Here is a 72,089-nt window from a genome sequence, read left to right on the forward strand (position 1 = left end):
CAAGTCAGACTATTATTCCTACATTCAGCAGCTCAATGACATGGCTTCTTACACTTGAAGCAATTCATAGTTGTTCTTTTGCACTTAGAAATACGATGTCCAAACTCACCACATTTGAAACATCTCACAGAAGTTGGAGTCTCCCCCCACTTCACTCTTTCCCCCCTGCAACCTTTTTCTTTTCCTTATCAGCTGGATTCTCGTAAGGTTTCCCACGACTCCTATCATTCCCTCTCTTCTCACTAAGATTTTTATAGTGAGAAGATCGGGCGCTTCTATCCACATCATATATTCCACACTTATTTACCAGCACAGAAAGATGGCAGATCTCTTAATACCCAATACCTTGCTTGATCTCGGGATGCAAACCGCTTTCAAACTTGATACACTTTGACACATCAGCTATCTCACTAATATAGTGTGGATAAAGTTTCACCAGCTCTTCGAACTTAGCAGCATACTTAGCTTCTATCGTATTTTCTTGTTTCAACTCAAGGAACTCGATCTTTTTCTTACTACACATGTCCTCTAGCAAGTACTTCTCTAGAAAATTAGTTCTGAATGCATCCCAAGTAATCTCAGCACCCATAACCTTCAATCTCTGACAAACATTATCCCACAAGTCTTCGATATCCTCTGACAACATATGAGTACCGAACCACACCTTCTGAACATCAGTGCAAGCCATCACTCAAAAAATCTTCTCAATCTCTTTGAGCCAAGTCTGTACACACTCTAAATCATATATGCCCTTAAAGATTGGTAGATTGTTTCGATGAAACTTACCCAATCCACAAATTCATCTCCATCCTAATTTTGCTGACCCTGCAGCGCCTAAGACATCGCCTCCAGAGCATCATTAATAAATCTGTCGTTTCTTCCTCCTGCCATATTTTTACACACCAGTAAACAACCATTAGGAGAAACATGTATCAAGGCTGTTCATAAACATTTTGCATACTAGGGAACAAAAAACATGACAAAAACCTTGTCGGATGGACCAACCTGTTCTGATGCCAACCCTAAACCCCGAAACTCAAAATTATACATAGTAAACCATTTATAAACAACTAATTCACATAGGATGTCACACAATATCCATCTTCAACCTGTTCTGTAACATTTATTAAAATAAAACATTTAATTCATTACACCGGTCATCACATGTTCACCTTTACTTAGACTCATTGCAACAGAATTAATTATTAAGAACAACTACTCAATAAAATAAGTTCAAATATAACTTTTATTTAAAATTAAACTCAATCAGGGAAATATTCCTTCAATATCAAAGAAACTCAAAACTAGGAGTTATAACATTTAATCTCACAACAATAACTCAAAATAAAACAAAGTATTATGTTCATCTGCTCAGTGTTACTTATCAGAGTAACAATAATCTAAGAACGCATAAAACTAGAAAAGAAGAATAACCTCAACACCATCCTTTATCTCTAAAGCAGCTACTCATCTACCTTCTTGTTTGTACCCCAAGAAGGAACACAAAACACCACAACAAAACAAAGGGTGAAAACAAGCTTAAAATATATAATGGTGCAAAATAATGCAAGGGTATCCTAAAGGAAGAACATCAATTTTCATACACTTCAATTACATACATCAATACAACAATTACTCAACAATACCCAAGCAACTCATATGCACAACCTTCATGTAATGCAATGCAATAACAACTCAACTCATCCATGTTGTGCCAACTTAACAAAGGTTCTTCATACGAACCGGGTCCCAACATCTGAACCCTGACCCCCCTCGTCCGAGCTCGGGACAAATCACTAGTCTCAACATCTAAACTTGTGACACGCCTCTTTCAAAACAATGGCAACATATGATGCATGCTATACAATAACGCAATGTCAACAACACAATAATTATTACAGCCCCACATCTGACTGTAACCAACCATGCATTTAACGCATCATTAGTAACTCTCACTCCAAACTACTCATCACAACAAAACACATACAATTACATTTTAAACACATAATTGTATTCACAATATAACAACTCATAAACATAATCATAATTCACAACTCATAATTATGCAATTAATCATAACACTTCACATAATTCCAAACAGTAAGGGATAACATCCATTAATCGCCAATATAGAAAATTGTTGGATAAATTAACCTAAAATGACATAATTTTACGCTGTCACCCTCGCTAAGAAAACTACAACTTGCTGGGAGAGCCCTTGCTAGGCGAGCTCTTCCTTCGCTGAGTGCACGTCTCGGAAACCAAAACTTCTACACACTGCATATTTTGCTAAGCGAGACATTTCTCAGTGGGCATTGAATCACTTGCTAGGCACGACTCACAGAAAAACCATAACACTCACTTTGTCATGCTCGCTAAGCGAATCTCATCCTTTTCGAAGCGAGATCACTATACCCAAACCTTGAAAACATAATTTTTACACCATTGGAGCCCTATCAAAGCTCTTATTTCAACCCCAATCGATCCCAAACACACGAAATTCAATCATACATGTTAATACAATATTAAAACACTCAATTAAGCATATATTAACATATATTACATTGATTTATTTCATAATCATCGTCACCTTTAACAATTGCAACACAACTCATAAGAACACCACTTTTATGAATTCAAACACCTACCCTTTATGGTAAGTCAGTACACGAATTTTAAAATAATTACAGTAGTCACATCATATTATCATAATAGTTTCATCCTGTCGCAACCTGAAAAAATACAGTGTGCGAAAAAACAACCGGCGAAAGAAAATGACAGAAGAGTCGCCACCGTGCGTTATTTATCCCAAAGGAGGGAAAGGAAACGCTCGAAGTAAACCTGAAAAGAGGAAAGGAAAAGACAAGGTCTCGCAACCAAATCTTGGGTTCAGGAGTCGGTTATGCGAAGGGAAGGTATTAGCACCCCTACGCATCCGTAGTACTCTACGGGATCCACTTTTGTAGTTCTTGTCTAAAGGGTGTGAGTTTATCTTGTGTTGTTTACTAAAAAAGGGGTTAAATGAAAATGACTCGCGCGGATGTCGCATCCACTGCATACGTATCTCATCTGAATATGAGAATCAGAGTCTTCGTAGCTCGGCTGACCTATGGGTTGGGGGGATGTGTGCTCGCTAAGATATCGCGTCTTATGCCTACGTATCTCATCTGGAATGAGAATCAGAGCAAGCCGTAGTTCGGCTAACTACGGGGTTAAGGATTATGTTTTGGGGGCGGACGACGTTACTACGCAATCTACCGGATGCTCGACCTTTGGAGACTTACTCACCTGTAGTAGAAGGAGTAAACGTGTGTTTAGGAGAAGAAAAATCAATGAAGGGTTAGGGTTTGGGATGCTCATGCAAAAAGGCAGTCCTTGACGAAGGAACTGCGCTACCTGCAGGGATACGAACACATACAAAACAAACATGTATAAAGTAAATGTGCCAACAAGGCAATCATAATAAATCTCCCAAATGGTTTCCCACAAGCAAAGTGGAATATCCAACGAGCTATCCCTGCAAAAGTCATGTGAGCCTTCACAAAAACTCAACAAAAGGGTTAGTGAAACAAGATAAGGATTAGGAGAAAACATGTTATGACAAACGTAAGTCAGATTAGAGCAAAACAGTATGGTTTTTCATGGATAACAGTATGGTTTCAGAAACCTCAAACCCTGTGGCATACACTTCAGAAATTAAACGATTAAGCATTCAAGGCATTATTTATACATTTATACATAATTATGAACCCGTGGGCAAAAACCTAATGAAATTCATCCATCATACCTCAAACATTCAGAGTATTCAACTTCAAAGCACAAAGGTAATGGGAATAAGGGCAAACCTGATTGGAGAGATCGGTTGAAGTCAAATGGCACGGCTGGATTTGCAAACCAATGTTAGGGTTTGCTTGAGCTGAAAGTGTGTGAGTCAGAATGAACCTTTCAGAGTTGCCTGGAGGTTGCTCTGAACTCTGTTAGCTCTTCTCTCACTATCTTTTTCCCCAGGGTTCTTCTCTCACTATCTTTTTCCCAGACAGGGTAATAGGAATAGAATGGTCTTTTGTTTCACTGAAACTCTGAATTTATAACCTGATTTTTGTGGACCTGTGGGCTCAAATGAGAGAGGTCCAAGTCCAAGATTTTTTTCTTTTATTTATTTATTTATTTATTTTATTTTTTCAAAACACGTGGGCTTCGCCTAGCGAGCATGACAGCTCATGAACAAACCTTTGCTCCTTCAAGATTAACGTTTTGACTGACGAATAGACCCCTGTTGGAAGTAACTCAAGTCTTTCCCTTGTGTTGACTGATCATCTAAATAGAGCCCACAAAGTGTCCTGGATGATGTTCAAGCTTCTTGGATCCGATTCCGATTGCCATGATGAAATGCAAATGCTAAATGACCTAAAAAATGAATGCATGCATGAGGTGTAAAGCGTATGCTTCCAAGAAAAATGAAGGGTAAATTTTGGGGTATTACACATCCATATCATAAACATTCAACCATGGATGAAAATAGGGAAAAACCTAATGGAGATTAAAGACTTCTCCATACCCATCATGCAATTAACACCATATTTAGAGTAATCTTTCCTCCTACATTGATTTCCAGCAAAGCAAGCTCTACAATAATGGTGGTCTCTCCCTCTTCCTCAATCCTTAGGTTACCTCTCTTGCCTCTTTCCTCAAAACAATATGTATTGACAACTCTTAGGTTTTCTAATTCCTTTTTATTAAAAAACCTAATTTAATCTTCTAATAATTTTACTTTGGCCCCAACTTCTTATAACTTCTCACCACTTACCTAATTTTCCCCATAATTTCTATTTAATTTTAATATTATTTAATTATCTAATCATTTAATTAAAAAACTAACACTTTTCAACAAATCCCAACATAGCGTAAACATGCCAAAACACTAAATCATCAATCCAATGCATATAGAATTCATTTAAATATATATTTAAAGCATAAATAAAATAAAATAAATAATTTAAAGAAAACGAGAATAAAATAATCCAAAGAACCAACTTTTACAAATAAATATTCAAACTAACCCACTTTCCCACGTATTTCCAAAACTACTTCACTTTCAAACAAACAAAAAATTCAACACAAAGGATACGCCAATCAGATTGGCGACAGTGTACAACACATAAGATGAGTCATCAATCCAATTGACAACAGTGTACAAACACAGAGGAGAGAGAGTACACTCTCCCTCCTCTGTGTTTGTACAGTGTCGCCAATTGAATTGACAACTCCTCTTATGTGTTGTACATTATCGCAAATTGGATTCACGCTTCCTTTGTGTTCAATTTTTTGTTTGTTTGAAAGTGGGGTAATTTGGGAAATACGTGAGAAAATGGGAGTTTGGGTATTTATTTGAAAAAGTTAGTTATTTAAGTAAAAATTTCGAAAATGGGGTGTTACAGTTTACAAGGTTAATTTCCTTACATCCAAGTGGCTCAGTAATAAGGATATGTAACAAGGATCTTAAGGACCAAATGACCCACAACTTTGGTTGTTTGATTTTGAATAGGTGCTGAAATTCATTGACATCTTATCAGAAATTATGAAGATGATAGTTTGGATGAAGATGATTCTTGAAGAAATTTGGAAGAAGGATGAAGGATTAAGATGAATAGTAGCCCTAATATTTTTCAGAAAATGCGTGACAATGTTAAAATGGAGAAATATGGAGCTTACAACGTTAATATAAGCCCTTATTGAGTCACTTATGAAAATTAAGCCTTGTTGTCATGCCGCATCAGCCCAGTTAACATTTTTAATCTAATTTAATGGAAAGGATTAACTTGGTTAATAGAATCATTGTTAAGGGACTAAGTTGAAACGTTTATTAAATAAGGGACTAAAGTGAAAACTGAAATTAAGTTAAGGGACTTCAACACTAATTAAGCCTAATAGTAATAATAATAATAATAATAATAATAATAATAATAATAATAATAATAATAATAAAGTTTAATGTATTTTTTGATTCCTTAACTTAATTCAAAGTTTCATTTTGGTTCCGTATTCAATAAAGGTTACATTTTTGTCGCTAAAAAACTATTCTGCTATCCAATTTAATCTATTTTGTTAACTTTTAACTTTAAATGTGTTATGTGGGACAATATTATTGAGTATCCATCAGACATTTTAATTTTTTTAATTTTAATCATTTGATCTTTTTAACGAATTTTACACAATTGAATTTTGAGGATCTATTAATTATAACGGCACACCATCAAAAAATAATATTTTGTACGTATCTTCATTTTCTTTTCTCTTTTTCATATTCATTAATTTTCATTCAAGTTCCAAAAAAAATTTAATTCTAAAAATCAATAAATCTAAATCTCTCAACAACGTTGAAGTCAGAAAAGTATAGGTTTTTGTTGCTCTCGTTCGGAAACTGCAGAAGTCAAACCCCTTTTTTGAAAGAGAAATGCTTCACTCGTCCAAACTCTAAGAAATACTTATGTTGTTTATCCGTCTGAATCTATTTTCACTAAATGTCACCAGGTCTACAAAAGTTATCAAACAAATTTTTAGAAGTACCGACATTTATAACAGCTCAATAACATATTTATGTATATATATGAAGATGAAGCGAAACACATTTATATAAATATGATGCAGTTCATTTAGCTAGAATGAACAAATTAAAGGTCAAAGAAAGGTGAGGGATGGGTGAAAGTTCAATCAACTGAAGAAAGCCCAATAAATAATTTATTTGTTTCATCTAGTTGACCCTCATCTATACACCATTACAAACATAATGTATATTTTTTATGATCTATGTAAAATGAAAATGTTCCAAGAAAGATCAAAAGAAAAGGTGAAAAACTAATCTACTATCAACCCATTATAAATCAATTGCATGCACTTTCTAATTTACCCTTTACGTTCTCACAATTTACACTACTAAAAGGGAAAATCTATAGTCAACAAATGCACTAATTAAATCCCTTCTACATCTCTCATTACATTACATTTATCATGTTCTTATTAGCTCAATCACATTACATCTCTCATCCACTTCTCCTATTACATGCCAAGTGTCCATTTCAAATTCAAACTTAATTCAATACCCAGTTTCCTTCCATTTTTTTATTTCTCACACTTTCCACCTCTCTCTCTCTCTCTCTCTCTCTCTCCCTTTTTTCTCTCTTCTCTCTCTCTTCCCCCTCAAACCCTAACACTCCCCCCTCAAACCCTAATAAACAGATAACGGAGTCGAAAAAAATGAAAGAGAAGAAGCAGTATGTCGATGAAGGTGTGCAAAAGGATTAAGCGCCGAAAGAGTTTCCAATTGGTTTCAATTTTAGGATTTCTGGTATTCTCTTCCCTTTACCCTTTTATAACAAATACTTCTTTTTTCTCTAACCATTTTTCAACTGAAGAATGCAATAATGCGTTTCTAACACATCCCTTTATCATTTTGAAATGACCTTCCCTTTTTCATGTGGTAGATTTTGTGAAAAAACATTCCCTTAATACTCCACTTTCTCGTCTTAATGCAAGACTGCTTCTTATTTTTTGAAAAAACATATTTTTTTCTTTAGTTTTTGTTCAGAACATGTTTGTTGTTCATTCTGAATGAATTTTTAATTCTGTTTTCATATTTGTATTTTTTTAGTTTTTTTACTTATCCACTTCTCAACTTAAAGAAAGGTATGTTCATGTTGTTAGTTTTGTAGTTCATAAATGTTTTTAAATCTGTGTGATTTACATTTTTAATCGATGGTTCTTCAATGGCTTTAACTTTGTTTTTGTTTTTGTTTTTCATTTTTACAGTATCTTTGAGTTATACAATATTGAGGTTGAAAAGGTAGAGTCATGTTATTAACTTTGTAGTTCACAAGTCTTTCAACATCTTAGTTTTTATAGTTATATAGAGTTTTTGTTGTGAAAATGATGTCAGAATTACAAAGTATAATTGGTTTCTTGATCTGTAAGAAACCCACAAGAGTAGAAAAGAAGAAGACAATAAGAACACAATGAAATTGGTTATAGACTGATATTTTTTACTTTCTCTTTGAAACAAGATTACAAGTGTTACAGAATAACAAATAACCTCTCTCACCCTAATTAGGATTTTCCTTATACAATGATGAAAGACTAGTATGCTATTTATAAGAAAACTAACATACTAAACTAATGGGCTTTTACATACATACCCATTACACAAGTTAACTTTGAGGACAAGTTAACTTAATCAATTGGGCATAACAAACAAGACCAATTCAACATGCTAACAATCCTAGCATACTTCGACTACAACATGTGAGCAGACTTCGACGACATGTTAAGGTCCTGTCAAATTGTCAAACCAAGAAGCTACCCTTCGACCATACTAAAGTTAAATCCAATATCTCATAAATCTCTACCTTGGAACAAACTTTATAACATCAAGGGAACAAACTAGATTTCTTCATGCAACTTTATCAATTGCATATAGTGGAAAAAATTGCAACTTGGTAATGTCTTGGTGATCATATCAGCATCATTGTGATTTGTCGAAACCTTTAGCACTTGGACTTCTCAATGCTCGATTACCCCTCTGATGAAATGCAACCTCACATCGATGTGCTTGGTTCGCTTATGATAGGCTGAATTCTTCGACAGGTGTATAGCACTTTGACTATCACATTTAATATTGATAACTGGACCTTGAATTTTAGTTCCTTAGCAAAATCTTCAAGCTACAATGTTTCTTTCACAACTTCAGTGAGGGAGATATATTCCTCTTCAGTGGTTGATAAGGAAACAACCTTCTGAAGTGTTGCTTTCCAACTGATTTTTGTGCCAAACATAGTGAACACATATCCAGAAATAGATTTTCTGGAATCCATACAACCTGCATAATCAGAGTCGACATACCCTTCGATTTCTGCTTTACTATTTTCACCACATGCTCCACCATAAATCATGACTCTGCTTAGAGACACATTCGTGTACCTTAGAATCCACTTCAATGCTTTCCAGTGAGCCTTTCTAGGATTTTCCATATACCTGCTTACAAGACTTACTGCATATGTTATGTCGGGTCTAGTACAGACCAGAGCATACATCAAAGAACCTACTATGTTAGCATATGAGATGTTATTTATATAAGCTCTTTCGACCTCAATACTAGGACACTGATTTGTACTCAGCTTGAATTGAGGGTTTGTCAGAGTCATAGCAGGGTTTGAATTCGACATACCAAACTTGTCGAGAATATTTTGTAGGTATGTCTCTTGAGACAAGCATAATTTCGAATGCTTTCTGTCTCTTCGGATGTAATTACAAGAATCCTCGATGCTTCTCCCAGATCCTTCATATCGAAATCCTTATTGAGTCCATCCTTCACCTTCATTACATCCTTAACATTGTTGCTTTCTATGAGAATATCATCCACATAAAGTAATAAAATAGCAAATGAATTTCCAGGTCGAAATCTGAAGTAAACCCAATGGTCGAACTAACTTCTAATGAAACCTATGTGTGCCATGAACTTGTTGATTCTCCTCTTTCACTACCGAGGAGATTGTTTTAGTCTATATAAATATTTATTTATCTTGCACACATAATCTTCCTTACCCTTTTCTGCATACCCTTCAAGTTGTCTCATCAGGATTGTTTCATCTAGATTTCCATACAAGAAAGCAGTCTTCACATCCATTTGTTCTAGTTCTAGGTTGAACTGTGCCACTAAGGCAAGTACCATTTGAATGGACATGTGCTTCACAACAAGAGAGAACACATAATTAAAGTCGACACCTGCTTTTTGAGTGAAACCCCTTTGCGACCAATCTTACCTTGTATCTCTTTGACGTCACTCCTTCGATTCCTTCCTTAACTTTGAAAATCCACTTACAACTGACTAACCTGGCTCCAACAGGTTTCTTGATCAGTTCCCAAGTGTGGTTATTATGAAGAGACTTCATCTCATCATATATAGCCTTCTTCTTCAACTTCCTTATTTTGACTCCTCATAACTTCCTTATTTTGACTCCTCATAACTTCCTTATAGTCTATAGGTTCTTCACCTAGAACCTTACTTGCAGAGATTAAAGCATAAGCTATGAGATCTGCATACCCAAGTCTTTGAGGTGGCTTGATAACTCTTTTAGGCCTATCTCTTGCCAACAGGTAGTCATCAATAATTTCCTCATCTTCCTCAGTATCTTCAGCATCTTGTGCTTCTTCTTCAACTTGATCTGGGATATGCAATTCAGCATCGACATGCTCCACCTCAACAAAAATCTCTTCTTGTTCCATCTCTTCTTCAAATATTTGTGCACTTCGAATAACGTCATCAGTTTTTTTGAAAGCCATCTCAACTTCATTGAAAATTACATCTCGACTTGTGATACATGTCCTGTGACCCAACTCTACGCACCATAACCTATAAGCTTTGACTCCTTCAGGGTATCCCATGAACATGCATCTCGGAGCTCTAGGTTCGACCTTGTCCTGTCTAATGTGAGCATATGCTATGCAGCCAAATACTCTAAGTTTGTCGAGATCTGGTGGATGTCCCGACCAAATTTCTTCAGGTGTCTTCATATCTAACGCAGTCGAAGGACATCTGTTTATCATATATGTTTCTGTCGAAACAGCCTCTGCCCAAAACACCTTCTTTAACCCAACACTAGTCAACATGCATCTAACTCTTTCTAAAATTGTTCGCTTAAATCTTTCATCCAAACCATTTTGTTATGGCGTACCTGCAGTAGTTCTGTGTCTTGCAATACCATAGGCTGCATAAAAACTATCGAACACCTCATTGCAAAATTCAAGGCCATTGTCGGTTCTCAACCTCTTGACCTTCCTGCCAGTCTGATTTTCGACGAGAGTCTTCCAACTTTTGAAGTTCTCAAAAGTTTCATCCTTAGTCTTCTAGATGAATACCTATAACTTTCTGGAATAATCATCAACTATGGATAGAAAATACCTTGCTCCTGAATATGATGGACACCTCGCAGGCTCCCAAAGATCAACATGGATGTAATCAAGGGATCCATGTGTTCTTTGTTTACCTTTATTGAACCTCACTCTGAAAATTTTTCCAAGTACATAGGGTTCACAAAACTTCAGCTTTTCGACTTTGTCTCCACCAAGTAGATTTTGTTTCCCCAATTTGACCAGACCCCTTTCACTAACATGGTTCAATCTCATGTGCCAAATTTCTGTCATCGACAAAGGTTTCGTGGATGCAACATCTGCAGAACCACTGACAACTTCAGCCTCAAGGGTATACAAGTCTTGTTTCTTCATGCCTCTTAAGACTTCCTTCGACCCTTTCATGAATTTTAGAATACCTTTCTCTCCTTGGAAAACATATCATTTCTTGTCGAATTCACCAAGAAAAATCAAATATCTCTTCAAATCAGGTACATACCTGACTTCGGCTAACAACCTTATTGACTCATCATGAAGCTTAAGTCTCATAGATCCAACACCTGCAATCTTGCAAGATTTATTGTTTTCAAGCAATATCGATCCACCATCTTGATCACATAGTTCCTTGAACAAGTCTTTGTTTGGAGTCATGTGCCAAATGCAACCTGAATCCATAATCCACTATTTACTTGAGTCACCGCTTGAAACCACAAGAATAGTAGATGAGTCAAAATCATCTTGAACAATGGATGTGCTGCCATTATCCTTACCTCCATGATCTTTCAGGCGTTCAGGGCACACTTTTCTTGTATGACCCTCTTTCTTACAGTGATAACATCGAATACCAGATGCATCACCACTATAAGACTTCTGTTGGCTTTTACCTTTCTTCTTGTCAAACATTCCATCTCTCTTTGTGAATTTCGCCTTAACCGATAGACCTTCACCAGTCGAAGAAGACATGTGCTTCTTCCGTTCGTTCAAATCCTTAGAGTACAAGGTTGATTGAACTTCTTCAAAGGCCAGAGACTCTCTTCTATACAAGAGAGTTTCTTTGAAGTGAGCATGTGTTCTAGGAAAATCACACAACAATAACAATGCTTCATTATCATCCTCGATTTTTACATTGATATTTTCAAGATCAAGAATCAGCTTGTTGAACATATCCTAAACAACCCTGCTGAACTAGTAGGGCTTTCATCTTCAAGCGCCACATACCAAAATTGTTTACTCCGATGAACTTTTCAATCTCATACTTTATCGATGACATCTTCTCCACGCTCACCGCACCAATTTGGTGTGAAAAACGATACCAGAATAACAAAGTATAATCGATTTCTTGATCGACAAAAAACCCACAAAGGTAGAAAAAAAGGGAAGCAAGAATAACACAATAAGTTGGTTATAAACTGTTATTCTTTACTTTCTCTTTGAAACAAGATTACAAGTGTTACAAAATAACAAATAAATTATCTCACCCTAATTAGGATTTGCGTTATACAAGAATGAGAGACTAGTATGCTATTTATAAGAAAACTTACATACTAAACTAATGACCTCTTACACACAGGCCCATTACACAAACTAACTTAGAGAACAAATTAATTTAAACAATTGGGAATAACAAACATGCCCAATTCGACATGCTAACAATCCTAACATACTTCGACTACAGCATGTGAACAGACTTCGACGACATGCTCTGATTCAATTCTCGTATATAAATATATTTTGATCAACAACATATTTTTTCCTATATATAAATATTATTTTTGTTTTAACATTATTTATAAAAATATTTGGATCAATAGTAAAGTTGTTCTCGTATATAAAAATATTTGAATAGTTAATGTTTTTCCGTATATAAAAATATTTGAATCAACAATGTATTTTTTCCCATATATAAATATTATTTTTGTTTTGAAAATATTTATAAAAGTATTTGAATCAATAGTAAAGTTGTTCCCGTTTATAACAATAATTGTATCAGTAATTTTATTTTTTAGAGGTCTTGAGAGTGACTGTCTAGAGTGGTTTTTTTACCGAGATAACCCACTTTTTCGAAAAAATTCCCAAAATACCCCAGTTTTCAGCAAAATTCCCAATCTACCCCATTTTTAGGAGGAGGCGCCAATTGGATTGGCGACCCCTCTTAAAAATTGCAAGGAGGCGCCAATTGGATTGGCTAGGGCACCTGCCCTAGCCAATCCAATTGGCGCCTATGTGTAATTTTTAAGAGGAGGCGCCAATCCAATTGGAGATTCCCTTAAAAAAGCCTCAAATGAAAAAAACTCCAACATGAAAGTTGTAGATATTTTCAAGAAAATGAATTTGGATATAAAGTTTGCATCATTTGGATTATTTATGAGAAAGTTATGGGCAGTTGAAGTTGGACTTCTGATTTTTTGAACTGTTATCTGACCTATAATGTTTTGTATTATTGCATGTGTTTGTGTTAGAGTTATGAAATTTGGTCCAACATAACATTTGAAGTAGACATCTTAAATTTTCCAATTCACTTGGTTCCACCTCAAAATAATTAAAAATGAGTGAGTTAGGTCCTTGCGAACTTGACCCAAAATTAGGGTTTCTGTCAAAAGATGTGTATGTCAATTTTGCCAAAAGGGACCAACTTCAAGCCCTTCTGTTTGAATGATAAAAGCCTCAAATGACAAAACCTTCAACATAAAAGTTGTAGATATTTTCAAGATAATGAATTTGGACTAAAGTTTTGCATCATTTGCAATTTTTTTGAGAAAGGTTTGTGCACCTGAACTTCGACTCTTTGACATTTTAACTGTTATCTGACCTATAATGTTTTGTATTATTGCATGTGTTTGGGTTAGAGTTATGAATTTTTGTCCAACATAACAACTGAAGTAGACATCTTAAATTTTCCAATTCACTTGGTCCCACCTCAAAATAATTAAAAATGAGTGAGTTAGGTCCTTGCGAACTTGACCCAAAATTAGGGTTTCTGTCAAAACATGTGTATGTCAATTTTGCCAAAAGGGACCAACTTCAAGCCCTTCTGTTTGAATGATAAAAGCCTCAAATGACAAAACCTTCAACATAAAAGTTGTAGATCTTTTCAAGATAATGAATTTGGACTAAAGTTTTGCATCATTTGCAATTTTTTTGAGAAAGGTATGAGCACCTGAACTTGGACTCTTTGACATTTTAACTATTATCTGACCTATAATGTTTTATATTATTGCATGTGTTTGTGTTAGAGTTATGAATTTTTTTCCAACATAACAACTGAAGTAGACATCTTAAATTTTCCAATTCACTTGGTCCCACCTCAAAATAGTTAAAAATGAGTGAGTTAGGTCCTTGCGAACTTGACCCAAAATTAGGGTTTCTGTCAAAACATGTGTATGTGAATTTTGCCAAAATGGAGTGTAGACAAAAAAACCTAATGTTTGGAGTTTACACAAAGATAAATTTGATATAATACGAATTGATATTAATAAAATTTGGATTTTACACAAAGAATCCTAATGGTGATGACCGGGATCACCTAACCGACCTCCGATCCCACATCCCCTAGCTACCCTAACCCTTGGCCCTAACCCACGTTGACGATTCTGCACCGGTGTTTGTTCATCTGATGGTCCAGGAGCGTCATTACCTCCTACAGGAGAAGATCCGTTGAGGCATTCAGCCAACTCAGCATAGTCTTCAGTATTCAATGATGGTGTACCGGCATAGCTGAGCTCATGACCCATGCCAGAGAAGTTGGGGTGTGGTTGACTCATGGATGGGTGACCGGGACGGTTGAAGGGAGACATGGGTGTGAATGATGGGTCTAGGAACGGTTGGAAAGGTTGTTGGGGTGTTTGGAAGAGATATGGTTGTGGGATGTTTTGGTATTGTGATGTTTGGGGTTCTTGGCTACGGTAGGAGGAGGGGCGGTTAGTGTTTTGGCTAAGGCGACTTTGGTAGGGTGATGGTGTGGGTGCGAAGCGATGTTCGGTCTGAGGTTGATGGTCCATTTGTTGGTGGTGGTATGGGGGATGTTCTTGGTATTGGGGTTGGGTGAATGGCATGTTTTGGTTGTATGTTTGTGTGTTTGTGGAACGGAAAGTTTGACGGATAGGTGGTTGTGAGTAACCGGGCTGAGAATGTTGTTGGGGGTTAGATGTTGATCCTTCTTGTGTGTAACTTGTCTGGCGTGGGTCGTAGAGGTACATATCATCGGCGATGAATTGAAATCCAACCGATCTGTACCAAGCCATATAAGTACGACTTGGTTTTACCTCATTTGGCATGACTGCGTCAGTTAAGACATGGTCATGACGGTGCTTCCACTTGCGACACTCTGATCTTGCGAAGGTTTGCCAAGGGTTGAAGTTCCATTGGTCGTTCACTTTACGCATATGCCATTCTCCTAGGCTAGCTGGGGGGTCTGGGATATTCTGGACCATACCGAGCTGCAGCTTCACACGATTGGTGTTGTGCATCTCCACTGTTGTGAACCATATTATCGGTGTGCATGATGTCCATACGGCTGCGTCTTCAGGGTTGACCTGATGCTCATGATCCATATTAAGGTATGGATGCCAAATGAACTGAAATGTTAAAGACGATAGGATTTAAATGAATGTAGAAAAAGTCAACATAAAATGACGAATTAATGAAGTTATTTTGCTTACGTCTGTCGGTCGAAGGTGATCCAACAGGTTGCGATACTGAGTAATACAGTGTCTCGGACATCTGCTGTAATTCATACCGCGTGCCGACCATCTACACCAAAAAGTTAAAATAAATTAGTTATGGGTACTAAACTGTAAGGAAGTAAGTAAAGATATAGCAATTTAAACAACTTACTTTTTTGCATATGGAAAAGTGAAGGGGTTGTTATTGACCGGTGCTAGAGACGGTAGTCTTGACCATCCCCATGCTTGTAGCAAAACAGCACATCCAGAAAATGTAGATGTGTCTTTGTGGGAGTTTTTGCACAACGAACTATAGAGATAGGCTAGACATGCGGATCCCCAACTGTAACTACCTATTCTATCTACATGTCTAAGTAGAGGTAAGTACATAATATGCATGCTAGAACCACTACCTTCGGGAAATAAAAAGGATCCTAGTAACAACATAATGTAACACCTAGTTTTGATTATTCGAGCATCTTCGGTAGAATGCTCATCTAAATATAAACTATTATAATATGACTTTAGGCGTGAGAGTAGTATACCTTGACCTCTAGCATTATCATCTAACAAATCAGTGTTTAAAAGCTCCATGCAAATTGAATTTGCATAGTTGGTCTTACCATTAACAGCTCTGCCTTCAATTTGTAGTCCTAAAAGCATGTAGACGTCTTCTAACGCCACGGTACACTCACCGGTTGGAAACCAAAATGTGTGTGTCTCTGGCCTCCATCTTTCGCATAAGGCTAGAATGAACTTGTTATCTATAGACCAAGACATAATCTTGCTAATTTGACCAAAACCGGCGAGTTCAACATAAGGTTGAATCATCGGGTCCATTGGGACAAATTCGTGGACTCGAGTTTGAAACCTTGATACATCCTATAATAGAAATAATATAACACTTGACTAAGTTGGTATTTCAAAATTAAATGGGGTTGGTGGAGATGAAACATAAAAAATTAGTATAAGAAAAAACTTACGTATGTTGCGATGTTTGCAACTGTTCCTCTGTGTGCTTCGCCCATTGTGAGTAAAGACATATTGTTGGGGAGTTGGTGTAGATGAAATTGGAAGATGTTGTTGAAGATGAAATTGTAAAAGAAGTAATGTAGATGAAGTAGTGAGAATGTTGGTGTGGAAGAATTGTTGAAGGAGTGGATGTATTTATAGGCAAATGGATGAGAGCATAAAAATTTTGTGTTTGCATGGTGTCTCCACCTCATTTGGCGACCATGTACAATCCTAAAGAGGGGGCGCCATTCAAATTGGCAACACCATAGGGTACATGCATGCAAGGCTAGTTCTGAATGCTTGGTTTCAAGGACTGACTCCATGGGGGCGCCATTCAAATTGGCGACCATGTACAAGCATTAAGTGTATGCGCCAAACCAATTGGCGCCACCATCTGCATGTCTGACACGTGGCATTCTTGTCTCCTACATGCTGAACAACTCAGTTGTGGATGGCTTGCATGATTGACACATCATCTCTGACTATGTTACATGTCTGACACGTGTCTGTCTTGTCTCATGCATGCTGATGACTAGCTCCTTGATAGCTTGCATGGTTGACACATCATCTAAGACTGTCTTGCATGACTGACACATCATGTCTGACCATCTTAGGTGTCCGACACGTGGCTGTCTTGTGTCCTGCATGCTGATGACTAACTTCTTGATAGCTTGCAAGGTTAACACATCAACTCACACTGTCTTGCAGGATTGACACATCATCTCAGACACGTGCCTCTCTAGTATCCTGCATGCTGAAGACTCACTTCTTGATAGGTTGCCTGTCTGACACATTAACTCACACTGTCTTGCCTGACTGACACATCATCTCAGAACTGTCTTATATGTCCGACACGTGGCTAACTTCTCTCCTGCATACTGAAGAGTCACTTCTTGATAGCTTGCCTGGTTGACACATCAACTCACACTGTCTTGCATGACAGATACATCATCTCATGACTAGCTAGCATGCTTGACACATCAACTCACACTGTCTTGCATGACAGACACATCATCTCAGAACTGGCTTGCATGCTTGACACATCAACTCACACTGTCTTGCATGACAGACACATCATCTCAGAACTGACTTGCATGCTTGACACATTATCTCAGAGTAACTTCAATGTCCGACACATCATCTCAGAACTAGCTAGCATGTGATACACTGATACCATCTATTTAAGTGTCTTACTATCAACATCCAAGACACTTCACTCACATTCATCTGCACTTGCAAAATAGTTTTCATCTCCAAAATGTCATCTTCATCATTATACAGTGTCAATGTTCACTGCAACAGTGAAACTTTTGAGTCTGAGCTTCATGGTTTTTGTTTTAGAAACACTGATACCATTAGAGTCACGATGAAGAGAAATGCAACCTTTTTGCATTTGAAAAAAAGAATACAATCCTTTATAGGATCAGGTATTGTGTCAAAGATGACATATCAAAATCCTATATTTTTTGAGAATGGTCAATGCAAGTTTTTCCCCCTTAAGGTACGAGACGATGAAGATGTTGAAAACATGTTTCTTAGTCATGAACATTCAGGCATGGATTGTATCGAGTTGTACATTACTCTACAACCATGTATACCGTCTCAACAGTCTCAACTAACCGATCAGGATGCAGCTGGTGAAGATGCTGCAGATGATGCACAATGGTCAGATGAATTCAACCCAGAAGCAGAAGTAGAAGTCAACGTTGTTGATGAAGAAGAAGAGGAGACCGAGATACAGGTTGATCACATCCTGAACAACGACGATGAAGATGAGGCTCAACCACCACCAATACCTCCTAGTCATGCCTACAATCCTCCTCAACATATGACAAATATGGATCTTCACGACGATGAAACGTCCGACAGTGTCTTCTATAATCCGTATCCGAGACCAGTAGGCGAATTAAAGGTGGGAGACATGTTTCGTACCAAAGAAGAATGTTTCTTGGCAATCAAAAAATTCCACATGAACAACTTTGCTGATTTTACAGTGAAACGCACTGATTCTAGAAGGTATGTTATCGAATGTCATAACATGCTTTGTAAGTTTCGTTTGGTTGCATCTTACAAGAAGAAAAATGACTCTTGGGAGATCGCTTCAATAGACCCACCACACAGTTGCGTTGCAACTAACGTTGAACAAGATCACCGTAAACTGAGCACAACTTTGATATGTCAAGACATTCTGCCATTGGTAAATAAAGACCCATCAGTGAAGGTGAGTATAATTATATCCCATATCCGAACAACATATAATTATACTCCATCTTACAAGAAAGCATGGATTGCGAGGACAAAGGCTGTTGAACAGGTTTTCGGCAACTGGGAGGATTCATTCAAGGAATTACCACGGTTTTTATGGGCACTAAAAACTTATGTCCCAGGAACTGTGGCAATTCTGGAGACAGTGCCAGCAATGATGCCAGACGGAACCTGTGCTACAGGTAATAGAATATTTCACCGTCTCTTTTGGGCATTTGACCCGTGCATCAAAGGTTTCGCTTTCTGCAAGCCTCTCCTGCAAATTGATGGCACTTGGTTATACAGAAAATACAAGGGTACTTTGCTCATGGCAGTTGCACAAGACGGTAACAACAATGTATTTCCCATTGCCTTTGCTCTTGTTGAAGGTGAAACGGCTGGTGGATGGGGTTTCTTTCTTCGACATCTCAGAATGCATGTCGCTCCATAAGCCAATCTATGTTTGATTTCTGATAGACATGCTGCCATCGAAAGTGCCTACAACAACCATGACAACGGATGGCATGATCCTCCTTCTACACATGTCTATTGTATCAGACACATTGCACAAAACTTCATGCGTGCTATAAAAGATAAGAATCTTCGCAAGAAGGTGGTGAATGCTGGGTATGCTTTAACTCAACCGTCATTTCAATATTATCGTGATGAAATTCGACTGTCTAATGAAGACGCGGGGAGATGGATAAATAACATCCCAGTAGAGCAGTGGACAAGAGCATTTGACGATGGTTGTCGATGGGGCCACATGACAACAAACATTGTGGAATACATGAACGGGGTTTTCAAAGGAATTCGAAATCTGCCGATAACCGCCTTGGTAAGATCAACCTATTATAGGTTGGCTTCTATGTTCGCAACCAGAGGTGAAAGATGGAGTGCAGTGTTAATGTCCGGACAAGTATTCAGTGAGTGTTGCATGAAGGTCATGAAAGAGGAGAGCATCAAAGCTACGACACACACTGTAACAGTGTTTGACCGTCATAGACAAAATTTCAGCGTCCAGGAAACAATGGGCAACAACGAGGGGAGACCAAATTTAGCCTACGCGGTTAAACTACACAGAAGTTGGTGCGATTGTGGAAAATTTCAGGCCTTCCGCATACCTTGCTCCCATGTCATTGCAGCATGCGCTTATACTCGTCAAGACGCTTACACCCATTTATCTGATGTGTACAAGGCCAACACCATCATGGACGTATATAGTCAAAGCTTTTCAGTACTACCAATGGAGGATTACTGGCCTCCATATGAAGGAGATATTGTTTGGCACAATGAAGAGATGCGTAGAAAGAAGAAAGGAAGGCCAAACAGCACACGTATCAGAACAGAGATGGATTGCACAGATAAAATGATAAGATTATGTAGTATCTGTCGTCAACCAGGACACAACAAAAACAACTGTCCCAATCAAGGAGCATCATCTAGATCTTAAGCTTTTTGTAACATGGTATCTAGATCTTAAGCTATTTGTAACATTGTATTCCTGTAACAATCAATCATTATATATCATTAAGTTCTTGTTACAACGAGTTTCATAACCAACATCAATACAAAACATCTGAAAACATAAATAATTCTAACTGATTACAACAATCAAATTAATGTCGTCTCGACCGAACATCATTTCCCTAGCATCATTATCCGTCTTCATTCGCACCCAACCAAAGATACTGTCAAGTCTCTCAATACTTCTGATTTTTCCCCTTCTGGTATTTTTCCGTCTAACCATCGAACCAGCTCCCTCTTCAGTTGATCTAACATGGTGATGTTCCAAAACAGCATCAGCAATTGAGGTTTGTCTCTCGCATAAATCACCTTACCGTATCGGCGACGAACACCAAACATGATAGCCAAATGATTATATGAGTTGTGGAACAATAGGTCACACAACGCATCTATTTATAAGACAAAAAAGGCATTTTATGAGGGAGTCGCCAATTGAGTTGGCGCCTCCATTCAAGTTTTAACAACAGTCGCCATATGAACAACTTTCATGTTCATCAAAAATCCATTTGAAACTTGGAAGCTCATCATTCATTTCAAAACATTATAGGTCATTTTGACAGAAACCCTAATTTTGGGTCAGGTTCGCAGGGACCTAACTCACTCATTTTTAATTATTTTGAGGTGGGACCAAGTGCGTTGCAAAATTTGAGATCTCTACTTCAAATGTTATGTTAGACAAAATTTCATAACTCTAAAATAAACACATGCAATAATGCAAGACATTATAGGTCAGATTATAATTGAAAAACTCAGAAGTCCAACTTCAACTACCCATAACTTTCTTATAAAAAATCCAAATGATGCAAAATTTATATCCAAATTCATTGTCTTGAAAAGATCTACAACTTTCATGTTGGAGATTTTGCCATTTGAGCCTTTTTTAAGGGAGTCGCCAATTGGATTGGCGCCTCATCTTAAAAATTACACATAGGTGTCAATTGGATTGGCTAGGGCACCTGCCCTAGCCAATCCAATTGGCGCCTCCTTGCAATTTTTAAGAGGGGTCGCCAATCAAATTGGCGTGTCCTCTTAAAAGTGGGGTAAATTGGGAATTTTGCTGAAAACTGGGGTATTTTGGAAAATTTTTCGAAAAAGTGGGTTATCTCGGTAAAAAAACCGTCTAGAGTATTGTTGAATCAATAGTTAAGTTGTTCATGTATATAAAAATATTTGAATCAACTATGTATGTTTAAATAATATATAAATATTTTTGTTTTGATATTGTTTATAAAAATATTTGAATCAATAGTAAAGTTATTCCCGTATATAAAAATATTTGAATCAATAATATATTTTTTTTCATATATAAATATTAATATGAATATGAGAATAAAAAATTTCAACAATGAAACTTACGATATCACCAACTTTAAAGTTGCACTCCTTTTTGTACGTGTATGATTTTGTACGTGTATTTGTAGATAGATTCAATTAAAAAATATTTGAATTAATAATGTATTTTTTTCCTGTATATGAATATTATTTTTATTTTGATAATATTTATAAAATTATTTGAATCAATAGTAAATTTGTTCCCGTATATAAAAAAATTTGAATCAACAGTGTATTTTTTCCGTATATAAGTATTATCTTTATTTTGAAAAAATTTAGAAAAATATTTGAATTAAAAGTAAAATTATACTCATATATAAAAATATGTGAATATATTTTTTTCTCATATATATATATATATATATATATATATATATATATATATATATATATATATATATATATATATATATATATATATATATATATATATATATATATATATATATATATATATATTTGATAATATTTATAAAAATATTTAAATTAATAGTAAGGTTGTTTTTGTATATAAAAATATTTGTATAACATATTGTTTTAAGTGAATACTTTGGAACTATTGAGATTGAGATTTGTTGGTACTTATTCGTTATCAAATCATTAAATTATGATTTATTCTTTCATATATTGTTTTTTAAAAATGATTTAAGTTTAAATCAATTTTATTTATAAAATCCAAGTTATAAAAGAATTTCTTTGTTATAATAATAATTTAAGTTATTACTTCGATACATTATTGTTCGCTTTGATGACCATATTCCACATCTTGGTGATATTCATCATAGTTTTAACTTATTCAGTTTGACGATCTTACACACCGAGGCTATTGTATCCACATGCAAAATACCGACATCGCTCACCAATCACCATCCTTTTTCTGGCTTCAGGAATTCCACTCAATCTCTATGGTTACAATATCAGATATGCTATGTTTACACCAAAATTATAACACCGTATCATGTACACCGTAGCTAATGAAATCAATTATAAATTGACACAAATCCCAATGCATTTAAATATAATTAAAAAATGGAAAATGTATATTGAATAGTATAAATATACGGTGTATATGTCAAACATGGTGTCATTATAGCATTTCTGTTACAATATATAATAGACATAAAAGAGTTATAAAAACTATTTACTTATTCTACTTTAAATCGTTACTGAGATGGCAACTGAAAGATATATAACACCAATTGAAAAATTGGATCTATTCTTATAAAACTCACAATATGATAAAGGCTGCTATTCTTAAACAATTCATAAGATATATAACACCAATTTAAATTCCATTTTTCATATTAAGCATAATCTTTTTGTGTCCTCCATTAGGGTGGAAAGAATATCTCCTTGAAAAGAGCATATGAAAATCATAAAATCATTGAGAAAAACAAATTGAACTTCTCTAAAACTTGATGTCCAAAATCTATTTGAAAAATCAACCTTAACTTTTTAATCAAGGGTTACATCTGAAGTCTAACGTATTTACTTAGAGTACTATTACTCCTCGTACATTTGAAAATTTGGTCAAACCATTTGAATTCAGTCATCCTTCTAGTTTGTAAATGGTGTAAAATATGCAACAAAAATGGTACTGAAAAATCAGCCATTCAACCTCTGTTGATCCTTTATAACAGTAACATTTCATCAATAATTTGGTTTAGTAATAGAATCCAAATCAAATGCCCTAAAGACGCCGGAAGCAGTGCATTCCACTTATTTCACACCTTGTCTTATATGGAGAAGAAGCCCGTGTTCACATGAGCCCACTTCCATATGCATATTTTGCCATATTGCAACAATTAATATAGTTAGATAAAAGAAATAGCAAAAAAACCAAATAAGTATAGATGAATACTTCATGATAAGCCTTAGGTCGTCTATCTCTTTTCCACAACACGAATCGTGGTCGTAATAATAATAGACATGCTAATATTGATTATTTCTTCACATTTCTACAACACCAACAATTTTAGGTCAAAATAAAATTACCACAGGGACATAATAAACACACAAATCACCCCACAAGTGAATAATTAAAATCAATTGATTGAAGAGATTCAAAGACAAATGTGTAAACTATAGACAACTTAAGCAAAAACAACTATTAAAGTACCAATCATTTTATTCACAATCAATACAAAATATGAATGTGTAACAAAAGTAACAAAACATAATACACAATACAAAAAGGTCACAGTAGCGAGGAAGAAGAAGATGCATAACAGAAAACCTAACTCGTTTTTTATTTTATTTTCTCACACTAAAATTCTAAAATCAGAATAAAAAGAAAACAAATCCTTAAATCTCTAGTCACCGCATAATCTCTAAGCAGAGTTTTGTAGATCTAAGTAGAGAAGGATAAATATCACAAACCCTAAAAAACTTTGATTTGTAGATTTATGTAAATCGTCCCACAACCTAGTTGTCTTTGTTGAAGAAAATGAAGAGAGAAGAAATAAGAAGAGGAAGAGAGAGACAACGAAAGAGGGAAGAAAGAGAATTTTTTTACTAAAATACCCCACATTTTAAAAAAAAAATCCAAAATAACTCAGTTTTCAAATAATTTCCCAAACTACCCCAGTTTCAAAAAAAAAGTTAAGGCGTAGGTGCCAGATCAATTGGCGTTTACCCTTAATTTTTAAGAGGAGGCGACAATTGAATTGGCTATAGCATATGGTGCTGTTGGTCCAATTGGCGCCCATGTGTACTAAATGAGAGGAGACGTCAATTGGTCTGGTGCCTCAGTGTAGTATATAATTTTTTTTTGTATAAATAGAGGTGTTGTGTGATTCATTTTTCCACATCTCTTTTTATTATATTGCAAACATGTTTCGTCTTTGTTTCCGCTATGGAAAAGTGATTTATTCGAGAGACAAAACTCCGATGGAGATGATGTTTTGGAACATCTGTCGTTTCGATCAACTAAAGAGGGAGTTGGTTCGTTGGTTAGATGGAAACATACCAGAAGGAGGGACAATTAGTAGTATTGAGAGACTCGATGGCGTATGTGGTTGGGTGCGCGTAAAAAATGACAAGGATGATATGGAAGTGATGTTTGGACTAGATGACATCAGTTCGATTGTTGTAATTAGTTAGAAATATTGTGGTTAAGTATTTTCATCTGTTTTGATATTTGTTGTTTGTGTTGTTTATTTAGACCTGTTTGGTTTTAAGTGTGCTTAAGTTGGAGTGATGTTTGTTGTTAACCTTGTTGTAACAAAAAATTATTAATATATCAAAATCAAAGGTTACAAAAATTGACAGGAGGTACTAAATTATGATGCAGAGGTTGCTCCTAGATTGAGACATTTTTTCTTATTGTGTCCAGATTGACGACATATACTACATAATCTTATCATTTTATCAGTCGTATCCATTTCTATTCTAATATCCGTGCTGTTTGGCCGTCCTTTTTTCTTTCTTCGTATCTCACCGTTGTGCCAAACTATGTCCCCTTCATATGCAGACCAGTTTTCCTCCATTGTTAGCACTGAGAAGCTTTTGTTATAGATATTCATAACAGTAATGGCCTTACAAACATCAGATAGATGGTTGTAAGCGTCCTGACGAGTATGTGCGCATGCCGCAATGACATGGAAGCAAGGAATATGGAAGGCCTGGAACTTTCCATAGTCGCACCAACTTCTGTTTAGTCTGACATCATAGGATAAATTTGGCTTCCCCTCATTATGGTCCATTGTTTCCTATACACTTAAGTTTTTCCTATGACGGTCAAAGATTGTAACCGCGTGTGTGCTAGCTTTGATAGTTTCCTCTTTCATCACTTTCATATAACATTCACTGAATAATTGACCTGACATTAACACTGCATTCCATCTTTCACCTCTGTTTGTGAAGGTAGATGCCAATCTAAAATAGGTTGTTCTGACCAATGCAGTTATTGGTAGATTTCGAATGTCTTTGAATACGCCGTTCATGCATTCCACAAAGTTTGTTGTCATGTCGCCTCATCGACAACCTCTGTTAAATGCCCTTGTCTACTGCTCTAATTGTATGTTATCCATCCACCTTCCTGCATCTGCATTAGACAATCTAATTTCGTCACGGTAATATTGAAATGACGGCTGAGTTAGAGCATACCCTACATTCATCATTTTTTTGCGAAGTTTCTTTTCTTTGATTGCACGCATGAAGTTTTGTGTGATATGTCTAATGCAATAGACATGGGTAGAAGGAGGATTATGCCATCCGTTGTCATGGTTATTATAAGCACTCTCAATGGCAACATGTCTATCTGAAATCAACCAGATATTGGCCTGTGGAGCGATATGTGTTCTGAGATGACTAAGGAAGAAACCCCAACCACCAGCAATTTCACCTCCAACCATAGCAAAGGAAATGGGAAAGACATTATTGTTGTCGACTTGTGCAACAACCATAAGCAAAGTACCCTTGTATTTTCCGTATAACCATGTTCCATCAATTTGAATAATATGTTTGCAGAATGTAAAACCTTTGATGCATGGTTGAAACGCCCAAAAGAGGCGGTGAAAAATTCTATTTCTAGCAACACAAGTTCCGTTTGGCGTAAATGCTGGCAATGTCTCCATAATTGCAACATTTCTCGGTGCATATGTTGTAAGTGCCCATAAAACCGTGGCAATTCTTTCTATGAATTCTCCCAATTACAGAATACCTGTTCAACAACCTTTGTCCTTGCAATCCATATTTTCTTGTAAGAGGGAGTATAATTATATCTTGTGACGATATGAAATATTATTATACTCACCTCCACTGATGGGGCTTTGTTAACAAACGGCAAAGTCTCTTGACACACCAATTCAACGCTTAATTTTCGGTGATCTTGTACAAAATTAGTGGTAATGCAACTGTGAGGTGGGTCTATAGAAGATATCTCCCAAGAATCACTTCTCTTCTTGTGAGACACAGTCAACCAAAACTTACAAAGGATGTTACAACATTCGATGACATAGCTTCTCGAATCAGTGTGTTTCACGGTAAAATCAACAAAGTTATCCATGTGAATTTTTTTGATATCTTGCACACATTCTTCTTTAGTGCGGAACGTGTCTCCCACTTTTAACTCACCATATGATCGTGGATATGGGTTATAAAAAACACTGTCGGATGTTTCATTGTCATGCAAGTCCATGTTTGTCATATGTTGAGGCAGATTATATACATGACTTGGAGGTAATGGCGATGGATGATCGTCATCTTCAATGTTGTTGTTTAACATATGATCGACCGGTGTCTCGGTTTCTTCTTCTTCTTCATCAACGACGTTAACTTCTGCTTCTGCTTCTAGGTCGACTTCATTTGAGTCTTCTGAATCAAATCCATCAGATTCAGCTTGATTAGTTATTTGAGATTGTTGAGATGGTATACTTTATTGGAGATTAATATATAACTCAATAGAGTTGCAACCAGAATGTTCGTGACTAACAAACATATATTCAACATCTTCATCGTCTCGCACCTTTAGCGGGTAAAATTTACATTGATTGTTTTCGAAATAAATTGGATTCTGGTACGTGATTTGTGACACAAGACCAGATCCTAGGAAGGATTCTATTCATTTTTTCATATGCAAGAAATTTGAATTTCTCTTGATCGTAAATCGGATAGTATCGGTGTTTCGAAAATTAAACCCATATACATCACACTCATATGTCTCACCGTTGCAGTGAGCATTGATAATATATTTGGATGCAGATGACATAGTAATATAATGAAGTTGTGTAGGTTTGACAATGAGTTTGTGTTGGTTTGAGGATGAATTTGAATTTGTCTTGGTGTGAGGAAGACAATTAAATAGAATGTGACATGGCATGAATGCAAGAGCTAGCATCATTCCATTTGGCGTCTGCATGCATTTTTTGAACATGGGGGCCAATCCATATGGCGCTTTGTATGTGCAGGCCCCGAGATTCAGTGTTGCATGCAATTAGCCATGCAAACTAGGGAAAAGACCATGCATGCAACCTGCCACGACCTAGGAAGCGTCAGTCTATATGACGCTAGCTTGCGTCAACTACATGTGCATGCTGTTTACCGTGAAAATTGGTAATCAACCTCTGATCTTCCAAATTACTAAATTTGGTTACTTATAGGATCGATCAGATTGATCCTAGGACACGTGCTAATTATTTGTTAAAGTGAATTCTAGTGAACATAAACACTTCGACAACATTTGCAACAATAGTGATTCGTGAAAATACTTAAAAAGTAAAAGACCAACACATAATAAAGAGAAACATTGTAAGAACGGAGATTAATGGCAACAAAGATGAATCCTTAAAATAAAGAAATATTTCTGGAAAATAAAGATGAATTGAATTACTTCAAAGTAAATGACAATGATGTAAATCGAACATACATTTGTCAATCTATTGTTTCTCTACACACGGATACTTGGTAAATTTTACAGATTTTGTACACACTTTGAACACCCCCGATCCTAGCACTAAGACCTTTTATTTATACTAATAGAAATAACCGCTCCTAACGACCTTTCTATCACATCAATACAAATGGCGCTTTGCATGGATGCAACTATCCAATATGCTCCACGTGTACCCTCAGCAATTCAGATAAGAACAAAAGTTCCCTCCTTTATTGGAATTTGAATCTCTCGTTGAAAATGTCTTCAAATGCTAAAGAATATTTCTAAGTCCCTGTTGCATCTTGATCCTCTCATCCTGGAACTTTCAATTAGAGCTCCCAATATCAGATCCAGTCGGAACATCTTCACAGAGAATTTGACTTCTTAACTCTAAAATGGGCGTCGAAATTAGGAGCCAACAAATTTCCCCCAAAAAATGTCATTTTCGACACATAGAAGAAAAATGCATTTTTTGAGAGCATGCTTCGACACCTTGGATAATTCTGGCATGTTACCAAATGTTCCAATGTTACAAAAACTTTTCAGTTTCTTCCAGCTGTCTTGTGACGTCAGAGTCATCATTACCTTTTTCCTAACAACGTATTTTCAGCCCACTACCGAATCTTCTTAATCACCATGTTTCCTAGATCCTAGGAGATCGTGGGTTTAGGCATTAATTACCACCTCTTCATCATACCATCCAGGAAAGACACGTGTCCCACTAACTTGTCAATCATCAATGTTGATTTGAACCGTTTTTTCTTCCAAACACGCTTATAAAAGCCATAAACTCATACCAATTCCATTCTTTACGCTTTCTAAAATCTCAAACACTCTAACTATTCATCTTCAAACAATCCTCAAACAAAACCCAGATTATCTCCTCTTCTTTCAACATTCAACAACGATGGCAACCTCAAGCAAAACCTCTAAGGACATAAGCAAAGCTACCAAGACGTCTGTCAAATCAAAATCTCCTAAGAAGATTTTGGAACTACCTCCTTTTTCTAAATTACCTGGTCCAGTAATGGTGGGCAATCAACAGTACATTCCAGAACCAAAAACTGAAGAACAACGTAGGATTTACGCCTCTCAGGTCCTTATCCCCATTTCTGTTTCTGGTAAAACTCATGCGTTATCTGAACCTCTGGATGATTTAGATACTGATTTTAGCAAGCTTAAGGAATACTTCCCTTTTTATCATAAATGTAAACCCATAGGGCAAGCGAAAAAACCTAGGGTTGAACTAACAACTGCCGAAGACCCAAAAACAAACGAAACCATAGATTTGAGATTTATGAACAACGTCTTTACGGTTTTTCGTGCTACTCCCTCATTCAAATACCCAACGAATTATTTAGAATAGCTAAAACAAATAGAAAAAACCAAAGCCCAAATTGGAAAGATATGGGGATTTATGACCTGATAATGCTGTCGAAATTAGGCTTAGAATATAGCTCATATATGTTAGTCTTTTCGATGTACTTTTGGGATAACACACATTACACCTTCCACCTTCCATGTCGCATGATCACACGAACTCTTTTCGACCTAACCGCTGTAGCGGTAAATTCATGATCATCAAGCTATGGATAAGCTAGAGATCAATAAAACCAGAGTCGCCACCGTGCTTTTATTATTTCCAAGGGAAAAGGGAAAAGTACGAACAAAACCCAAAAGTAAGAAGTTTTCAAATCAAAACTAATAAAATTTTAGAGATTACAAGTAAGAGGGTTGGTTACACAGAGGGGAGATGTTAGCATCCAAAGTGTCCTAGGTACTCCTAGGGAGCCCTTTCTTGTGCGCATATGTATTTTATACAAAGTGATGTTTACAAACAAATAGAATGGATGGATGAGAAAAGAATTCATTAATTATATTTTTTATTTGACAATACCTTCGAACTTGTGCCTACGTACCAACATAAAAATGAGGGATCAAAATCTCGTAGTTCGTGATGCAAATTTCAAAGTGGATGCATTGCTTTTAACAAAATTAAGTTTGAAAGACACAAAGGCCTGAAAATGGTTTGAATGAGTTAGTTCTTTTTGGCTTTTTTGAAAGTTTAGGTCAAGTACAATTAAGTCTATTTACAAGTTTTGATTAAGAAAAGAAGTTTGAAAATGCAATGGCATAAGGCCAAAGTTTCTATCTTTTACAAAGTGGTCAAAGTTTATAACAAAACTAGTTCAATCAAAGAAGATTTTTTAGAAAAAAGGGAGGGAGAGATTTTGAAATTAAAGAAATGGGGAGGCGATGAAGAGACTAATCCTATGCACAAAATTAAAAGTTAAGAGTTGAAAAGATCTGGCCGATGGGTAGCAATCCAATAGACAAGAATGTCAATAGAAACCCAAATTCCCTTGGACATTTAGAATCAAGCAACATACAGATGCACAAATATATCTTGAAGAGCAAGGCATCAAATAAAGATAGTCACATCCAAGCTTAGCCACTCCATGATCTTCTTCAAATTAAGCCCATGTAACAGATGAATTCCATAAGTCACAGGTTCAAAATAACAGCTTCACAATGATCATGTTGCAGATGAACTCAAAGGGATCTTGAATGATGTATCATATGAAGTTTCAAATTACAATCACCTGGTTTCACAAAAGTTGGCATTGGCCAAGTCCTTTAGCATAGGGAGATTGCCTAGATTCTAAGTCCAATTTGTCCAAGATCAAGCCAACAGTCCACACAAAAGTTTTTTAGGGTTTTTGTTGTTATTATGTACATTAATGGTCAAAGACCACACAAACAAACAAAATATACACAAGAATATATCACAAATATGGTCCAAATGGACAAAGTGAAAATTGCATTAACATAAACAATTAGAATGGTATGAATAATAGCAAATTAAAAAAGACTAAAATTAAATTGCATTAAAGTAAATGGCTTGAAATTAAATGTTAGTTGTTAATGAGTTAGAAGTTAGTATTGTTTTGCTTTTGCTTTTCATCTTTTAAGTCATTCTTTGGAGAACACTCAACCCACTTATCACAAGCATGGATCCTTGAACTAAGACATCTTCCAATAGAAGGAAAAAAGGCCAAGTTTCCACACAATACCATGAAAGAGGGGAGACTTACAATCTCACTAACTAGAATGCTATGCCTTTTGTGTCAAAAATTTAGCGCTATGTTAAGCAATCGTAATTGGACTTATGTATAAGTCACAACTATTTGAGGTTGGGCAATAGAATTATGGTGTTAATGCATGTTAGAGACATAGTATAATGGACTATGCTCATGAAACATGCCACACACAAAAAAGAATATGCAAAAGAGGGGGCCTAATCTCATCCATACTTATGTTGATTTTGCAATCAACTAGCCTTAGGATTTAGAGACATCATATGTCAAATGAGATGAATGCATAAAGAAGGGGAAATAGATGAAGAGGGAGGGGAATGAATCAAAACTTAAATTGGTCAAAGGAGGACATTTACCAAATTAATATCATTCATTCATTTTGGGAGATGGAATGTACATTCCATCAATCCCCTAAATCCAATGATATTAACTCAACAAAGTCAAATCAACCTTGACCAAGGCCCAACAACAAGAGTCAAACTTATACAAGTCATCACAAGAGGTCAACACAATTATTTGGAATTTATTCAAATTAAAAATACTAAAAATAATGCATTAAATTAAATATGGTTTGTCAAATTCATAAAACCTCATCAAAACACCAAATAAATGGCCATGAGATTTATCATAGGTCAAACAAGGTCAAAGGACCTTGGAGAAAAAATTTCAGAAATTTTAAAGACTTAAAAGTATTTTTGAACAATTAAAAATATTCATAAAATCACTTAAATCATGAAAAATATTAATAATTATCCAAAAAAATGATTTTAATTCACAATATGAAAGAGGAAATTTTTTGAAATTTTTTGGTGAAACTCTCATATTTTTTGGATCAATATTAAAATTAATATGAATTAATGAAAATAAGCTAATTAAAATGAAAATCAGAAAATAGCAAAAAACGTGTTCCACCAAACACACGAGTCAGCACGTTGTACCAATGATAATCACAATGGACGCTCAGGATTAAAACATTTTGAAAGAATCCTGTGGCTGGGAGATGTGCCAACGCACCGCCGGAGCCAGAGCTCCGGACTTCTTCTCAGGTGGACCTCACCGGACTGGTCCACCCTCAACGATCACTAAAATAAAAAAGGAGGACATGATCTGAAAGAAGAAATGGCGTAGAGCACGAATCTGACCTCAATTTCAACTAACTCCAAATATATAAAAAGATATGAGGAATTGAATTTTGAGGTGTGTCAATTGAGTTGCTTCGATTTGACCTCTAAGCAACTCAATCTTCTTGCCTACATTGGTAGGACTTCAGACAACTAAAGATCCAAGAGAATTGAGTGAGAATCAAAGAGATGAAGTTTTCTGAAAATTACCTTCAATGTTGTGTAGAACTTGAGATTGCTTACTTCAAACACGATTTGATCACACTTGAGAAGCTTGCAGGGAGTGATTAGCAATGGTGCAAGGCTTTGGATCCTGGAGTTCTTGAATCTCCAAACAGTTAAGATTCAAACTCAATTTTCAAATTGAAAATTATCAGGTTTTTCTTTAGAATGAAAGGGTTTGAATTGGGGGGCAAAGCTGACGCGCAAGGTATGTTTGAAATGAGCTCAGAGGCTATGTATTTATAGCATTTGGGATTGATAATTGCACGCTTGAAAATTTGCTAAATTTGGCAATGTCATGCACAAGCTTGCATGGGCATGTGTAGGCCCATGAAGTAATCCATTTTGATCCAATTGCAATTATACTGAAGTTCAAATGATGCTTGATTGGCAAGGAAATATGAACTGGAGTTTTGGACATTCGATTTCCTCCAATGGTGCAGCTCTGTTAAAGCCATGTGCAGCCCTAGCAAACTTCATCCAAAATGCATGAAATTGGGTTCTTTGGAAAGCTTGGATCAAGGGGAACAAGTTTGATATTGAACACTTTTTCATTTGGAGATTGGATCATGGTGAATTTGAATGTGGAAGTTTGGAAATTTCAACATGTTGAACATTTTTCTAAGTGTCAAGCCATATATCTCAATATTCCACCTTGCTTAACTTTTCATGTGAGCTTCAAATGAGAAAAGTGTCTTCATAAAAGTTGTATACATTTAAAATACCTTCAAAATGGTCACAAATTTCATGTCATTTGGATTTATAATGATAGAGTTATACATTTTTGAAGTTTGGAAAAATCACTTGTACAATGGTATAGGTCAAAAATAACCTATAATGTATCCTCATATCACATGCTCATTAAAGTTGAATTAGCTCTCACTACAAACATAAACATTGAAGTAGACATCTTTAATTTGATTGTGCAACTTGGAAATCTTTCATCTCATAAAAATTGAGCAAGTTATGGCCTTGGGAAGTTGACTTTCAAATTAGGGTTTAGACAAAATGACCTATAATGTTTCAACATTAAAAATGATTTTCCAAGCAAAACTAGATCTAGGTATCAACATGAAAGTTGTTTGGAATGTCATTTAAAGTAACGTTACTCTTAGAATCATTTTCATATGGTGAAAATTGTAGGAGATAGGGTCTAGGGAGACCCAGTTTTGATCAGATGAATTCATCTGGCCAACCAATATCAACCAACTTGCTAACCTTCAATTCTCTTGACTTTCTTGGATCATGGTAGATAATATATGCACAATATGATGAAATTTGAAATGTCCCTTGAGAAATTTAATCAACTGGGGAGATAGCTTGTTGGAGAAGTTACTCAAGATGCCCAGTCAAACAAGGGTTTTCAAGGAAAATTACCCTCAAACTCTTGAAAAATACTTGATCAATATAACATGTAGGAATCAATGGAACTCATATATGATGCTTATAACCATTCTTGGATCAATTCATGGTTATGCTCTTTGCCATGAGGGTCTCAAACCCTAGATATGAACTTGATAAATCAATGGGATCATGCCCTACCTACAAAAGAGTTAGGCAAATGCAAAGACATATTTTTGGTATTTTGGTTAGTAAAATGATAATATACAAGTATGATACAATCACACGGTGCTTGGTGATTTCTCCCAAAACAAACCCAATGAGAGAGGGGTAAGGAGGAGGCCAAGGTATGATCCCAATGCTAATGCTTATGATGAAATTGCATGAGGGATCTTAGGGTCAAAATTGGGGTCTTACAACTGCCCCTATTTAAGGACATTCTAACTGAGGAGGTGAAGGTTAAAACCTTCAGCTCAACTCAGTAGAATGGGCTTAAATAACAACATATAGAAACAAGTTTTGGTCCCTAAGATACCTCATGATGCATATGATATGAATGTAAAAGTTAATGCTCTGTGGGGAAATATTGCCACAAAGGCAAAGAAATCAGAGAGACCAAAGATCCGCCGGAGCATAATGCATTCCGTAAGGAAAAATCACTGGGGAGACAAAGACTCTAAGGGGGAAAGGAGTTATGCGTAGGCCAGGCTACGGCTTAAAAACTACTGGGGGACTTAGAGGAATTCTATAAAATGGAAAGACTCATCCAGGGAAACAAAACATCTGCAGGGGAAACGAGTAGATCAGGATAACACTGAAGTACTCGAATCATGCAGGAAAAGCGATTTCATTAAGGAAATATGCACTCAACTAAACTGGGGAAGAAATAAACTTCAACAGGGAGGAGCAGAAATCTATTATCTACTACCTGCTACTGGGTAAGGAGATAATAAAGATCCGATAGAGAAGACATCCGTCATCGGTTAGGATGAACATAACAAGGATGACTCACTGGGAACCACCAGGAGGGAGTATTCATTACCGGTTACTGGGTAAGAATAGCCTTGCTGGGGAAAACTGCAGAAAATAGGATTTACAACTACCAGTTATTGGGCAGAAGACCAAAGATGAGAGTATCCGTCATCGGTTAGGATGAACATATCAAGGATAAACTCAACAGGGAAGAAAATTTGTCATCGGTTAGGATGAACATATCAAGGATAGACTTGCCCGGGAATGTCAAGGAGGATATCTGTCATCGGTTAAGATGAACATATCAAGGATACACCAACTGAGCAAAAAGTAGGAATTACATCTATCGAATGCTGGATAGAATACCATCAAAGAGAAAGTCCGTCACCGGTTAAGATGAACATATCAAGGATAGACTCTCTGAGGAGAGAAAATAGGAATTACATCTATCAGTTACTGGATAGAATACCATGAGAGAGTATCTGTCATCGGTCAAAGTGAACATATCAAGGATATACTCTACAAAGGGAAAGTAGTATTTACAACTACGGGTTACTGGGTAGAAGATCACAAAGAGAAGGAAACTCGTCATCGGTTAGGATGAACATATCAAGGATTAACTCTCTGGGGAAAAAATAGGGATTACAACTACCTTTTTACTGGGTAGAATACCAAGAATGAGAATATCCGTCATCTGTTAGGATGAACATATCAAGGATAATCTTTAGCAGGGGAGATAAAGATATCTGTCACCGGTTAGGGTGAACATATCAAGGATATACTTCCTGGGAAATGAATCCACTAGGGACTCTACTGATGGGGAAAAAACAGGGATACTTTTGTCGGGTATTGGGAAAAAAGTAACAAACTGCACACTAAGAAGAATATTACCAGTTACTGGGCAATAAACTCTTAGGAGACTCACAATATCTATCTAGGCAAGAGCTAGAAAGAAACGGTCAATCAAGACTCAACCCAATGAGGATATATCTCAAGGGTATGGTTCCATCCAGATAATCGACTAGGGAGGAAACTGAAACAATGATCATCCACGAGGAAATAACCCAGTGGGGAAAGGAGAAAGGTTAATGTCTTTCTGCTTAGGGGCCGACGCTCTACAATTGAGAGAGAATAGACACCAAACTTGTATGGGGATAAAGTACCGCCATAGTAAGGAATAAGAATCTCATACAATGATTCAGCAAATATGAATATGCAAATATGCAATTATGAAATTATATGAGTGTATATATATGTACATATGATGATTATGCTGACAAAACGATCACAAAGGATACAAGGGTGTCGCAAAAATTTGAATCATCGGTACAATCCTCGGTCAATCCACAAAAGGGAAATAAATGCCAGAGAACAGAGAGATCCATATCCCAAAAGACTCAACCCTGGTCGGGGATGATGAAGATCTGCTGAAGAAAGGAAATGTTATCGAGTCTGCAGGGAATTTTAGGTCGACACCATACTAAATGGGAGACAACCATAAACGCAAAATAGTTGCTCAAAAACCAGGAGGAAACTCTGACTAGGAGTGAGTCGGAAGGCGACTGATGGAGATACCAACATGATCTACTGGGGAATCAAATTACTCCGCTGAGGATCAAAGACTGTTGATGAATACACAAACTCTGTCCGGTGATACAGAGACTCTGTCGGGGATCAAACTCAACTCCGTAGGGTACTGCATCAACCAACTTAGCTGGAAAAAACTACGGAAGCTCTGTCGGAGATCAATCACGCCGCAGGGGAACCTGATCAACACACTCTGCTAAGGATACCCAAAGGGTTAACTATTTGGGGAACCCTTAATGCTTCACACTTAAGACTTGTTGTTTTTGAAATGTTGTTGATGTTTCTTTTTTTTTTAAATTGCTTTGAAAAATTCTTGCTTTTATATATTTAGAAAAAAATGTTTTTGATTAAAATTTTAGATTTCAAAAATGATCATAATTAAATCTAAAATTATTGGCTGAAGTAAATAAGAGTGAAAATAATTGGATAAAAGCTCAACTTTATTTAATGGAATGGTAGTTTGTAAATGACAAGACTTCGTAGATTTTTACAAGGTTGAAAATGGTAATTTACATGGAAAAGGGTTACATTGAATACAAATGACCACTAATCTTTCTACCAACTCTTGATGTCCGTTGTGCTTTTGGCCGGACCGGGGATGATGAATTGATGTCAACCCTTGTGCTCAAAGTTTCTCCAAGTTAATGATCACCAGAATGCAGTTACTTGCCATAATCCCTAATTTTTGCATAAGTTGCCCCAAGGTGGGGTACTCAACTTATCGGGAAAGTTCTTTCTATTTTATGTCTCTAACTTTTGCCTGGATCGCTCTTTTGGGTTTTCAATCCACCGAGACGCTCATTTTTGCCTAAGCAGCCCTTTCGGGTTTTCAACTTAGCGAGATGTTCTTTTCTTTTTTTAGGCGAAGTATTTCTTGACTGCATCTGCGTTCACAGGACGAGTGAACTCTTCACCATCCATAGTTGTAAGAAACAAAACACCGCCTGAAAAGGCTCTCTTGACAACATATGGGCCTTCATAATTAGGAGCCCATTTTCCCCTAGAATCTGGTTTAAATGATAAAATCTTCTTGAGCACAAGGTAACCTTCTCTGAACACACGAGGTTTGACCTTCTTATCAAAAGCTTTCTTCATCCTTTGCTGATATAACTGACCATGACACATGGCAGTTAACCTCTTCTCTTCAATCAAATTCAGTTGATCAAACCTGGTCTGACACCATTCAACCTTAGTCAACTTGGCTTCTATGAGAACACGCAATGAAGGAATCTCAACCTCTATGGGGAGTACTGCTTCCATACCATATACAAGAGAGAAAGGGGTTGCCCCTGTTGAAGTGCGGATGGATGTTTGATACTCGTGCAAAGCAAATGGGAGCATCTCATGCCAATCCTTATATGTGACAATCATCTTCTGAATAATCTTCTTGATGTTCTTGTTCGTAGCTTCAACAACCCCATTCATCTTGGGTTTCTCGGGAGAAGAATTATGATGTGCAATCTTGAAGTCTTTGCAAAGAGCTTCCACCATATTATTATTCAAGTTTGATCCATTATCAGTAATGATCTTACTTGGCACACCATAACGGCATATAATCTGATTCTTGATAAACCTTACAATAACTTGCTTGGTTACATTTTCATACAATGCCGTTTCAACCCATTTTGTGAAAATAGTCAATTGCCACCAAAATGAAACGATGTCCATTCGAAGCTTTGGGCTCAATCATCCCAATCATATCAATTCCCCACATGGAGAAAGGCCATGGGGAGGAAATGACGTTCAACAGTGTCGGAGGAACATGAATCTTATCAACATATTTTAACACTTATGGCATTTCTTTGCAAACTTGCAACAGTCAAATTCCATTGCATGTCTATTGGAATGAGTACCAAAGGAACCTTCATGCACTTCAGTCATCAACAAGTCTGCTTCGTGTCTATCCATGCATCTAAGCAAAACCATGTCGAAGTTTCTTTTGTACAGTATATCACCATTCAAGTAGAAATTGCTGGCTAATCTTCTCAAATTCTTCTTATCTTTCAAAGATGCCCCAGACGGGTAAATCTGACTTTGGAGGAAACATTTGATGTTGTACTACCACGGCTTCTTGTCTTTGATTTCTTCAACAACAAACACATGAGCTGGCCTATCAAGACGCATTACCGACAAATTGGGAACCTCATTCCAATACTTCACTACAATCATTGACGCCAACGTTGCAAGACCATCTGCCATCCGGTTCTCATCTCGAGGAATACGATGAAACTCAACCTTTGTAAAGAAAGTTGAAATCCTCCTCGCATAATCTCTATATGGTATCAAACCGGGTTGATTCGTCTCCCATTCTCCTTTGATCTGATTTACAACCAAAGTTGAGTCTCCGAAGACATCTAAATACTTAATTCTGAAATTCATGGCCTCTTCGAGCCCCATAGTGCAAGCTTCATATTCTGCCATATTGTTTGTACACTTGAAAGTCAATCTAGCTGTAAATGGTAGATGCGTGCCTTGAGGAGTAATAATCATTGCCCCAATGCCATTTCCATATTGATTAACAGCTCCATGAAATACCATGCCCCAACAGGAACCAGGTTCTGGCCCTTTTCCAAGCAATGGTTCATCACAATCTTTCATTTTCAAGTACAAGATCTCTTCATCCGGAAAATCATACTGCACTGACTGGTAATCTTCAATTGGTTGGTGAGCCAAATGGTCAACCAAGATACTACCTTTGATCGCTTTCTGAGATCGGTTTTCAATATCATACTCTAAAAACAACATCTGCCAACGGGCAATTCTCCCAGTTAAAGCAGGCTTCTCAAATATATACTTGATTGGGTCCATTTTAGATATCAACCAAGTGGTATGATTCAACATATATTGACGTAGACGCTTAGCAGCCCAAGCCAATGTGCAACAAGTCTTCTCAAGTATAGAATACTGAGTCTCACAGTCAGGGAACTTCTTACTGAGGTAGTAAATTGAGAATTCTTTCTTTCCAGTCTCATCTTGCTGACCAAGAACACAACCCATACTATCTTCAAGCATAGTCAAATACATGATCAGCGGTCTTCCTTCATCAGGTGGAGACGAAATCAGAGGTTCAAGAAGATATTCCTTGATACTGTCAAATTCTTTCTGGCAATCTTCAGTCCAATCACAAGATTGATCTTTCCGAAGAAGCTTGAATATATGTGCACATGTGGCAGTCATGTGTGAAATGAATCTTGAAATATAATTCAAGCGGCCGAGAAAACCTCTGACTTGCTTCTCAGTTTTGGGCGCAGGCATCTCTTGTATTGCTTTGACCTTGGCAGGATCAACTTCAATACCCTTCTCGCTGACAATAAAGCCCAACAACTTACAAGAACGAACACCAAAAGTACACTTATTGGGATTCAAACAGAGTTTGTACTTCCTCAAACACTGGAATAGCTTCAACAAATGCTCAACATGTTCCTCTTCATCAATTGATTTAGAAATCATGTCATCGACATAAACTTCGGTCTCTTTGTTCATCATATCATGAAAAAGAGTAGTCATTTCTCTTTGGTAAGTTGCACCAGCATCTTTAAATCAAAAGGCATCACTCTATAACAGAATGTTCCCCAAGGTGTAATGAATGTGGTCTTCTCCATATCTTCGGGTGCCATCTTGATCTAATTATATCCGGAAAATCCATCCATAAACGAAAAGACTTTGAATTTAGTAGTATTGTCTACCAACATATCAATGTGTGGTAGAGGGAAATCATCTTTTAGACTGGCTTTATTCAAATCTCTGTAATGAATATTAACCCTTTGGGCCTTTAAAGCGAATGTAAGCCATTTCAACACCCTTTTACCATATTGTCTTTGTTTAACTTACACGCAATTACTCATTTCTTATTTTTATTTCTTGGAGTGCTGACCTATATCGTTTCAAATATTTTCCATTTACTCTCAAGATTCTTGTCTTCACTAAGTTCCTCAATCTCATAGGCACCATTAGAGAATACTTGCAAAATTTGGAAAGGGCCTTCCCACTTGGGAGACCACTTCCCAAAGGTTCTATCCTTTCGATCCATTGGAAGGACAACTTTCCAGACCAAGTCTTTAGGAGAAAATGTTTTAAGTTTAACCTTCTTATTATAAGAGTTCTCTACTCTCTTCTTTTGTCGTTTTAATAATTCCAAGGAATTTAGTCTCTCTTCATCTAGATCGACTAGTTCATCCAGCATCATGTTCCAATATGATTCTGATGGAATTTCATGATGCCTCTGAATTCTTGTGGATTATAGATAAATTTCTAATGGTAAAACTGCATCATGACCAAAGGTCAGTTGAAAAAGGGTCAAATTAGTGGCTTCATTGGGAGAAGTTCGACATGCCCACAAAATTTGATCTAAAGTTTTGTGCCAATTTCTAGGTTTCTTCCCCACATGCTTCTTAATCAAGCCAATAATCACCTTATTAGCTGCTTCGACTTGACCATTAGCCTGAGCATAATATGGCATAGACTTTAACAATTTAAAACCCATTTCCTTAGCAAATTCTTGCATCTTTCGACCAGTAAATATTGATCCTTGATCTGTTGTGGCAGTCTCTGAGATTCCAAATCTATAAATAATATGTTTCTGGAAAAATTCAATCACATCTTCTTGGGCCACATTTGGCAAAGATATAACTTCGACCCATTTTGTAAAATAATCAACGCCAACCAAGATATACCTCTGATTCTTTGATGATGGTGGTTGAATTTCCCCAATTAAATCCAAATCCCAACCTCTAAAAGGCCAAGGTTTGACTATAGAGTGTAATTCGCTCGTAGGGACATGTTGTATGCCCGCATGTACCTTACATTCTTGGCACCCTTTGGCAAATTCGATGCAGTCTTTCAGCATGGTAGGCCAATACATTCCTTGGCGAAATAGAATCCATTTCATCTTATGGCCAACTTGGTCCGCCCCACATTCCCCACTATGGACAGTCAAAAGAGCTAAATATGCCTCTGATTCACTAAGATATTTAAGCAAAACTCCCTCAGGAGTCTTTTTGAACAATTCCATCCCCAAAAGAAAATAACTTAAAGCTCGATACCTGGTTTTTTCGGTCGGCAGACGCCCTTGGATCTTGTAAATATTCCACTATTGGTTTCCTCCAATCTTCGTCTGCCAGGTTATCTATTGCCAATATTTTGAAGTTTTCTTTATTAGCGTATCCCAGGTTTGTTTTCTCCAAATCTGATGGGGCTAATATGGTCGGCACGACTCTTCCTCTAACTTCAATGACTTTTTGCAATTTTTCTTTTGAAATTTTATACCCGAATGCAATCTGAGCCAAGTCATTAGCCACTTGATTTTTCAATCGAGGTATGTGTCGAATACTAGTCATCTCGAATATTTTTAGCAACCGGCTGGCTATTATGACGTACATAATGAGATTCTCTCTAACACACATGTACTCTTTTGTAATCTATTTTATAACTAACTCTTAGTCACCCATTATTTCGACTCGAGTTGCCCCCAATTCTAACAATATCTCAAGTCCAACTATGAGAGCTTCATATTCAGCCTCATTGTTCGAGCAGAGGCACTCCACTTTATACTTGAGTTTTGTTGGAATTTTATTAGGAGAAACGATTAAAACTCCTATGCATGTTCCATCTTTGTGGCTAGACCCATCGAAGTATAATTTCCAGGGTTCTAATTCGAGATAGTCCAGTGCATTCTTAGCTATGGAGTGGTCGACTATAAAGTCCGCGACCACTTGTCCCTTAACAGCTTTTAACAGCATATATGTTAAAGAATATTCAGTTAGAGCTAGTGCCCATTTTCCAATTCGACTGTGCAAAATTGGTTTAGACAGCATATGTTTAATGACATCGAAGTGAGATGAAACATAAACATCAACAGGTTTTATATAATGCTTAAACCTCGTACAAGAAAAATACAAGCATAAACACAAATTTTCAACTATGCTATAGCTAGTTTCTGCATCATTTAAGACCCTACTGAGGTAGTAAATGGCTCTTTCGACGCCATTATCATCCTCTTAAGCCATAATGCTCCCTAAAGTCTTGTCAGATGCAGATATGTAGAATCTCATACTCCTATTCCTACAAGGTGGTGTTAGAATTGGTGGATGACTCATGTATTCTTTAATTTTATCGAATGCTTCTTGTTGAGACTGCCCCTATTCGAATCCTTCCTTGTTGAGCCGAAGCAAAGGCGAAAAAGCTTGCGTCTTTCCACTAAGGTTTGAGATGAATCTCCTTAGGAAATTGATCTTGCCGAGCAATGACTGCAATCCCTTCTTTGTTGATGGCACTTTCGCCTCCATTATGGCCTTAATCTTATTCTGGTTTATTTCAATTTTCTTTCTGTGTACCACAAAGCCTAAGAAATCCCCTTCCTGTACACAAAAAATGCATTTGAGAGGGTTCAGTTTTAGACCATGTATTCTCCTCCTTTCGAAGGACAGTCGAAGATGATCTATATGGCTCTTCCCTAAAATAGACTTAACGACAATATCATCTATGTAAATTTGCATAAAAGTATCTATGAAATCATGGAAGATCGAATGCATTGATCTCTAGTATGTTTCCCCAACATTATTTAAACCAAAAGGCGTCACCACCCATTCATATGTGCCTAAGTCTCCAAGACATTGAAAATCCGTTTTTGGGACATCCTCTTTCACAATGAATATCTGATTATATCCAGAATATCCATCGAGCATGCTAAGATACTCATGGCCTGTGGCAGAATTGACTAGCATTTCCGCCACTAGCATTGAATATTCATCCTTTGGGGTTGCAATATTTAAGTTTCTAAAATCTATTCACACCCTCAAAGTACCGTTCTTCTTAATAATAGGCACAATATTAGCTAACCATTCTACATACATGGTTGTACGGATGAAGTTACAGCGAAGAAGCCTTTCGACCTCCTCTTTAATCTTCGAGAGAATTGCAGGTGCAAATCGCCTTGGGTTCTGCTTGATAGGCTTTTTTCCATGCTTGATTGACAACTTCAATTCGACCCGATCTCTGCTCAAACCAGGAATCTTATCGTAATCCCACGCGAAACAGTCCTTGAATTCCTTCAACAACTGGATCACTTCGAATTTGAGTTAGGGGCTGATATTGGCGCTAATGTAAGTTGGCCTTTTTGTCAATCCTCCTCCCAAGTCTATTTCCTCAAGTGGGTCCTGAGCCAGCATCTTAATATTTGTTGATAGTGGATCCTTCTCGAAACCCAAAGGCTCATCATCATAGATGTCGTCGAGCCTCTGGCCTTGATCTTCATTCTGAACCTTATCAGGTGGCTCTAGATCGAAGTTCTTTCCAGGACCTATTTGATGTAACTCCTTGTTGGCTTCGACAACCATGTTTTTGACTTCATCCTCCAAGGTCGATTGCTGTTTGTTTTCGGCTATGTAAGTCGAAATCCTTTTTAGCGCTTCGAACTCAATTATCAACACTGAATTCGCTCCCCCAACCTGTGGGGTCAACTCCTGACGCTCATAGATACCCAAAGTCGTCTTCGCCTACCACTTCTTTATCCCAGCGAAAGCCATTATTGGGGTGAAAATATAGGGAACAGTAGGCATTGTCGTCTGGAGTAAATGCAAAATTGGTCGGATCACATGGAGTGATATTGACCAAATGTTTGTCGAACTAGAGTCTGTCGATATGCTTGATAGAAGTGTTGAAGTAACCTTGGTCTGCTTCTATATTCTCCACAATACCATCTGGACGCCATATGATGATTCGTTGGTGCATTAAGGATGGCCCAACCCCAACCCCATGTATCCATTCTCTTCCAAGTAAAAGGTTATAGTTGGCCTTCGTCTCCATAATCATAAACATTGTGGATCTGGTGACAGTTTCTAAAGTTAACTCGACCTGGATTACACCAAGAGTGGAACCAACCTTTCCCTCATAATTGGAAAGCACCATATTATGGGGTTTGACATCTGTATCGTACTTGCCAATTTTTCTCAACATATGATGCGGTATCAAATTCACTGTTGCGCTGCAGTCCACTAAGATTTTATTAATGGGGACATCTTCGATCTTCCCAACAATAAAGAGAGGCTTAAGATGACTCTTCATAGCCTCATCAGGTCTCTCGAAAAAGGAATTTTCTCCTCCATGCAACCATTGTTCATCACATAGTAGCATATTGGCTTGTGAGAAACCCTTTCTCTTTCTGTATTATTGTCGGTGTCTTCGACCTCTAGGATTTTGTCGAACTCCCTGGGCATCACAGATACCAAACCGACTAAGATATCCAAAGAAGCTTATGACCCAAAGTCGAAGTTATCTGTCAACATTTCTTCTTCTGCAACCATTCAATCATATTTCTCTCTGGCCGCCTCTGCTGGAGTACTAAACTTTCCTTTGTCAAGGCTTAAGTCCTCCTTTTTTCTTGCAGGCACATTGGTGTTGGACTCATCTTTTTCCTTTTCGCCATCATCCCTCTGTGCTTTCCTCCTTCTCTGTTACCTTCTCCATTGAGACCTTGTCATGGGAGTTTTTCCTTTGTAGTTTTCAGAGATGTGGGAGGTTTTTTTGTCATCCTGAAACTTCTGACAGTATGTTACTAAAGAACCTCTATCCACCTCGAAATTCTTCCATTTTCCCTGGCCGCGTTTCCTGCCAGCGACTGGCTTCACCCATTTTCCATTTGAAGCCTCAGTGTTAGGTTTCAAAGAGATGGGTTTAGCAGTAGGACCCTTTCGTTTTGTTTCACCAAGCTTCACCATAGGCCTTCTTGGTTCGTAGTACCTTCTTGGGTCGAAAGCCCTTATGGGTTGGACAACCTGTTGATCTTGAAGGGCTTTCTGAAACCCTTGGTGTTTTACCCTCCTTACTCCCTCGAGGTTTTGGGCTGCTTTCTTGTTGAACACGGCGCTGCACTGGAGGCGCAGCATAACCTTTGATTGCTTCTTCTGGTACCTTCGGAGGAAATCAGTCAGAGTTTCGTCTTCTTTGGGGAAGGCTATTTTATTATACTCTTCTTGTTGACACTCATTGTCAACTTCCATGGAGGTTTCTTGGGATATTTCGACCATATTAACCTCCATGTCGACATCTTCAGTGATGTCCAAATTCTGGAATTTCAATTGAAGGCCCTCAGTAGCCTTATCTATTTGTATGAAACCATCAACAGTTTCTTTGGTTACTATCATCAGGTTGGAATCTTGAGTGATTCCGATGTCGAAAACATCAGTGTTTCCATTGGTCGCATTTCCAACAGCTTCCTGAAAGAAGTCGTTGAAGAATCCCTGATCAAGATGCTCAGAAACCCTAACCATGACGGGTTCATTGACGAAGTCCTCAATAACTTCGGTCATGTCGAAATCATCAGTGACTTCAGCCATGTTCACTTCCTCTGGTTCCGTGTAGTGGGCATCAACCATTTGCAGAGGATTAGAGTCAATCTTCATGTGGCTCCTAGGTTTGTCTCCAAACTTGAGTATCCCTTCTTGGATAGCATTCTGAATAAGATCCCTGAAAGTAAAACATTGAGATGTTTTATGACCCAGAAAACTATGGTACTTGCAAAACTCTGTTTTCTTTCTTTATTCTAAAGGAGGTACTTTAGCACCCAGAGGCACTATCATTTGACCATCCTTAACTATCAAATCGAAGATTTCGTCAGATTTTGTAACGTCGAAAGTGTAAGTTTTCTTAGGAAATTTATCATTCTTTTCTAGTTCAATAGGGTTTTCCCGTTCGATAGGGACAAGACCTTACAAGCGTAAGGTGGCCCTTTCTTCAACTCAGCAAGGTCGAATTCATTTTCATCGAAGTCTAAAGGCCCATTATAGGATCCTTCCTCATCATTACTAAAATCGAAGTAGGCTACTCTTTTATTCTTATTTGCTCTAGCCTTTTCTTCCTTTAAGCGTTCTAACTGTCACACCCTATCAGCCAGTTCGGCCATATCTCTCAAATACTGGGTATCTAACTTCTTCCTGATAGAATAGTCAAGGCCCCCAGTGGCCATTTCGACCAATTCATGCTCTGGTACTTATGCAAAACACCTAGCTTTGAGTAATCGAAATCTATTTAGATAATCATCAATTGGCTCAGTAAACTTTTGTTTAATACTAGCCAATTCCTTCAGACTTATCTTTATTTTTCCCATGTAAAACTGCTCATGAAACATTCTCTCTAACTGATTCCAAGTATGAATCGAATTTTGTGGCAAGGTGGTGAACCACGCAAAGGCGTTCTTTGTGAGATAACTTGGGAAATACTTTATCCTAAGGTTTTTGTTGTTCGAAATGTCTCATGCCTCTATTAAATATCCAGCCACATGTTCGACAGTGGATTCAGTAGTATCCTCAGAAAACTTAGTGAATTTGGGGATTTTTGTTCTAGGGGGTGTTTCTGCCTGTAAGATATATTCCAACAAAGGTGGTGTATAATTTGGCCTTCGAAGGCCAAAGTTTACCCTATTTCTAACCATAATCCTTTCGACCATGGCTGCTAGATTGTTATTTGCTGCCATATCATCATGTCGAATCTTCCGTATGACATTATCAGGGTTTTGGTTTCTATTTACCATTACTATCCTTGGCTCTCTTTCCCTGGGGATTTGTGGTTCAGTCCTAGGGGGTTCGACTCATACTCCCTGATTTACCATCTATGGTTGCAGTTGATTTTGTGGAATTTGGTTAATACTAGGGTCTTATTCGAAGATTACCCCCTGGTTTTCCCTTATCTAATCCCTCAGAGGGTGTCGATGAGGTTGTGGTACACCTAAGAAGTCAGACATCCATGCCGTATGCGCTGTCATTTGTTAATTCGACTGTGTCGTATTTTGAATCAAAGGATTCAATATGGTGGTCAATGTTTAGGTAAGCATTTGGACCATATCATGGTTGCTTTCGTCCGATTGTTATCTCCACACTGCTGCGGAATTATTGGTAAGGTTGGGTATTTGTGTTTGGTATCCCAAGCCTTAAGATTGGTTATTTCGACTTACATTAACCCCAGATCCTGACCCTTGTAATGGGGAGGTTATGTTAACCATTGGTTCTGAAAATGTCGAAACAACGTTATGTAAACTTGCCATCACTGAAGTTTTCATTCCATATGGTTGTTCTCGACCACCAAAGGGTATAGAGAAATCAAGGGGTATTGAAGGCTTGTTTAGAGCATTTCCAAACGAAAGAGGGGTGTGAGGAGGCCCCCTAGGCCCAATGTAAGTCAAAATAGGTTCAGTATGGGAAATCGAATGCGTAGGCATTGAACTTGCCATAGATGGTACCGGTTCAGATAGGTGCATTGTGGTTGGGTTCTCCCCTATCGAAGAAGAAGGGGGTGGTACATCGCTAGTTGATAGATTTTGAGAATTTTGGTTATTTGGCGTATTTAAATTCGCCATTCTCCTAGTTGATCCTCTTCTTGATCTGTTTCCGTTGGTTGTGGCTACTTTACCACTCCTTAATAACATACAAACAATTCTTCCGAAGGGAGAAGATGACTGAATAACCATAATTAAAAAAAAGGAAATTTTCACTCTTCAAAATTGTTAGCATCGTCCCAGAAGGTGTGCCAATTTGTGTACCGTGAAAATTAGTAAACAATTGTTGATCTATCAAATTACTAAATTTGGTTACTTACAGGATCGATCAGATTGATCCTTGGACATGTGCTAATTATTTGTTAAAGTGAATGAAGCTAGCAGAAATATACTTGAACGTATCGCACGCTCGGACATACAATAGAGTCGCCATCGAACTTTATTTATCCCCAAAGGGACGGGAAAACATCGATAAAACCCGGGGGAAAGAGATATATTGGGTAAGGAAGTCGGTTATGCAAGGGGAATATATTAGTACCCCAAACATCCATGGTACTCCATGGGAACCGTTTTGATTGTTCTCGCTCGAATAGGTGTTATCTAAAGATTACTTGCAAAAGAATGCGAAAGGAAGGAAAATAGATAAAGTGCTCGGTGAGGATTGGGGCCCTCCTGCCTATGTATCCTCATAGTGCAATGAGGAATTTAGAGCTTTGTAGTTCAAGGAAGTAGAGGTGGGAGGTGGAAAGGAGTGTGATTAAAGTATGGTCTGAACCAAAGGATAGTGTTTTGAACTCCAACAAGGGTGAAAAGATGAACCCAAGAGTAAGGTGGCCATTACCAATACGTGGACCAGCAGGCCGCCACTATAAGGTAAAGCCGAAAAGAAAGACTAAATTAGGTGTTTGGGCACAGTCCCAAACATCTATTGGTTCACAAGGTGACGCAAGAAGGAGCGCAAAGAGGTAGTGTATTTGGCTCAAAGAATCCTTATATCACATGGAGTGAGAGTGAAGGTAGAATATGAAGGTATCACGAATATGAACGGAATGAAGTGACCAAAGTCACAAAATTGAATGTTTGGTGATAAGTTACTGGAGAAGAGTTGTTTGAAATCGAAAGGTGAAAGTGTATTAGAATCCATAAGAGAAATGGAATTCATACCATAGAGAGAAATGGCTTTGATCGATACGTGGACCAGCAGGCCGCCAGTATAGGGTGTTTAGCCAAAAAAGGAAGGAATTAAATGTTTGAGGTTGTATCCCAAACAACTCTCGATCCATGAGGTGGACTGTCGTTAAGACGTCCCAAAAGATAGACAAGGAGTCCAAGGAGAAATATGATTGATCTCAAAAAGATGGTATGATTGAACGAATGGCGAATGACAAAAAAAGGTAGAAATAGATAAGGTAGATTGATAAATAAGATAGCTCACGAAGAATCTGGATTCTTCTGCCTACGTACCCTTATAGTGCAATAAGGAAATCAGAGCTTTCGTAGTTCAACCCACAAGGACTGAAAGCAAGGTGATTGAAGAGGCAAAAGAATATAATTGAATGATCAAATTGAAATGATTAGAATGGAGAGATGAATTGAGATACTTGACAGTCGATTGATAAGAATCACATGAGAGTCTGGGAATAAGGGCGAACGCTTTGAATATTTGGGGCACACGCCCCATACGCAGAGTCGTTCTAGACGAGGATAGGAGAGACTCCGTCTCATCATTCCCTATCACTTAAGACTTGAAGTGCATGGTGTTTCTCTTGATTGACAAGTGGTTGGTGAAGAATATTCATTGTTGATCCTTGTGTTGATGTTGTCTTTGCATGAAGAGGACTTGGTAGTTTAATCAATTCGTATTGCACTGAAGTCTATGAATAAGGGCGAACGCTTTGAATATTTGGGGCATACGCCCCATACGCAAAATCGCTCTAGACGAGGATAGAAGAGACTCCATCTAATCATTCCTTACTGCATAAGGCTCGTTTCGTGCAATTTGAATCGTGTTAACCAAGTTTTGACCTTTGATTTGTCTTGTATAACTCGTTGCTTGGTGTGAATGAGGATGCCTTGATTTGAAGATCTTGACTTGAGGCTTCGAGCTCCACAACTTAGAATAAAAGTTTTATTAAGTGACCAAGGGTCTTTTGGTCACCCAATTTAGACTGTGGGATTATACAAATTCAAAGGACTTAATTGATCAAAATTGCTTTTGATCAATTTAAATCGGAGGGTTTGAAATGATTTGGAAACTAGATTAACACCTAATCTAATGGTTAGAATTTAATCAAGCTACCCTAAAGGATCATATTAATGTTAAGAGTTGATTAAATTTCTAAGTTAAATTCTAATTCTAGATGAGCATGTGATTATATGGGTGAAATGTCCAAAATTACTCCTAAAAGGGTAAAATGGTCTACCAAAAGTATCAAATCATGGACACAAACTTAATCAAAGTCTAATTAGACCTAATTAAAATGTTAATTAGTAAAATTACTGACACAAAGCAAAACTAGAATTGAAATGGTAATTAACATGTTGGGCCAAGGGGTGCATGCCCTGAATAAAGAATGCAGAATTCAGCAGCAGGGGGTGTAGAAAGCATAATATTGGGCTTAATGGCTAAGCCCAACAGAAATTGCAAAGAGACATGTGGAAAAATCAACACTCACTCCCTCATCTCTACACATCATCTTCCAATTTCATGTCAAAATAGAACCACCACCGGAATTCCGGCACCACCGTTCCGGAGGCGGCAGAGCTGGCCGGAATCAAGAAAAAGCATCAATTTCTTACTCCTCTCAACCTCTTATGTCCTAATCCCTCAATTGTTCTAACCAAAAATTAATTAATTTTGGAAATTGAGCTAATAAGGCCAAGAACCCTAAGTACGAAAATCTGCAATTAAATGGAGGTGGAGGAGAATCAAACCATCAAACTTTGGGATTTTGATTCTCCACTACACAAGCCACAATGTGATATTAAAATTCAGCAAACAAGCACAGATGAAAGATGAACATTCACCAACCTACAAGATAGAGGATTGTCTTGAAATTTGTTGCAATTTGGAAGTGATGAAGATGAAGAAGAGAAAAACAGAGATTATGCTACTTTGAACCTTTGATCTTCTCCTTCTACCATGAACTCCTCCTCTTCAAGAATCAACTCTGAAAATTCGGAACCTAAGAGTTATTATTGATGTTGATCATGTGAATGTAGGGATGATTATTGAATTAAAGAGGTTTAGCTCAATTGATAACAAACTTCAATGTGAAGCTTACTCCAATGGTGGTTTGAGCTTTGGTGTAGGGTGAAGAGATGGAGAAGATGAATGCAGAAAGTTGAAGGTGATGTGCAGAAAAAGTGAGGTTGCAGTGAAAAAAGAAGTGAATAGTGGAGTATTCAAATGGTGGTGAAGATGAGAATTTATAGGGATTAGGCTTGGGATCCCTACGGTTTGGAGTTAGGCTTGAAGTTAGTTAAAAGAGGTGTGGAGTTACTTGGGATGGACTCAGTGAGTTTAGGTAGTTAACTCACTGAGTTGGAAGTTAGTTAATTAGTTAACTTAGTGGAAATATATCCAAGTGACTGTTTGTGACTGGTTATTGTAGGTGATAGTTTGAATTTGATTAGCTTATCATGACTTACAACTGTAGGTTAACAGTGGTTGTGTTGTGTTATGTGATTTTGGTCTTGGTTATGATTGTGCAAGTCGAAGTGTTTGTGGATTTTTCTGCACTTGGTTTGCTGCAGAATCACTGTATTCACAATGCATGTGGTTGAAGCTTGATGAAGTACCAAACCTCAGAGTTTCGTCGAGTGCCCACGGCTCTCCCGGTGTTCATGCAGGTGTATATTGGCCTTGAATTGCAAGCTTCAATGATGGAGGATCATGCTTCAACCCCAAAAGTTCCCTTCTCACATTAGTAGTGCAAAAATCCAGCAAAATAAGTCATGAGTTGACTCAAACAGGGAATGACTCAACTCAAACAGTGATTTTCCCAGGGATGAGTCGACCTGGGAGTCGACCTGTCCGAACCCGTGACGAAATGATTGAAAGAAAAAAAAGGAGATGAGTCAACGCAAGGGACGGGTGAGTCGACTCAATTAGGAATTCCCATAATTGAGTCGACCGGTGGGTCAACCTGTTCTGACCCGAGGGAACATGGTTCAAGGAAAGAAGGAGCATGAGTCAATGAAAAGAGTGAGTGAGTCGACTCACTTAAGTTGCCCATAATTGAGTCGACCGGTGGATCGATCTGTTCGGACCCGGGGGTTTTGCGCCGAGTCATGAGTCGACTCATAGGGCCAAAAACCTCCAAAAATGTGTTTTTTCAATATAATACCTTTTTTTGCACCCTTTTATGTATGTCATGAATATTTTAGGGACAAAAATGCATGGAATTGACCGATTGAATAAAAACGACCTGACTCAATACATGAACATGACCACAAATCAAACCAGAGATTTATAATTGACACATGGAAGCGGAGAATGTGACCCTATGGACCAAGCAATAGTGGTATGACCATGATTAGGTGAATGAATGAAGGTGGATGGGAGTTATGAGACCAAGGACTCAGATTACGACCAAAAGACTCGAGCACCAAACGGGACAAAACGGACGGACCGAGTACCTGCTGCTGAGTGTGATACACTGAGATCACCTGAGATTAGGGTTTTGGAGGCTTCGGTGTTTCGTGGCAAGTCCAAACCAAGAATTTTTAGTTATTGTACAAACAAACCAAAGCCCTGCAAACCAAACACTTGGAATCCATGTTAATGAATGGTGCTTATGAGTTAATAATGCATGTGAATGAACCCTAGTCACATGGTTAGATGGAAATATGAAGAAAACGGGAGGGCAAAATTTGGGGTACTATAGTTGCCCCTATTTAATCTTCTTGGACCTGAATACAGGAATTGCGGTAGCTTTTCAGGTATTCAAGGTAGAAGAGAATTAAATACTAACGTATCCTAAAATTTTCCCGTTAAGAGCGGACGTAGTGAGAGTTTTGTGGTTTGCCAAGCAAAGGTTGGGCTTTGGGTTAGTCAATAAAAATTGAATTTTTGGATTTTTTTTCTTGTTTGCATGGTTTCATGTTATGCTTTCTAAATGATATGAATGAGATGATGTGGCTTATTCATGATGATGATTTATGCAATGGTTAAGCCAAATGCTCGTATAGAGGATGGTGGGGATTTTGGGATACGATGATGATCGTCCAGACGTGATTCTTCGACACCTACGTCGACACTTACGAATTATGTCTGAAACATGGAGAGAGTTCATACATGCGTAGCCTACCTCTTCCCCAATATACTGAATATTTGCACTGACTGCCCCAGTTACAAGTTATGTAGTACTCTCATCATCTGAATATCTCAAACCGGTCTGCCCCAGCGTCTTGATACTGTATTATCTTGATTAACCATCTTGGGAAGGATTGACTTCTCATGCTCTCGTGGTGGCCTGCCCCAATATGAGCCTTGAAGTAATTTTTCCCCTGTCTGGCTGATTCAGAGAGACTTGTAGAATCTCGACGTGGTTGCCCCAGGTCGGTTGTCTTCTTGGAGAGATTTGAACTATGGGATATCATGAATTTGATCAACTTTCCCATTGTAAACTTCCTTGATATCAAATGACTGCTCGTATGTAAAATGCTCGTTTTGAAAATGATAATTGTAATGTCATGTTCATGCAAGTTTTGAAAACTCAAGGGTGTTCACTAAGATTATGACATATAGTAAACGAATCACTGATTGAAATGTCACATCAGTATTAATACAGATGACAAGCAAATCCTTAGGAGTCAGCTTAACTCGATCTTACCATAGTATGCTTTCGAAATAGACCATGCTTTAATTAGGTCTTTTAAGGGTTGTAACGTGGCATGGTTCACGGTTTTTTAGAAGGAAAGGATATAAGGATCAAGACCTAATCTAACCCGCCCATTCTTCGTGATGTTCTCCAGTCCTACATTCAGTTAGCTTATAACAAGAGTTCATCTTTCAGAAAAGTATTTTGAATATCGGTGATGATGGTTAAGGAACCTTATGCGAGTTTGGAGCGATAGTCACTCACCTTCTGTTTTGGTTTTCAGTCACAGAGATTTTCTCTTTTGTTGAGGATTTTGATGTTGATCCTCATGTTCTTTTGTTTTTGTTTACGTATTCTTTGAAGGCTGCTGATTCTGAGGCTGGTATGCAGGTTGTTGATATTGAGCAGCGACAATGTATGGATAAGGGTAGTATGGAATAGGAGCCATAGGTGCTTGAACTTGAGGATAGACACTTGTTGTTACGGAATTTGCCTCGGCCTCTTTCTTCTTAGCAAAACCCTGAGATTTCTTAGCCATTGACTGACTGTCAATACTAGCAATCTTTCCAGTTTTCAGCCCATTTTCAATATGTTCTCCAATGGTCACCATATCAGCAAAGTTGGATGATGAGCTGCCAACCATCTTCTCATAGTACAAACCTTGGAGTGTACCCATGAAGACATCAACCAATTCAGCATCTGTCAGTGCAAGTTTAATTCTGGAAGCCATCTCACGCCATCTCTGAGCATATTCTTTGAATGTTTCATTGTGCTTGTAGGCTTGATTTTAAAGTTGTAACCTAGTGGGAGCCATGTCCAGGTTATACTTGTATTGCTTGAGAAATGCTTTAGACAAGTCCTTCCAAGATCTGATTTTGCTGCGCTCCAGGTCTATATACCAGTCTAAGGATGCCCTAGATAAGCTGTCTTGGAAGCAATGGATAAGAAGATCATCATTGTCAATGTAGGATGCCATCTTCCTACAGTGCATGATGACATGACTTCTTGGACAGCTTAAACCCTTATATTTTGGTAGGGTTGGTGCTTTAAACTTAGGAGGAAGCACCACATTAGGAACTAGACACAAGTCCTTAGCATCCATACCATAAGCAGAGAAGCCTCCAATGGCTCTGATCCTTTCATCTAGTAGTTTATAGTCTGCTTGTCTATTCTGATCTGAACCAACAACAATCTGATTCGCATGCGGAGAATTGACTTGATGATTGGGAAGTTGAGCGCTCTGAGGAGCTGCCTGAGCAATAATTGGAGGAGAAGCAATCTGAGGATACCCTTGAGGACACGTCAATCCAGGATTCACCATCTAACCATATTGATTCTGATAGGGAGTGTAGGATGCCTCGGGATACACAAATGGAGGTGCAATAACAGAAGATGTCCCAGGATGAGGTGGAGGTATCTGAACACCTTGATTCAAATTCTGAACAGTAGGTTGAGTAGCTCGAGTTGGAAGACGAAAGTGAAGAGTAAGACCTCTATACTCATCTTTATTATCATTGGGAGTCTCAACAATCACTGGTGCAGAAGTCTGAAGAGTCGGTTCTGGGTTGATCTCACGGTTGTCAACATTAACCATTTGAGGAGAGTGAGCTGTCATTCCCCAAGGATGGGCAACAACATTCCCATTGGCAGGATGAATAGAAAACGGATGATATGGCACAAATGCATTCCCATTAGCATCTTAGGGAGTAAAGTTCGGAGGCAACCCCCAGGGATAGGCAAGGGCATGCCTAATAGGACCTGGATGACAGATAGGTTGGCTCACCATCGGTTAAATCACAGTATCCACAACAGAATCGAAGAAAGTGGTGACGACAATAGCATTAGTAACTACAATAGAAGCAGGATTGGCAGTAGAAGTGGAGGTAGTAGCATTCTGAGCTTGAAGGTACTCCAATATAGTGTTCCTGTTACCTTGGAAGGTATCCATTCTACCTTGGACTTGAGCCAAAGTTTCCCTATAGGTAGCATTCTCTTGTTCCAGATCTGCCATGATTCTCGACTTGTTAGCCCTTGTGAAGTATTGGTGTCGAAGAGTCATCGTCTTTCAGGCTAGAGAAAGGACAAAGTGAGCTTTTTCTGGTTGATGGGCATCAGATATGAATGCATGAATGAACAGGTTAGGAGTGAAAGGTAAATGACTAACGCCCATAGATTCAAAGCATCGATGATGTAATAATTCAGGGTCAAAACTCTGGCGTATATACAGAAATGCAACAATGATATGCAACAGAGTATGTCAACATCATAAAACAATCTAGATAAATCTGTGTACACTTTTCGATGCAGGATCAAAGGTCTGACGTCCATGAGAATAAGGTATGTAGAGGCTATGGTTTCCTACAGAAACATCCCATATCCCCCTCACAGGTAGGTTCTAGTCTTCAAAGGTAACCTAGAAGGTTCCTAGAGTCAACGATCCAATTCGAGATGCCATTGCCTGAGAAGAATGACTCATCGGACAATGGTGCTCCCAAAAGGAGCTACTCTAGGTGTGACGTCTCGTGTCAACCATAATCGCGGAATAACTCCACGGAGGTCAAACACGACTCTAGTCACGTTGTTATCCTGTGTATATACTCAAGCTCGGGTATAAAGCTCCTCTCTCATGTAATCAATAATCCAACCCAATAGAGAGTATAACAGATAATATCCATAATATAAAACAATAAGAAATGCGATAAGTAAACCTAGTAAATGCCTAGAGGTAAACACCCAAAAAAATAGAGAAGTGGTCAAAACTGGGCTTGACTCCTTTTAGCGACTAGGAAATGCCCCAAGAAGCAGAGTCCCCAGCAGAGTCGTCAGCTGAAGCTAGCGGAAATATACGCGAACGTATCACATGTTCGAACATACAATAGAGTCGCCATCGAACTTTATTTATCCCCAAAGGGACGGGAAAACATCGATAAAACCCGGGGGAAAGAGATATGATGGGTAAGGAAGTCGGTTATGCAAGGGGAAGGTATTAGCACCCCAAACATCCATGGTACTCCATGGGAACCGTTTTGATTGTACTCGCTCGAATAGTGTAACGATAAATTCATGACCATTAAGCTATGGATAAACTTAACATCAATAAAACCAGAGTCACCACCGCGCTTTTATTGTTTCCAAAGGAAAATGGAAAAGTATGAACAAAACTCAAAGATAAGAAGTTTTCAAATCAAAACTAATAAAATGCCAGAGATTACAGGTAAGGGGGTTGGTTACACAGAGGGAAGGTGTTAGCATCCAAAGTGTCCTAGGTACTCCTAGGGAGCCCTTTTTTATGTGTGTATGTGTTTTTGGTATAAAAGATATTTGCAATAAATAGAGTGTGAGGATGAGAAAAGAATTCATATTTTTGTGTTTGACAAGACCTTCAGACTTGTGCCTACGTACCAATATAAAAATGAGGGATCAAAACCTCGTAGTTTGTGGTATCAATTTCAAAATGAGTGGATTGCTTTTAATCAAAATTTAAATTTAAAAGAGGCACAAATGCCCAAAAGAGTTTGAATGAGTTTTGGTTCTTTTTGTCTTTTTGAAATTTTAAGTCAACATGGTTAAGTTCATTTTCAAATTTGATTAAGAAAAGAGTTTAAAATAGCAATGGTATAAGGCCAAAGTTTCTAATTTGCAATATAGTCTAAGTTTTGAAATCACAAGCAAAGAAGATTTTTGAAAAGGGGGAGAGATTTTGAAATTTAAGAAGTGGGAGAAGATGAAGAGACTAATCCTAAGCATAAAATTAAAAGTTAAGAGTTGAAAAGGTCTGACCAATGGGATGCAATCCAACAGACAAGAGTGTCATATATAAAACCCACTCTCCCTTTGGACTTTGAATCAAGCAATGTCAACAAGCAAATAGCAATTGGAAGAGCAAGGCATCAAATAAAGATAGCCAAATCCAAGCAAGCAACTTCGCAGCTAACAATCTTCTTTGTCTTCTCGTGTATCAGATGACATACTCCTTGATTAGCTCAGAATAAGGCACATGTTCAAAGTAACAGTTACATCAAGACCATATAGTATATGAATTCATGTGGATCCCAATACTTGCATCAGATGAAAGCTCAAATCATAATAACTTGGTCTCAGAAATGTTGGCATTGGCCAAGTCCTTTTGCATATGGAAGGTTGCCTAATTCTAAGTCTAAGGCCCATATCAAATCTAACATTCTACACAAACATTTTTTAGGGTTTTTGTTATTTATTAAGTAATTTAAGGTCCTAAGACCACAAACACAAACAAAATACACAAAAAATATATACAATCACAATATATGGCTCAAATGAGCAAAGTGAAAATGACATAAACATAAACAAGTTAAATGATCTGTAAATGACAAATGAAATGATAAATGACTTGAATTTAAATTGCATAAAGTAAATGACTTGAAAATAAAAGCAAGAATAATAAAAGTTAGTCAAATGTTAGTTGATTAGGAGTTAGTGAGTTTTGCTTTTCAATTGATTAAGTCATTCTTTGGAGAATACTCAACCCTCTATTCACAAGCATGGACCCTTGAACCAAGATATCTTCCAAAGGAAGGAAAAAAGGCCAAGTTTCCACATAATACCATGAAAGGGGGGAGACTTACAATCTCACTTACTAGAATGTTATGCCTTTAGGGTCAAAATTTAGCGCTATGTTAAGAAATCGTAATTGGACTTATGTAGAAGTTACAACTATCTGAGGTCGGGCAATAAAATTTTGGTGTTAATGCATGTTAGAGATATGGTATAATGAACCATACTCCTAAAACATACCACACACAAAAAAGAAAAAAAGGATCAAATGGTGGACCTATCTCATCCATACTTGTATTGGTTCATCTAACACAAAGTTATTGATGAACCAGTTAGTCTTAGGATATTGAGACTTCATTGGTCAATGAAAGAGATGGGATAGAATGGGATTGAAGATGAAGAGGGAGGGGAAATGAGGGAAAACACAAATTGGTCATGAGAGGAATTTTATCAAATTAAAATTATTCATTCATTTTGGGAGATGAAATGTACATTTCATCAATCCCTTAAATCATATGATTTTAATCCAATAAAAGTCAAATCAACATTGACCAAGGCCCAAACACATACTTAAACTTCACAAGTCAATAAGAATGGCTCAACATAATTTTTACACAATTAATCAAATTAAAATGCACTTAAATTGAATTATGTTTGGTCAAAAACCTAAAACCTCCTCAAAACACCAAATAAATGGCCAAGAGATTTATCCTAGGTCAAACAAGGTCAAAGGACCTTAGACAAAAAGTTCATGATTTTTGAAAAGTCAGAAGTATTTTTAAACAATTAAAAATATACACAAAAATAATTAAATCATGAAAAATATCAAAATTAATCCAAAAAATAATTTTAATTCATATAATGAAAGAGAAAAATATTTGAAATTTTTTAGTGAAAGTCTCATGTTTTTTGGATTAAAAATGAAATTAATATGAATTAATCAAAATAAATGGATTAAATGAAAAATCAGAAAATAAAATATAAATAAAAAAAGCAACGGCCATCAGATCTCTCTCATTAATTGAGGTGGAAAATCTGATGGCCACACGCACGCGTCCCACCATGCACTCAAGACAACTTAATGTATGTGTGGTATGCAAAAGCAATGGCTAAGATCATAACGTGAGATCAGGATCCAATGGTTTTGGACACTCCAACACATCACCGGAGCCCTAGCTTCGGTCTTCTTCTCCGGTGAGAGCCATCGGACTGGTCCAATCAAAACCTCATGAAAAAAGGAAAATTGATACACTAATTTGAAGAAAAAATGCTTAGGAGCACGAATATGGCCTCAATTTTCTCCAATTCCAAGTATATAAAAAGATATATGGATTTGAATTTTGAGGACCATGAACTGAGTTGCTTCGATTTGACCTCAAAAAACCTCAATCTTCTTTCTTACATTGATAGGACTTCAGACAACCAAAAATCACAAAGAATGGTGAGGAATTGAGAGAGAATCGAAGAGAAGAAAATTCTGAAAATTCACCTTCAATGGAGCTTTAGATTGGCATGATCTTGATTCCAATTGTGCTTGGCCTTGTTTCAGATGCTTGTTGGAAGTGATTAGGATCAAGAAAAGGTCTGGACTCTTGGAGTTTCAATCTCAAAACAGATGCAGATTTGAAATGGTATGGGTTTGGGATTGCAGGTTCAAAGCTTGGGCATAAGGTATTTAATTCTGAGCAATGAGGGTCTTATTTATAGGCCATGAGATTCATTTCCACACACTTCCAAATTTGGCAAATTTTGAGAAATTTCTTTGCATGCTTGCATGGGCGTGTGATAGGCCCATCAAGTGATGCAATCAGGTCCAAAAAGGATTGAGGATCATGCTGAAATCATGTTACAAAGCCATGCAATCGTGTATGAAAAGTGGAAGTGGAAATCTTCCAAATGGTTCTTCATGTTGCACACATGTGCAAGTTCCTCATCCTTTGGCCAAATGAGATAATCTTGGACTTTTTAAAAAGGTGAAATCAAGGGGAACAACTTTCATATTGAAAACTTTTTCATTTGAATCTTGGACCATGATGAATTTTGAGGTGGAAGTTAGGGAAATCAAACATATTTTAAAATTTTCTAAGTCCCATGTCAAATGTTCATTTCTTCCACCTTGAATAACTTTTTCTATGGACTTCAAATAAGAAAAGTTCCTTCATAAAAGTTGTAGCTCTTTCAAACCTCTTCAATTTGGTCATAAACTTGATCTCATTTGGATTTGGCATGAAGGATTTATGCATTTTATAAGTTGAGGAAAATCACTTGTTCAATGGTATTGGCCCAAAATGACCTATAATGTTTCCTCTTGGCACATGTTTGCAAGTTGAATTTGAACTTCCTACAAACATCAAAGTTGAAGTAGACATATTGAATTTGATCAAGGAATTTTAATGGATTTAATATAATAAAAATTGAGCAAGTTATTGTCTTGGGAAGTTGACCTCCAAACTGGGGTTTAAACAAAATGACCTATAATCTTTCACCATAAAAAATGACTTTCCAAGAAAAACTAGCTCTTGACTTCAACATGAAAGTTGTTTGGAATGTCATTTTGAGTAAATTTATATTGGAATCATTTTCATATGACAAAAATTGTAGGAGATAGGATCTAGGGAACCCTTGTTTTGACCAGTTGACTTTCTTTGGTCAACCACCATGAACCATCTTGCTAGCTTGGCATTCTATTGACTTTTGGGACTCATGGAGAATCATAGATGTGAAAGATGATGTAATGTGAAGTATCCCTTGAAATAGTTTATCAATTGTTGAAGAAACTTGTTGAAGAAGTCACACAAGATACCCAGATGAATTAGGGTTTCCAAGGCAAACAAACTTCAAACTCTTGATGATTTATTGATCAAAATAACATGTGAAGATCATGGGGATCTATATATGATGTCTAGAGTCAATGTAAACAAATTAGTGATTGAACTAATTGCATTGAGGGTCTTAAACCCTAGATGTGAGCTTGATGGAGCATAGGTGAGCATACACACTACCTACAAAAACAACAAACTATACATTGACATATTTTTTTGGTATTTTGGTTAGTAAATAATGAAAAACAAAGTATGATACAATCATATGTTCTTGGTGATCTCTCCCAATGCAAACCCAATGAATGAAGGGGTAAGGAGGATACAAAGGTGTGATCCCAATACCAATGCATATGATGAGATAACATGAGGGATCTTAGGGTTAAAATTGGGGTCTTACAGCTGCCCCTATTTAAGGATGTTCTATCTAAGGAGATGAAGGTTAAAATATTCTTATCGACTCAGTAGAATGGACTTGAATAACAACAATAGAAACCAATTTTGGTCCCTAATAGACCTCATGATGCATATGATATGAAATGTTAAAAATAATCTTTGTGGGGAAAATGTTGCCACAAAGGAAAAGAATTCGGAGAGGCTGAAAGTCCGCAGGAGCATAATGCATTCTGTAAAGAAAACTCACTGGGGAGACAGAGACTCTAGGGATAAAAGGTTGTGCATAGGCCAAGCTACGACTGGAAAAAAACTGCTGGAGATAGAAGAGGATTCCATGAAAATAAATCGATGGAAGGACTCGGTTGGGAATAAAGGGAAAATCTGCAGGGGAAATGGGTAAATCAAAACAAAGTTGAAATACTCGAACCAAATAGGAAATGGCGATTTCACTGAGGAAATACGCACTCAAGCTCAATTGGGGAAGAATGAATTTCAACACAGGAGTATCAAAAGTACATTATCTATTATCGATTACTGGGTAGGAAGATAATATAATCTGTCAGAGAGGACATCCGTTACCGGTTAAGGTAAACATATCAAGGATGACTCGCTAAGGGACATAAGAGGTATATTCATTACCAATTACTGAGTAAGAATAACCTATTGGGGAAAGCCAAATAGGATTTACAACTACCGGTTACTGGGCAGAAGACCAAAGGAAGAGAATATCCGTCACTAGTTAAAGTGAACATATCAAGGATAAACTCGAAAGGAAGAATATCCGCCATCAGTTAAGATGAACATATCAAGGATATACTGTCGGGGAAAAGTAGGAATTATATCTATCAATTACTGGATAGAATACTGAAAAGAGAATATCCGTCACTGGTTAGGATGAACATATCAAGGATAGACTCAGCAGGGGAAAGTAGGATTTACAACTACCGGTTACTGGGTAGTAGACCTCAACGAGGAAAAAACCTGACATAGGTTAGGATGAACATATCAAGGATTAACTCTCTGGGGAATGAAATAGGGATTACGACTGCCTTTTTACTGGGTAGAAAACCAATAGAGGAGAATATATGTCACCAGTTAGGATGAACATATCAAGGATATACTACCTGGGGAAACGTGAAAAGAATCTGCTGGGAAAAAATAGGAGGGAATAGATTACTATTATCGGGTATTGGGTAAGAGTAAGGTACTCACAAATTGAGAATAATATTACCAGTTACTGGGTAATAGAATCTCATGGGACCAAAGCATCTATCTAGGTAAGAGCTAGAAAGAAACGGTCAAACAAAGACTCGACCCGGTGAGGATATAACTCAGGGGAAGTGGTTCCATCCAGATAATCCATTGGGGAGGAAGCTAAAATAATAATCGCCCACGAGGAGATAACTCAGTGGGGAATGAGGAAGGTTAAATTCTTTCTGCTTAAGGGGATGACACTCTATAATTGAGGGAGGACAAACACACCAAATCCGTGTGGGGAAAAGATATCACCATAGCAGAGGATTGGAAAAAATAATGAATTAAAACATGCAATAATAATGTATAAAGAAATATATGAGGTATGAATGTATATGTATATGTATATATGATGATTATGCTGACAAAACTATCATAAAGGATACAAATGTCACTGATCTGAATCATCGCTACAATAATCTGCTGGTCTCGACAGGATGGAGGAATTAACTAGAGAGAAAGGTTATAAACCATCCAACACAAACCACTCGACCCTGACTGGGGAAAGAGAAAAGATTTGTTGAGGATCTGCATCAGCAACTCTGCGGTGAATTTTAGGTCAACACCATACAAACATGGGAGACAACCTTGCAGAGGAACAAAAAAACACTGCTCAAGAATCAGTGCAGGCGAGGTTCGGGAGTGAACTTTGCTGGCGGCCTGACGGGAAACAAAACCTTGCGCTGGACCTATGCAAACCTTTGAGAGTACGTGCTTACAACTCAACTGGGGAGGTGATCACAAAACTCAATTGGGGAAATTGAATTGTTGAACCATCTGCTTGGGGAGAGACCAACAATGCTTTGCACTTCTAAGACTTACCTTTTCTTAGACTGCTGTTGATATTCCTTATTAAAATCGATTGCTCTTTTAAAGTAATTGCTTTTATTATTTTAAAAAAAATGGTTTTTATTATAAAAATTTCAAAATTATCATCAAAAAAATTCAATTCTATTTAGCTGAAAGATAAATAAGAGTAGAAACAATTGGATAAAATGCTCAACTTTATTTAATAGAATGGTAGTCTGTAAATGACAAGACTCCATAGATCTTTACAAAAGTTGAAAGATGGTAACTTACATGGAAAAGGGCTACATTGAATACAATGATCACTAATCCTTCTACCAACTTCAATATCTACTATGCTCTTGGCTTTGGTTGAAGATGATGAATCAAAACCTGATGACTTGCTCAAAAGTGTTCCCAGACTGGAGATCAACCGAATGCAGTTACTTGCCGTAATCCCTATTTTTTGAATAAATTGCCCCAAGGTGGGGAACTCAATTTATCAGGATAAATTTTTCTGTTTTATGTCTCTATTTTTTGCCTGGATCTCCCTTTCGGGTTTTCAATCCACCGAGACGCTCATTTTTGCCTAAGTCGTCCTTTCGGGTTTTCAACTTAGCGAGTTGTTCTTTTCTTTTTAGACGAAGCATTTCTTAACTGCATCATCATTCACAGGACGTGTGAACTCCTCACCATCCATAGTTGTAAGAATCAAAGCACCGCCTGAAAAGGCTCTCTTAACAACATATATGCCTTCATAATTAGGAGTCCATTTGCCCCTAGCATCTGGTTTGAAAGATAGAATCTTCTTGATCACAAGGTCAACTTCTTTAAACACACGAGGCCTGACCTTCTTATCAAAAGCTTTCTTCATTCTTTGCTGATATAACTGTCCATGACACACGGCAGTCAACCTTTTCTCTTCAATTAAATTCAACTGTTCATTTCTGGTTTGGCACCATTCAGCTTCAGTCAACTTGGCTTCCATCAAAAAACATAATGATGGGATCTCAACCTCTACTGGGAGCACAACTTCCATACCATAAACAAGTGAGAAAGGGGTTTCCCATGTTGAAGTGCGGATGGATGTATGATACCCGTGTAAAGCAAATGGGAGCATCTCATGCCAATCTTTGTAGGTTACAACCATCTTCTGAATGATCTTCTTGATGTTCTTGTTCACAACTTCAATAACCCTATTCATCTTAGGTATGTAGGGAGAAGAATTATGATGTGCAATTTTGAAGTCCTTAACAAAGAGCTTCTACCATGTTATTATTCAAGTTCGTTCCATTATCAGTAATGATCTTACTCGGCACACCATAACGACATATAATCTGATTCTTGATAAACCTCACAACAACTTGCTTGGTTACATTTGCATACGATTCCGCTTCAACCCACTTTGTGAAGTAGTCAATTGCCACCATAATGAAATGATGTCCGTTCGAAGCTTTAGGCTCAATCATGCCAGTTATATCAATTCCCCACATGGAAAAGGGCCATGGAGAGGAAATGACATTCAACAGTGTCGGAGGAACATGAATCTTATATTTATAAATTAGACACTTGTGGCATTTCTTCATAAACTTGCAACAGAAAGATTACATTATCAGCCAATAGTAATCTGCTCTCAACATCTTATTTGCTATAGCATGTCCATTGGAACGAGTACCAAAGGAACCTTCATGGACTTCAGTCATCAATAAGTCTGCTTCGTGTCTATCCACGCATCTGGGCAAGACCATATCGAAATTTCTCTTGTAAAGCACATCACTATTCAAGTAGAAGTTGCCAGCTAATCTCCTCAAAGTCTTCTTATCTTTCAAAGATGCCCCAGGCGGGTAAATCTGACTTTGGAGGAAACACTTGATATCAAAATACCACGGCTTTTCGTCTTTGATTTCTTCAACAGTAAACACATGAGCTGGCCTATCAAGACACGTCACATTCAAATTAGGAACCTCATTCCAAAATTTCACCATAATAATTGATGCCAACGTTGCAAGAGCATATGCCATCCGGTTTTCATCTCAAGGGATATGATGAAATTCCACCTTTGTAAATAAAGTTGAAATCCTCCTCACATAATCTCTATATGGTATTAAACCGAGTTGATTCATCTCCCATTCACCTTTGATGTGATTTACAACCAAATCTGAATCTCCATAGACATCAAGATACTTGATTCTGAGATCAATGGCCTCTTCAAGCCCCACAATGCAAGCTTCATACTCAACCATATTATTTGTACACTTGAAAGTTAATCTAGCTATAAATGGAAAATGAGTGTCTTGAGGAGTAATAATCACTGCCCCAATGTCATTACCATACTGATTAACAGCTCCATCAAATACCATGCCCTAACGAGAACCAGGTTCTGGCCCTTCTTCAAGCAATGGTTCATCAGAATCTTTCATTTTCAAGTATAATGTCTCTTCATCAGGAAAATCATATTGTACTGACTGATAATCTTCAATTGGTTGGTGAGGTAAATGGTCAACCAAGACACTAGCTTTAAATGCATTTTGAGATCGGTATTAAATATCATACTCAAATAACAACATCTGCCAACGGGAAATCCTCCAAGTTAAAGCAGGCTTCTCAAAAATATACTTAATTGGATCCACTTTGGATATCAACCAAGTAGTATGATTCAACATATACTAACGCAGACGCTTAGCATCCCAAGCCAATGTGCAATAAGTCTTTTATAGCATAGAATACTGAGTCCCACAGTCGGTGAATTTCTTACTGAGGTAGTAAATAGCAGACTCATTCTTTCCATTTTCGTCTTGCTGACCAAGAATACAACCCATACGTTCATCAAGCACAATCAAATACATGATCAAAGGTCTTCTTTCAACAGGTGGAGACAGAATCGGAGGCTCAAACATATACTTTTTAATACTGTCAAAAGCTTTCTGGAAATCTTCGGCCTAATCACAAGACTGATCTTTCCGAAGAAGCTTGAATATAGGAGCACATGTGGCAGTTGTCGCACCTCGAAAAAATGGGGATACGACTACAAAGCGAAGCGCGATCGCACGCTCGCAATGATGGACTGAACAGAGTCGCCACCGAACTTTATTTATTCCCAAAATGGGAAAGGGAAAATATCGATAAAACCCCTAAAAGAAAGGATAAGATATGGTCATCGCAACCAATATCAGGGTTCGGGAGTCGATTACGCAAGGGGAAGGTATTAGCACCCCTCACGTCCGTTGTACTCAACGGAAACCATTAGGTTAGTTGTGTGCGTTAGTGTTAGTTGAAATATTAGGATTTTTGAAATATTAGGTGGGAAAGAAAGAAAGGATGAGAAGAGGATGTTTTTAGATTTTTGACGAAGGACTAAACCTAAGTTTTTTATTAGTGGGCCTGACAAGATTTAAAAATCCTGCTCCTACGTATCTCAAAAGAGAAATCAAGGCTTACGTAGTTCTGGGTAGAAAATGTTTGTTTGTTGGTCGATTTTAGCGAAAGCTACTTTGTGTCAAATCGATGAAAACATTGTTGGACTACCCAAAACAGGTGGAAAAACATTGCCTTGCATTGTTTTGAAACAAAGTACCTCTCGTTCGAGAAAAGGTTTGAAGGGTCAATCGCACGGCGGCGAGAAAAGAAATTGATTGGTTGGATGTATTTTGAGTGATGGCAAGAACTTGGATGAGCGAGATATACATCTCGAATCCTAGCCTCAGGAGTGCACGGTATACACCATGTTCCATTTCCATCTTTATTGGCAAAAGTGTTTAATAGAGATTAAGTATTTTTAGGTTTGATTGAGAAAGGGTTTGAAAAAAAACGCATTGGCAATTTTAAATGATGGCGAGAGCTAAGATGGGAGAGGCATCCGCCTCGAATCTTAATCTCAGGAGTGCACGGTATACACCATGTTCCATTTCCATCTTATTGAAAGAGGTTAAGATATGAATTAAGTATTTTGGAGTTTGAAAGACGAGTACTTATGACTTGCAAGCTCTTACAGCTTGGGTCTAGTACTCGAGACTACGTCTGGATATTCCATCCAGGCAGTCTGTTTCTTCCCAATATTGCTAAGAAAATGATTCGGATATTTATGAATATTTTAGAGGGAAGACGAATATTTATGGCTTGCAAGCTCTTACAGCTTGAGCCTAATATTCGGGATTATGACTGGATATTCCCTCCAGGATAATATTTTTCTTCCAACTTTGTTAAGAAGATGGTTTGAGATACTTACAAGTGTTTTGGAGAGAAGACGAATATTTATGGCTTACAAGCTCTTACAGCTTGAGCCCAATATTCGGGATTACAATTGGATATTCCCTCCAGGTAATCTTTTTCTTCCAACTTTATTAAGAAAAAGATTTGAATATTGGAATGTGGAAGGGAAGACGAATATTTATGGCTTGCAAGCTCTTACAGCTTGAGCCTAATATTCGGGATTATAACTGGATATTCCCTCCAGGATAATCTTTTTCTTCACGCTTTATTTAGAAAATGATTTGAATATTTACAAGTGTTTTGAAGAGGAGACGAACACTTATGGCTCACAAGCTCTTACAACTTGGACCTAGCATTCGGGACTACAACTGGATATTCCATCCAGGTAATCTTTTTCTTCCAAATTTGCTTAAGGAAATGGTTCGGATAATGGAGTGTGGGGAAGAGAAGACGAATATTTATGGCTTGCAAGCTCTTACAGCTCGAGCCTAATATTCGGGATTATAGCTGGATATTCCCTCCAGAATAATCTTTTTCTTCACATTTTATTTAGAAAACGATTTGAATATTAGAGTGTGGAAGGGAAGACGAATATTTATGGCTTGCAAGCTCTTACAGCTTGAGCCTAATATTCGGAATTATAACTGGATATTCCCTCCAGGATAATCTTTTTCTTCACGTTTTATTTAGAAAACAATTTGAATATTAGAGTGTGGAAGCGAAGACGAATATTTATGGCTTGCAAGCTCTTACAGCTTGAGCCTAATACTCGGGATTATAACTGGATATTCCCTCCAGGATAATCTTTTTCTTTACGTTTTATTAAGAAAATGATTTGAAATGATTTGAGGGTAATTGAAATACAAACAAGTAAATGCGAGTATGCAAAAAGAAAAGAGCTCATTGTAAGGAGGCCCAAGAGTAAGCCACAAGACTGAAAGCCAACCGAAATCGAGAGCAAACTAAATTTAGCTCTAAGCTAATTTAGGGTGGATTCATGCATGAATCACTCTATAAAGAGCCGTACAAGCAAATATATGCATCCAAACGGTTCTCGAAAGCCAAATTGGATTTTAACTCCGAAATCGCAATGCAATAAAAAGTTCAACAATTAAAAAGATAATATATTTAACAAATAAAAGAGAAATTAATTAATTAACATCTAATTTATTACTTAAATAAATAAATAATCAATTAATTAATAAATAATTTAAACTAAAAAAAAATAGAAACTAAAGGAATAATAAAAATATAAGAGGTGTATATTAACATGGAGATGAACTAGTAAATGGTCAAAATAGTCCAAAAGCACAGATCTAAATCCATGTTCTAAACCTTAAATATAAAAGAAAGAAAAATAATAAAAAAGTAAAAATATAAATAATAAATAAATTTTAAAAAAAAACAGCCAACAATGTCCAACAAGTGGTAAGTATAAATTAAAACAAAAAAACTAAACACCTTTATCTCTCTCATATCTCTTCTCTGCTGTAAAATGATATTTTTTATAAAAGCAACAACTCTCTGTCTCAAATAATACTCTTTCTCTCTTGAAGCATCAATGAATAAAAAATCAAATACATATACATAAAACTAAAATAAAACAATATATATAAAAAATATATAAAAAAAAGACGAAAAGCTACAAACATATATATATATATATACATATTTATATAAATCGTGAATTAGAAAAATATAGTAATATATGTATAAGACTTAAACTACTGTAATAAATAAATATGACAGAAATATATATAAATATAAAAATTAAAACAGAATTAATATATGTAAAATTAAAACTATATACAATATATATACATATGAACAATATGCAAGAAGAAGAAAAAGGTTACAGTTAAACAAGATTGTTGGAAAAAATGAAATGGTAAAGGTTGAGTTTGAAGAGTTGCATGAATAGTGTGTTTGGGAGAGAAGAAGGTGGGATCAAATTGGAGCGGCTACTGTTTCTTTCTGATCTTTTTTACTTTAATGCACATAATATATATAGTATGAGTCTAGGGTTGTTCTAATTTTTTTCAAATGTCCAATATGCCCTTAATGCTATTTTTAAGACAAAAATACATTAAATTAGATAAAGTTCAAACAAAAATAAATAATAAAAAAAATAAAAAGAAATGAAACTATAAATAATCCTATTTAATTATTCTAAATATTTTGACAAAAAAATAAAATTAGACGGACTCAAAATAAATAAAAGTCGAACGCAAAAGTGCTCGAAAAATTAAAATAAATGCACCAAAATGATCAATGTGAAATAAATTTATTGGAAAAATACAGCGTTTCTTTTAATTTTGAAATAAATTTTGACCGGTTAAACAGGCTTGAGCCGATCAAAAGGTGGCCGAAAAATTAGCTGAAAAATAAATCGAGCATACCAGATTAAACCACGCGAAACGTAGATTAATAAAATTGATGTCTAGAAGCTTGATTTTAAAAATTTACATTCACTGATTTAGCGCACATCCTTTGATTAATTCAACCGGTTTGTCTGTAGATCCGAAAAATTATTTCGACTGATATTTTAGGCACTATGCGGTATGGAATGCATGGTATGCTATGTAGACATGCAATGGCTATGATGAATGTATCGAATCAGCGATTCAGGGTCAAAATTGGGGTGTGACAGCAGTCATGTGCGATATAAATCTCGAGATGTAATTCAAGCGGTCGAGAAAACCTTTGACTTGCTTCTCAGTTATAGGTGCAAGCATCTCTTGTATTGCTTTGACCTTGTCAGGATCTACTTCAATACCTTTCTCACTGACAATAAAGCCCAACAACTTTCCAGAACGAACACCAAAAGTACACTTATTGGGATTCAAGCGGAGTTTGTACTTCCTCAAACGCTGGAATAACTTCAACAAATGCTCAACATGCTCGTCTTCATCACTCGATTTAGCAATCATATCATCAACATAGACTTCGATCTCTTTGTGCATCATATCATGAAAAAGAGTGGCCATGGCTCTCTAGTATGTTGCACCAACATTCTTTAAATCGAAAGGCATCACTCTATAACAAAATGTTCCCCAAGGTGTAATGAATGTGGTCTTCTCCATATCTTCGGGTGCCATCTTGATCTAATTATAACCGGAAAATCCATCCATAAACGAAAATACTTTGAATTTACCTGTATTGTCTACCAACATATCAATGTGTGGCAGAGGGAAATCATTTTTCGGTCTGGCTTTATTCAAATCTCTATAATCGACGCACACGCGGACTTTTCCATCCTTCTTTGGAACATGTACAATATTGGCCACCCATTGTGGATACTCGGTGGTAACAAGAAAACTGGCATCAATCTGCTTTTGCACTTCTTCTTTGATCTTTACTGCCATATCAGGATGAGTTCTCCTTAACTTCTGCTTGACTGGCGGGCATTCTGGATTCTATGGCAATCTATGCTCCACAATCTCAGAATCCAAACCAGACATGTCTTGATAGGACCAAGCAAACACATCTGAATACTCTCGAAGAAGATCGATCAACACTCTCTTAGCCTCTGGATACAGTTGAGACCCAATCTTGACTTCCTTCACATCATATTCGGAATCCAAGTTGACTAACTCAATCTGCTATTCAGACGGCTGAATGGATTTTTCTTCATGCTCAAGTAAACGAGATAATTCATTAGATACTTCTTCATCAATCTCTTTCTCAGCCTCAAACACAGGGAAATCAAAGTTTGGAGAGGGTGTATGATCATTATATTCAATGGGTTGGGAAACCAACCTGCATAATGATTTGATATTTTGATTTTAGAGAAGTGAATTGTGACCAAATATTATGTAGATGGACAATTATGATTCATTTATTTATGTTTTTTTTATTACCATTTTCAGAAAAGCAAAAAGTAAAAATAAAACATTATAGATGTGGATGAAATAGAATTGCATTTTATTGATGATAATTGAAAAATGCCTAACAATGTGCACTTCTCCCTTAGGCATAGGAGAAGTATTTTTCTTAAAAAATGAAAAAAAAATTACTTAGAGCAATGGACAATAACAGGGACATCAACAGCAACCCAATTGTTGCAAGTCTTGCCATGCATCACAAAGTTGCAGAGTCTTCATCTTCATCACCCTTAATCACAGTAGCTGAGTGTTATTCATTATCATGGATGAACCCTCCGCTACGGAAACTCGGTTTCACTTCTTCAGTTTTGACATTAAATGGCCCTTGCTGGAATCCCAATCCGGCCCTATTCTTGTTCTCGCAGGTTTCTACCATACGGCCCCACTGTCTGTACTGCTGGCCTCAATAGCTTTCTGAGCAACTTTGAGAAAAGACATGGGTGCCCCAATTTTCTTTACCTCAGCAATAGACAAGGCTTGGAACAGATTTCCAACCTCCTCCTCAGCTTCCACATATGTAAAAGATGACATATGGCTTACCAAAAGCGCTTTCTCCCCACCATTGATGACAAGCTTACCATTCTTCACAAATTTCAATTTCTGGTGCAGAGTTGACGTTACAGCTCTAGCCTCATGAATCCATGGCCTTCCCAACAAGCAGCTATAGGCCGGGTGGATATCCATTACTTGAAAAGTAATTTGAAAATCACTCGGACCTATATTCAC

General features: G+C 37.2%; 2 protein-coding genes across 2 annotated transcripts; both read right to left on the bottom strand.

Moving 5' to 3' along the window:
- Positions 1-40,265: 40,265 nt before the first annotated feature.
- LOC127079883 (uncharacterized) lies at positions 40,266-41,727 on the bottom strand. The gene is made up of 3 exons (XM_051020238.1): positions 41,434-41,727; positions 40,803-41,384; positions 40,266-40,613 (listed from the first exon to the last, which is right to left on the bottom strand). Exons 1-3 carry the CDS (start codon positions 41,725-41,727, stop codon positions 40,266-40,268), a joined length of 1,224 nt encoding a protein of 407 aa, XP_050876195.1.
- A 2,287-nt stretch (positions 41,728-44,014) lies between these two features.
- Positions 44,015-44,521, bottom strand: LOC127079884 (uncharacterized). The gene has a single exon (XM_051020239.1). The coding sequence runs from the start codon at positions 44,519-44,521 to the stop codon at positions 44,015-44,017; it is 507 nt and encodes a 168-aa protein (XP_050876196.1).
- Between the last annotated feature and the right edge of the window lie 27,568 nt (positions 44,522-72,089).

Source organism: Lathyrus oleraceus, chromosome 5 (genome assembly GCF_024323335.1).
Source record: "Lathyrus oleraceus cultivar Zhongwan6 chromosome 5, CAAS_Psat_ZW6_1.0, whole genome shotgun sequence".
NCBI lineage: Eukaryota > Viridiplantae > Streptophyta > Magnoliopsida > Fabales > Fabaceae > Lathyrus > Lathyrus oleraceus.

Bases quoted from the DNA above. Each gene is read 5' to 3' on its own strand.
- LOC127079883 (XM_051020238.1), bottom strand. From the start codon at position 41,727: ATGACTAGTATTCGACACATACCTCGATTGAAAAATCAAGTGGCTAAT. The intron at 41,385-41,433 runs GTATCGAGCTTT...TTGTTCAAAAAG, and splicing joins CTGCCGACCGAAAAAACCAG to ACTCCTGAGGGAGTTTTGCT. The intron at 40,614-40,802 runs GTGATTATTGGC...ACAAGAATTCAG, and splicing joins AAGTCGAAGCAGCTAATAAG to AGGCATCATGAAATTCCATC.
- LOC127079884 (XM_051020239.1), bottom strand. From the start codon at position 44,521: ATGCTACTATGTGATGAACAATGGTTGCATGGAGGAGAAAATTCCTTT.